At 36.6% G+C, this 72,089-nt stretch overlaps 2 protein-coding genes, 1 long non-coding RNA gene and 1 other non-coding gene across 4 annotated transcripts; 3 read left to right on the top strand and 1 right to left on the bottom strand.

The window, feature by feature from the left end:
• Positions 1-22,908: 22,908 nt before the first annotated feature.
• LOC145555902 (uncharacterized) lies at positions 22,909-24,200 on the bottom strand. The gene is made up of 2 exons (XR_014091612.1): positions 23,942-24,200; positions 22,909-23,140 (listed from the first exon to the last, which is right to left on the bottom strand). It is a non-coding gene; the product is annotated as an uncharacterized LOC145555902 (long non-coding RNA).
• A 2,719-nt stretch (positions 24,201-26,919) lies between these two features.
• LOC145557045 (small nucleolar RNA R71) lies at positions 26,920-27,026 on the top strand. The gene has a single exon (XR_014092125.1). It is a non-coding gene; the product is annotated as a small nucleolar RNA R71 (small nucleolar RNA).
• Positions 27,027-45,887: 18,861 nt separating this feature from the next.
• Positions 45,888-52,286, top strand: LOC145555901 (uncharacterized). The gene is made up of 4 exons (XM_081617616.1): positions 45,888-46,280; positions 46,380-46,502; positions 47,888-48,106; positions 51,591-52,286. The coding sequence occupies exons 1-4, from the start codon at positions 46,113-46,115 to the stop codon at positions 52,017-52,019; spliced, it is 939 nt and encodes a 312-aa protein (XP_081473742.1). The 5' UTR covers positions 45,888-46,112; the 3' UTR covers positions 52,020-52,286.
• Positions 52,287-58,287: 6,001 nt separating this feature from the next.
• On the top strand, positions 58,288-60,415 carry LOC145555900 (15.7 kDa heat shock protein, peroxisomal-like). Its single transcript, XM_081617615.1, has 2 exons — positions 58,288-58,700; positions 59,989-60,415. The coding sequence occupies exons 1-2, from the start codon at positions 58,562-58,564 to the stop codon at positions 60,270-60,272; spliced, it is 423 nt and encodes a 140-aa protein (XP_081473741.1). The 5' UTR covers positions 58,288-58,561; the 3' UTR covers positions 60,273-60,415.
• Positions 60,416-72,089: the final 11,674 nt, after the last annotated feature.

Raw genomic sequence — 72,089 nt, 5'->3', positions numbered from 1 at the left:
TAGCCCTAACATGATACTAACAAAAATATTAGGAAGAGAATAGGAAGCATCATAATAATCATGATTGTCATATTTGATATTAGAACTTTTACCCTAAACATGATACTAGGAAGATCAAAACACTCTAACATGACATTAGGAATCATAATAACAACCTAGACATGATTTCTATATCATAATAACAATGCAAACAATTAAAGCACTTACTTGGATGCATCGTATCTCTTTCTAATAACAAAATACACACGTTAGTAACTTCGAGGAAAATAATAGGAAAAATTGCTCCCATTAATCTGAACTTTGCCTCGTCCGTCGAAAATAATCTCAACTTTCGTTTATTATCTATTGCACCGAACTTTGGGGGGTATTAATTTCCGTTGCACCCAACTTACCTGCAACCGGTTAATCCGGTCAACATTTGTGTGTTACATTTTTTTGGACACGGGTCACTACATGAATGGTCAAATAAATTTTTTTTTTTAAAAACAAAATTTAAAAAAAACAAACTTAAAAAAAAAAAAAACAAAAAAAAAAAAAAAACAAAATTAAAAAAAAAACAAAATTTTTTTTATAAAAAAAAAACCCAGCCACCCCTTAACGGCAGCCACCCCTTAACTACAGCCACCGTTAATGGCAGTGTGGGAGGATATAGGAAGGGAGGCCGGATTTGGGTCGGAAACGAAGGGGAAGGGGGCGGAAACGACGGGGAGGGTGAAACGGCGAAAACAAAGGGGAAGGGGAAGGGGATTCGGGTCGGAAAACGGCGGGGGAGAGGGGAGTGACGGAGGAAATAGGGGTGGGGGAGGGGTTTTCGGGGGTGGGGAAAGGGAAAGGGGGAGTTTTCAGGGAAGGGGGAGGGTTGTGCGGCGGTTTCCGGGAGTGAGGGAGGGGTTTTCGGGGGTGGAGGAATGGTTTTCGGGGGTGGGGGAAGGGAAAGGGTTGGTTTTGAGGTAGGGGGAAGGCTGGGCGGCGATTTCCGGCAGCAGGGGAGGGGTTTTTCGAGGGTGGGGGTGATTTTCTGGCGTGGTGGGGGTGGGGGTGTGGTGGCAGCCGCTGGGCGTGGGTGGTTTGTAGTTTTTTATTTTTTTATTTTTTGGTTTATTTTTTAAAAAATTAAGCCAATCGTACGCTGACACGTATCTAGGTAACTTCCTACATCAGGTTAGATGACCTGTTGGGTGCAACGAAAATTAATACCCCCCAAAGTTCGGTGCAATAGATAATAAACGAAAGTTGGGATTATTTTCGGCGGACGAGATAAAATTCAGATTAATGGGAGCAATTTTTCCAAAATAATAACCAAACAATTAAATTAAATAATTGAAATAAAGATTAGGGACCAAACCCTCAGAAATTAAAACCTTTCACGTCTAGGGGGAAGGCAACTTCGAACTATGCTAGGTGTTTCTAGTGCTAACGCAGAATTTTGTATAAAAGGGTGGTTTTGAATAGAGAGAGAGAATAAGCTTTAGCTTAAAGAAGAGAATTGGAGAATTCTTGAGAGTTGATGACGGTAGATTGTAGATGATAGAAAATTGAGTTTTTAGAAGGCTATTTATAGAGAAAATCAGCCAAAAAGATAGAAAAATACCAGAATTCTGACGTGAAAAAACGAAGTTAGCGCCAGGCGCTAATCAAAATTTTAACGCTTTTTCTAAATTCAGATAAAATTTAACCGTACAGGAGGATAAAATCTTAATTTCCTCAAAAACACTCTTTATTCTGATTAAAATTCCCAAAAGTCAACAAAAAGCCAATTTATCAATACTAATTGAATTAGGAATGAAAAGAACCTTCTAGAAGAATCTAGAAGACTAAAACCATTCCTAATTGCATTAGGAATGATAAATCTATATTAGGCCCTCCTCTAGATCAGTGGGCCGCACATAAGGCTCAAACTGGGCCCAGTTTAGTAATTTGGCCATAAATTCCTCATTATTCATCGGAATTGGGCTTATAATATATCATTGGAAATCTCTTTTCAAGACCCATCCAACTACACTATTATTGGACCTTTACTATGATCCAACCAAACTGGATTGGCTATTTTCTTAAAATAGGTTTTAAAAAACAGAGAGAAAACAAAAGAAATTAAAACTATCCGCAACACTAGACTTTCCACACTTTCACTTCATTCGATTATGATTCGACGTGAAAGGTACTCATCACCGGGTTTGGTTTTGGGGAGACACAAATGGGTGTCTGCAGAAGCCCCCACTTTGACTGAGTTTGGAAAAACGCATTTTGAAAACAAAAGTCAAAGTATCAATAGGGACGGAGAATGATCCAGAACGTTCTGCGATCCTAAACCACTCTTGCAACGCCAATACCTGCAAACTAGCATTAGTTAAAACAGATAAAAGAGTTAAGAAACGCGTATCTTGCACCGTCGAGCACACGTCTCTAGAGGTAAATGATTTGTTGCTGCCTTTGCTGTTGTGACAACTTTCCACAATCTATGGAACGCCATCTTTCTGTTTTAATGTTCACTCGTCTCTGAACAATGGAGCTTTTTTGATATGTCCACGCGCCTCTAAACAAAGAGCTTCTTTTTAATATGTCCACGTGTCTCTGAACAAAGAGCTTTGATGATATGTCCACGCGTCTCTGAACAATAGAGCTTTTGAATAATATACCCATGCGTCTCTGAGCAAAAGAACTTTGATGATATGTCCACACGTCTCTGAGCAAAAGAGCTTTGATGATATTTCCACGCGTCTCTGAACAAAAGAGCTTGAAAGAAATGTCCACGCGTCTCTGAACAAAAGAGCTTGAAATAAATGTCCACGCGTCTCTGAACAAAAGAGCTTGAAAGATACTTGAATGTTTGTTGCGATAATATTCCGAAGAAAACTTCTGAAGACCAACGCTTGTCGATCTTTAAAGCTCGCTTGAACTTTGCTTCCGCTATGCCAGTATGTCGGCGCTTTTGCTGCTTGTGAACCATTATGTCGGTGCCTCTGCTGTTTATGAACCAGTATGTCGGTGTCTCTGCTGTTTATGAACCAGTACGTCGGTGTCTTGCGATGAGCCAATGTTTAGGCGCTTTAAGCTAAGTGAGAAAATCTTTCGTCAGGTCGATTACTTATTGCGATTGTAATCAAAACGACTACTTAATCATGTCAAATTGCTTATAGGGGATAACTGGCGTACCAAGGGACCCGAAATTGCTGAAAGAGGTTGAAATAACCTCTCTGAGTGGTTGAGCGTTCTGTCGCCGCGATTTGGCTCTGTCGCTAGACGCTGAAATCTGTTGCCATACGCTAGATGTTGTCGTCTGGCGCTGGAGTATGGTCTTCCCTATTATGCTCTTGCTGCCGCTGGGATGCACCTGTATTTATCTTTGACTATAGGACTTTGCCAATTTCTGTAATTATTTTAGAGTTGACCTAAGGTTTAATGTCGCTTGACTCATTGACTTGATACGACTCAAGGTATAAACTTAATTCGCTGTGATTGACTCGAGGTTGACTCAACTCGAAGTGAAATGACACGTGTGACTAATGACCCGTGTGTGCATTGTATTGTGATTGTGCGACTTGAAAATGCAAAAAAAAGCAAAAATTTTCCGTCAAAATTGTGGAGGGTACCGACTTTCTCCCGAAAAAGAAAGACGCAAAAAAGAATCGAAGTGAAGTTTTTGAAGGTGCATGTTGAATGAGCTAAGTCAAATGTCATTTGATACTATCTCTCAAGGTGCAAGGATTAACCCATCCTAGGCTATCTCAATTGTTGACTTAATGATGAAAGCATTTGGGTAACTTAGGCACGGAGGCTAAGCACTTCATACTTTGTGGTGCAATGATGAGTGATGTTGATATGACAAGGCATGCTTCAGCGTTGTGTTAATATTCCATGACAAAGGGTTCCTAAGGGAAGTATATTCGGTTATGTATCTGTGCGGTGTGTGAAAGTGATTCTAAAGTTAGGCCGCAAGGGCGAAGTGTGTGGAAAATATATTGAAAAGATTCAAATGATGGTGACTCTTAGGCTGGGTAAGCTAATGATGTAAGGATCAAGCCCCCAAGTCTAGCTCTAAATAGATAGGGATGAGCATAGGAGATCGATCCCTTGATATGATCATGGTGTATGAATGTGAATATGAACGCATGTTTATTACGGCCGCACCTCGATGTGAGGTAGCCTACGTATCTGTTAGGAATCAGGCCGAACGTAGCTCTAGCCGAACCTCGCACAAGTGTGTGTATACCTCAAAAAGTTCTTTTTAAGGGTTGTAACGTGGCTAGGCTAAAGGTTGAAGAAGAAGGGGATAAAGGCTCAAGACCCTCGATAAGACCCCAAGGTGTGCAACCTTGCTTTTGAATCTTTGTATTATTGTGCTTGAGGTTTCTCACATTTGAGGTCTTTCTTTTTTATTTTTGCTCTTTTTTTTTTGGCTTTTGCAATTTTTTTTTTACTTTTATAAGTGTGGAAATCCCGATCATGCGGTCTATCACTCACTTGGTATTCATGTTTCTCAGGCACGGTACCGAGCACTCGATAAGAAACACAATCTGAGACGTGTTCTTATCAAAGACATTTTCATGTCAATGACATTGGAACACTTGCCCTTTGTACACTTTTATTTATTTTTTTTGCTTATTTTTTGCTATTTTAATCTTTTGAAGTCACTCAATCTTTTTTTGAAAATTGCATAAGTTGCACACCATCCCATTCCATCCCAAGGTTAGGTAAATGTGGGTTGAAAAATGAAAGGTCTATCGTTAGACAAGGCTCAAAGTGGTTTATCAAAAAAGGATTGCATATTCGAAGGGTGAAAGGTGATATGATGTGGCTACAAGGGGTGCCTCAAATCATTGGTATACCTTGTGCTTAGTTTGACATGATTTTTTTTTATTTTTTATTTTTTTTAATGCAATGTAATAAAATGATCATATGCAAGGAAATAAATACTCATTTTATTAAAAGGGAAAAAGAAAGATTCTACAAAATTAATCTAAGGGAAAAGAAAGGTTCCTGTGCTAGACTTATTGGGGAAAGGGTTTGAAAAAAAGAAGAGGAAAGCATGAAATCTTGGTGAGAAGCTTGCCTTGTGCATTTGTTTCATCATTACCCTCATTTTTTTTGTTTGTCAATTGCATGACTCAAACTCGATTCAACATGCATGGATGGAAGAAGGTAGGAAGAATGAAGGTTGTGATATGGAGAAAGCATGTATAGAATGGAAAGATGATGTAGATGGAGAGATATGAAGAAAATTAGGAATAGAATGTACCCCCAACTCAAATGACGGAAAACGACTCATGCATGAACCTAAGACATGGTCATGGTGACATATACAAAGTGTGTGCTACGACTAGTGAGTGTATGTGACATGCTGAGACTCGTGTCATGACCATGTGGCTAGACTATGTGACTAGACTCAAGAAAAAACTAAGTTAAGACCTCACGTATATGCATTAAACTGGACAGGCTGTGGTATTTTAGTCATAACTTTTGATCTGTGACTCTGATTGGGATGTAACCAACGCCAAATTAAAGATAAAACTCGGGGCTACAGATCCATAGGCTGTAAGTAGGGGTGTTCAAATCCGGGTACCCGGGTTTTCGGGTACCCGAAAATCCGGGTACCCGGATCTTCGGGTAGTTTGATACTCGGCCCATGTCCCGACCCGAGAAGACCGGGTACTCGGGTTTTGGGTACCCGCTTTTCTTGGGTCGGGTCATGGGGTACCCGGATGTCCGAATTAGATATGACAGTTTTGCAGATTAAAATGTGAAAAATTATAAACAAAGTAACAATCTATTGCCCAAACTTCACACAATTAGAAGAAGTTAAGAACAACAAAAATTTCATACAATTGGAAGAATTCAAGTACAACTAAATTAGATCTTTTAGATGCATTGAACATTAAATAAAAATAAAAAATAAAAAATAAAAAATAAAAAAAAGAAACCCAAATTTTCGTTAATACTCCGTAGCTTACATCATTCACCAACACCAACCATCATCATCAACACCAACTATTATACACCATCTTCCTCCCTTAATTCACAACCAGAAATTGAAGACCCACTATCAAGGAGTATCAACCACCATGGCCAAGCCACCTTTAATTCTTTGATTATAACCCAGAAAACGAAGACCCCTTCACAAAATCGAACTACCTACCTCCACCATTACGAGATCTATTGAAGAATATAGTGCAAGTTAGAGATAAAGACATAGAAGAATTACAAATGAATATATGGAGATTAGAGATTAAGAGGATAACTAGAGAAAGAGAGAGGTATAGATGGAAATTAGAGGAAAACCAAAGAAAGAAAGAGAGGAGAGGAAAACGGCTGTGTAGAGGGTAAAGTTTGAAAAGGCAATAAACTATAAAACCCTAACAAGTAAAAACTGAAGATTCCAGAAGGAAAAAAAAAAGGGACTTAACGGGTATTTTGGGTACCCGCGAGCTACATAGATCGGCCCATGACCCGACCCGACAACAACATAGATTTCCCAGGTCGGTTACCCAACCCGAAAACTGACAATTTTTTTAAAAAATACCTGGCTATTTTACACGGGTCATCGGGACAGCGGGTCGGGTCATTCGGGTCGGGTATTTTTGAACACCCCTAGTTGTAAGACTCGTAGTTATTCCTAGAACTCCGGCTATGACCAAAACAAGTTGACGTTTGTGCAGTATACGGGAATAAAAATATGGGTTGACTTAAAGAGACTATGACTCGATTTTAGACATATTTATTAGCTCAAATTAATTAATTAAACAAAGTCCTTTAGTCATTAATTAGTTTATTTAGGCTTATTTACAAACACAAGTCAAATCAAACTGTTAGCTTAGTCACATAATAAGTATGCACAAGTAACAGATGCACAAGTAGTCACAACATGATGCAATGAGTTTGCAACCTAACCATGGCTATAGTTCTCTAAAGTTAGGGATATGGGTTAGTCAAAGAGGGTCCATAGTTAATTGTCCGGATGCACCGCGCGGAAGCCTAACCGTGAAAGGTTGGCGCGAGTGGATGGGATACTGCGAGTTAAGAAAAACTCGCTTCCATGGTTTGGTGAATTCAACATTCTCGGATGTACCCTTTGTTGCACAGAGCGTTCAATCAGGTAGATGGAGCATGAATTCCCAAAGGGTTATGTCCATATGTAGAGCACATATGGGTTTTAGAAAAGTGAGAAAAACTCAATCAGGAAGTAGGATCGAGCAAACAGTGCTAAAAACTAGTCAAAATTAGAACGCATATTTCTGGCTCGGTATTGGAAGAACTTGGCGCCAGCAAACAGAGGCCAACGCCACAATTTGGCTTTAGCGCCTGGCGACCGAAGTTGTCGCCTGGCGCTAACATCAAATTATTGGCGCTAGACTTTGTTTCCTGACGCTAGTTCCTACATGCCTCAGCAGCTTTCTGTGCTCGATAAAATTTTCCAGTTTCGCGCAGCATTATTTCGATTCTAGTTGTGAAAGATATTCCTCAAATTTCCTACGTGTAAAAATCCTATGTTTTAACTCATTACCGATGGTCTTTCCAATGAGATCTTTTTTATGCATATGACAATAATGTTAATCAAAATTACGTACATGAAATACTTAGAACTTTTCGAGTCTCATCCACTCATTCTAAATCATTGCCGAAATCAATTTCAGGAATTAAAATAGAAATCCTCCCCAGTGGAGTCGCCAAAAACTATAGGAAATATTTCAAGCATTATCCCTAGCTTGAACCCCACTGTGATCATACACTTAAGTACGGTGGCGTCCAAAAGGAAAGAAGATAGAGCAAAAAAGTCTCCAACAAGTTTTAGGAACTTGTAAACCGTTCACGAGATGAAGGTTACACCTCTTAACGATCTAAGAGATCGACAACTCCAATAGGTCTGGAACCATGACTGGTAGTTCGGGGATGAAGGTACAAATCCAACCTAAAAGAGATTGAACCTGTCCTAATCATAGGCCTCTACTTTATTCTAATCGTATTCATGTGCGCTTTCTTACTAACATACAATCAATAGATTTACCCTAAACCTGTTTAATCTATGTTGGTTGAATTTTAATGCACAAACAAAACTATTATTGACGATCACTTGAATTATAATCATATTAACCCTAAACAAGATTATTAATTATCTTATTAAGCGTGATTACAAGTACAAATTCCCTTTAAACATGCATAAAAGGTGTGATCAAGCAATAACAATAAATATAATCAAGCAACATAATAATAATCATAACAATTATTATAACAATTATAATCATAAAAATAATAATGTTAATAATAAAGCATAATAATAATAGCAAGATCCTAGGCGTGATACAAAACAAGATTAATAACAAACCCTAGCATATCACTAAACATCAAAGATTAAATATTTAGCTCTAACATGATACTAACAAAAATATTAGGAAGAGAATAGGAAGCATCATAATAATCATGATTGTCATATTTGATATTAGAACTTTTACCCTAAACATGATACTAGGAAGATCAAAAAACCCTAACATGACATTAGGAATCATAATAACAACCTAGACATGATTTCTATATCATAATAACAATGCAAACAATTAAAGCACTTACTTGGATGCATCGTATCTCTTTCTAATAACAAAATACACATGTTAGTAACTTCGAGGAAAATAATAACCAAACAATTAAATTAAATAATTGAAATAAAGATTAGGGACCAAACCCTCAGAAATTAAAACCTTTCACGTCTAGGGCGAAGGCAACTTCAAACTATGCTAAGTGTTTCTAGTGCTAATGCAAAATTTTGTATAAAAGGGTGGTTTAGAAAAGCGAGAGAGAATAAGCTTTAGCTTAAAGAAGAGAATTGGAGAATTCTTGAGAGTTGATGATTGTATATTGTAGATGATAGAAAACGGAGTTTTTAGAAGGCTATTTATAGAGAAAATCAGCCAAAAACATAGAAAAATAAATCAGAATTCTGACGTGAAAAAACGAAGTTAGCGCTAGACGCTGACATTAGCGCCAGACGCTAACGCTAGCGCCAGGCGCTAATCAAAATTTTAACGCGTTTTCTAAATTCAGATAAAATTTAACCGTACAGGAGGATAAAATCGTATTTTCCTCAAAAACACTCTTTTATTCTGATTAAACTTCCCAAAAGTCAACAAAAAGTCAATTTATCAATGCTAATTGAATTAGGAATGAAAAGAATCTTGTAGAAGAATCTAGAAGACTAAAACCATTCCTAATCGCATTAGGAATGATAAATCTATATTAGGCCCTCCTCTAGATCATTGGGCCGCGCATAAGGCTCAAACCGGGCCCAGTTTAGTAATTTGGCCATAAATTCCTCATTATTCATCGGAATTGGGCTTATAATATATCGTTGGAAAGCTCTTTTCAAGCCCCATCCAACTATACTATTATTGGACCCTTGCTATGATCCAACCAAACTGGATTGACTGTTTTCTTAAAATAGGTTTTAAAAAACAGAGAGAAAAGAAAAGAAATTAAAACTTTCCGCAACACTAGACTGTCCACACTTTCACTTCATTCGATTATGATTCGACGTGAAAGGTACTCATCACCGGGTTTGGTTTTGGGGAGACACAAATGGGTTTCTACACCACTACTATTTTCTTGCATCAAATTCCAATCTTTGGTATCAGAGCCAATTCAACCTAAAGCCTCCAAATCTTCATTCTTCTTCTAAATTTCATATTAACACCAATTCCATCTGAATTCAAATAACACAAACATTTTTAATCTTCAAGTTAACTGGGTATCTACTTTTAAAGTTTTAAAGGGGAGAATATGTCAATGGAGTATGCAAATGAAATCAATCTTTATCATCCAAGATATCTGAAAAATTATTCAAGAGGTTATGCAAAACCCAAAGGTCAATGAAGAGACTTCTTAAGATAACATTTTGTAAAGGAAGTAATCATGAAATTCACCGAAAAGGAACAATTGTTGTTAAAATAAAAAAAAATGGTCCTCTAACTTCATCCCCAACATCTTTTATGTCCCTAGGCTAACACAAAATTTATTAAGTATGGGTCAATTAGTCCAAAAAGGCTACTTGGTGAAATTTGACAATAATCAATGCCACAATATAATAAGAAAGTGGGACAATTAATCACATATTTCATTGTCTGCTTCTGCGCTCATGTTATATTGATTTAGATTTTTTTGCTTATAAAATTTTTTTCAGTTTTTTTTTTTTTTTAACTTTAAAGGCAATTTTATTTACTTGAAGACTGATTTCATTTACTTTTACTAAATTTTATTTACTTTTGAGAAATGAAGCTGGAAACTACTTTATGAAGTTAAAATATTACAAAAATGTCATTAATGACACGGGAAGCATGTGAGTCGTCCTAGTTATATATATATGATCTAAGGGACTAGATTAGTTCCTAAGCTAGTTCTTATTTTAGCCTTGGTTCTCATTATATGTACAATACAAAAAATAAAATAAAAAATAAATAAATAAAAAATTACAACATCAAAATCAGTATTCCAAAATCAACGTCTTGAATCCTTCTTCTATGTGGAGTTATAAACTACTACCTGCATCAATTAAAAACACCAAATTAATAAAACTAACAATAAACTGCGAAAAAAATAAAAAATAAAACCCAGAAAACTCATGAACCTAGAAAACTTATGAACTAAAAAAAACCTAGAAAACTTATGAACTCATAAAAAAAAAAAAAAACAAAAAACTCAATCTATGTGGAGTCATAAATTAATAAAACACCAAGATTCATGAACTCAAAATAATAATAAAAAACCCAGAAATCACCAAAAACAACCTAGAAAATCGGCGAAACAAACCCAAAAAATTCATGAAAATTTTCAAATCAAAAAATTGCAATGATTTGAATCATATCTAGTAGAAAATGTAGTAATAATATAGAACATAGAAAAAAATTATAAACCCAAAAACAAAATTAATCCACAAAACCCAAAAACCCTAACTTTTAATTTTTCAATTTATAATTAGTGGCTGATGCTTGCATGGTTCGAATAACCGGCGGCGGTGGCGATGATGGTAGATGATGCTTGAAAGATGGCGGCATGGTTGTTGAGAAGATCGAGGAAGAAGAACAAGAGATGAGAGAATGAGAGATGAGAGAACGGAAGAGAAAGAGAAAGGGATGAGAGATTGAAAGGATTGAATGGAAGAGAAAGGGATGAGAAAGAGAAAGGATTATTGAACAAAAGAGAAAGAGAAAGATATCAAAATAAGGGAGGCGGATGAGAGAGAGAAAGAGGCTAGGGTAAGAGTTTATATATATAAGGCTGGTTTTTTTTAGAATTTCCACCAGTTCAAACCGGTGGCATTTCACTAATCTGGCACCGGTTTGGTTTAAACCGGTGCCATTTCTATTATACTAAATCCCGCCTAATTTTTTTTCCAACGGTTTTAAGAACCGGTGCCAATAACTCGATGCCAAAATGTGTTTTTCTACTAGTAATTAGACAATAAAGGGAGTAAACTAAAAAATATGTTGTGGGAATATTTGATGCCCATCTACATACAGAATTTCATTAGTAAATAGAAGTTGAAATTAAAAATTAATTTAGGTTTGCTTATTAGTTGAATAATAAAAAAATAAAACAATAATATATTGAGTAGTTAATACAAAGTTGTAAATAAGGGGCATTATAGTCAAATTAGAAATTTATTGATTTAATTAATTTATTATAGAATTTATTGTACACATATAACATGTACATACATGTAATAGGTTATTTGTTAATTTGATGTCATGGCTCAATAAAAAAAAAAAGTGATACGTGACGATATGACACTCCTCACCTTTGAGTTTTAATAATAATATTGATTGATGACTTAAACCTGAATGGACTTGAACCTAATATTGACTCGAATATGGGTAAAGTTGAATTGACCTAATGCGAACCTTATCTAAACAACCTAATTATTATATTACCTCTTATTGTAGACAAGTCATGACAAAAACAAGCCTACAATAAGATACACATTCTTTTAAACTTGATTAGTAAAAAAAGGTGATTAAAAAAAAAAAAACTTTTCGCTCTAATTTTCAATCAAGCTTCTTTGCATACTATTTTGGAAAAATTGGCCACAATGACATCAACTATTGATTAGCTTCAAAGAACAACACAAGTCAAGTCGTCAGATTACATAGTACTACAAGTACACCTATGTCCTTGGGTGCATACAAATACATAAATAAGGTTGGAGGTTGGAGATTCTACCAGAATAGTTGAATCTTACTTATCTTATTTTCTTTGTTTCTCCTTATTTTTTTAATTCATGTTAAATCTTACATGACTTCGTAATTTCTATCTTACTCCTAGAGTACCATGCACAGGTAATAAAATTTCATTTTTTTGATGTGAATTTCTTATTATTTTAGTATATATATATATATAAGAAGTTTACATTAAAATTATAGGAAAATTTGTCAAAAATAACACCACCTTTGGCCGGTCTTCCAGTAATAGCACCACCTTTTATTTATTCCAGAATAACATCACCTTTCACATGTATTTGCCAAAAATGAAACAAAACCGGTTGGTAACCTGTTTTACAGGTTACCTGTGACACGTGTCACAATGTCATTGGTCAATTTTTTTATATAATTTTTTTTTAAAAAAACCTAATTAATTAAATAACAAAGTTAAAATAATAATAAAAAAAACAAAACCACCACCTAGCCCCTGCTGCCCAGCCCCCACCCCCTACCCACCCTCGCCGCCTGACAGGGTAAAGTCGTATCCCCTAATAAAAAAAAATTACCTAAATCACTAACTAAGGTAGATAGGGAAGTAGGGTCGATCTCCACAGGGAAACAAGTCTTTTTACTCCTAATTAATTATTATAATCTAAATTATTTAAGTAACCAATATTTATGATTAAGCAGGAAACTAACTACTAAGGTTGAGAATAGGAAGAAAACAATATATGAAAGGATCTAGGGCATAGGTTCACCAATAAATAATACTTCAGGGTAAAACATAGTAATCAATCATGGACATTGCATAAATAACGTGATTAACAGGCTCTCGCAATTTATTAATCAACATAGATCTAACAGGCTCTCGCAATTTACTAGATCTAAGTTCTTATTGAAAATAGCCTTTAATATCAAATTAACATCTGTTCGATTCATCAATTTAATATTGCTATACTTTTACAAGCCGCAATTGTAAAACATTAAAACAATCCAATAAGAAATCATCATGCAATACCAATAATCAATAATAGTCAATCATCAATGCATCAATTAACCAGATTGTAAAGGGTTCTCGCTACGTATTACAATCACACAATTAATATACCGGTATTAAATCTCATCTCTCGAATCTTGACTTAACCATTTATAAATTAACTTGCCTATTGAAACTAGACCTAAACATTAATTCTCATCTCTCGATTCTTGAATCAATATTGTCAAACTCATGCATAAAAGATAGGCCTAATCTAGTCACAGAGCATTAAATCAATCAATAGGAAATTAATCTAGCATTAATAATCAACAACAATAATTTACCCCTTCATATTATTTATTAGATCCCCATAAACCCTAGAAATTAAACTACTCACACATATTAAAAACTAAACTAATAAAAGTAATAAAATAAATCATGGTGAAAGAAATAAAATAAATAACTAAGATTAAGGGAAGAGAAATCGTTACCAAAATGTAATCTGGAATTAAGAGTAGATTAAGAACAAAGGTTTAGAGAGAGAATTCTAAGAGAATAATTAAGAGAGTAAAGAAAGAGTAAAGAGGAGAAGAAGAAGAGAAGATAGAGAGAGAGAAAGAAGAGAGAGAGAGAGAGAGAGAGAGAGAGATACTAAATAGATAGAGAAAGTCTAAGAAAGAAGGTGATAATAATAATCGTCCTAAAAACGTACTTAAAAACAAAACTAAAACAAACTCCTAATTAGAAACTAATTTCTCGACAAAAGAGCCCTTCCAGAAACACGCGCCCGATCGGGCTAGAGGCCGCCCGATCGGGCCCGCCTTTTTTTTACTATGCTCCTTCTGATATGCCGCGCCCGATCGAGCCTACGCTCACCCGATCGGGCGCGCCTTTCCTTGATGGCACTAACACACGCAGCCGCCCGATCGGGCGTATGCTTGCCCGATCGGGCCCGGTCTTCATCTTCGAGGCTTGGACTTCGATTGGGCTAGATTTCTCGGCTCAATCCATATTTCCTCTCGGGTCTCGAATACATGGTCCAAATGCCTCGTGATCCAAATAACCGAGCCCTTAGTCACCGGCTCTCACCGATCTTGGGCTCCAAAAGTGGTCGTGTCCTTCTAGCTTCCGTAGTCGATCCAATAAGGCCCGAGAAAATGCTCCAAGAGTGCAATTTCCTGTAAAATACAACTAAAACTACGAAAACACTAGAACACACAAATTAGTAATAAAAGTGGCCCGAAAGAGCCAAAAACACTACTAATAATGACCACGGGACGGGGGTAAAATACCATATAAAATGGACACATCAAACTCCCCCAAGCCAAACCTTTGCTTGTTCCTAAGCAAAGATCTCATCAATGAATCAATAAAGATCTCATCAATTTTTATGCTCGTGTTTAGTCTTTTATGTCGTGGTTTTAGGGAATAATGCTTGATTTGCATGTTTGCGTGTAAGTTTAGAGAAATGCGTGCTTTTAATGGTATTCTTATATTTTATTCATTTCTCGGCTTTTTCTCTCGCGTCTCCATTTATTTGACTTGTGTTGTAGGTATGTCGAGTTTCCCGGGATTTAATAATCAAGGAGGGAGCTCAAGTGCATTCAAGGAATTTAACGGAGCTAAGTTCGGGAAGCCAAGCATGCAAGTTAAGCCAACCAAGAAGTTAGCTTCACAAGAATGAGTGCCTTGAAGCCGCCCCGAGCAAGCGCACCAAAGTAGCAGCCACCAAGCAGCAACCGCACCAAAGCAGCAGCCACCAAGCAGCCAGCTTTTTTTTGCTAGCATAACTTTGGTGCTTCGATTTGGATCAAGAATCAAGGAAGTTTGACTCCTATTTTTGCTAGCATATGGAAGGCAAGGTTCAATTCTTGAGGAAATTAGCTTTGAAAGGTTTAATTGGGTCATTTGCGGGTATTTACACCCACCTCAAATCCGGTAATATATTTCCTTGCTCTTTCTCCATTGGTTGATCACTTGTTGGACATATGTTGGTTTATTGGATTGATATCCTTGTTTTCCCCTCCCATGGATTATTTGATTTATGCTTGAGTGTAATGTCTCATTCAAGCTTGGAGAGGGTATTCTATCATTTTTGGTGGGATGTTGATTCATATATGCCATGTACCTTTGTATATGCATTTCCATGTTCTTTATTTTGAAAAATCCCAAAAAGATTTTTGTTTCTATCAAGGCAAATTTGCAATGTGTTTTTGTTTTGTTCTTGCTTTGGACGTAATACTTTTGGACTTGTATAATTGAATGCTTTTCTTCTTAAATGGTAACGGTGTGCACAGTTTGAGAGTATGCTTGGTTGATTCTAGGATAAAGCATGCTAAGGTAGTTGGTTAGAACTAGTGGGACCATGAAACCGGATTCTACTTGTTTGTGGTATGTTGGTAGTTGCTTCCTATATTCGAATTGACACCAATAGTGAGTTTTTGCTACATCCATGTGAGGCTCATTATTTTTCAAGCCTTCAACCTATATTTGCATAAGCATCATGGATCCTTGACTATTACGGACCTAATCTAGAATCTTGACTCATAATTCTCAAACTCGAGACCAAACTATCTAGGGAGGACAAAGGCATCTTTTCGGGTTGGTAATTTTTCTTTTCTAGGATAGTTTTCTTAATTTTGGTTTTTGGGTTTACATTTGCCTACTTGCTAACCATTTGAGTCTTTTCCCTTCTTTTCAAGCCACATCTTTAGATCTTGAGCATTTTGTTTCATTTTCGTTTCCATTCTTGGTTTTTGTGAAGCAATTGATCATTATTGTTGGAGTTTGTGGTGGAGGAGTTTGGATATTTGGTTCTCTTGAAAGCAAGTTTGTGTTGTGATTTTTGTGTAAATAATGGCAAATGAATAAATGAAAAAAATCCGTCCAAAGTTAAAAAAGGTAAGGACAAAGCAAGTGCAAAGTTGAAAAAAAAAGTCGTCCAAAGTTAAAAAAGGCAAGGACAAGGACAAAGCGCTAATAAAGAAAAAAAAAGTGAAAAATGAAAAAATGCAAAAATATTTTGATGTGAGTATCCTTCTCCCTATTAAGAGCATTGAGGACAATGCTCCATTTAAGCTTGGGGGGAAGCGTTCTCACGCTTTTTGTGTATACGTTTGTGAGTATAGCTTTGAATAAGCTTGGGGGTGTGTCTCTTTTGTTTAGTGCTTACTTGATTATGGTGTTGAGGATTGATCACCCTTTTCTTCAACAAGTAGGAAAAACACTAAATTTTAATCTACCCTTTACCCTTTTTGCCTTACGTTACAACCTTTGAAATTCCTTTTGACCTAGAGGTTAAGTCACCTATGGGGGGAGGGAATTATGAGTCATAGACTAAGGAGAAGGGATGCAAAGCCAAGACGTCAAGTAGCCCAAAATTATCTCTTTTTCCGGTTCCTTCGTGGAACTTTTGAGATGCTCACTAGGGGAAGATATGAGACTAGTAGGGAGAATGCGGTAAGACCGTTTGGGATGAAAGTGGATTGCAAAAACTAGTTCCTATGCTTAGCGTATTTATGTGTCAATCTACCTCGGGTATCTTGGAACGTGCACTCCCTTACTTGTTTAGAAAGATTTGCATTCATTTGTGCTTGTACATTTGGAAAAGTCCTTTCATGAACATGTGTTTGCTCTTCTTTTCTTTTGATTTCCTTCTCATGCTTTGTCTTGTTTGTATTATCATGAGAGTTATAGGTTAATCTCTTAGGAAACCTTTACGAGAGCATCACTCGTCCTCTAGGGCGATCTAGGGGTTTAAATGGCTTGTCTTTAGTTTCTAAAATTGACCGTGATTCCTACGAAAGTGAGTTAGTGTATATTCCCATCCTCTCTAGTTTTCTTGTTTGTTTCTTTGCTTAAATAATGTCATAATTTTTCCCTTGGGTTGGATTTTTTTTTGCTCGAGGACGAGCAAAAGTTTAGCTTGGGGGAATTTGATGCGTGACATTTATGGCACTCTTAGGCTAGGTTTTCTTCATATTTTTATGCTCGTGTTTAGTCTTTTATGTCGTGTTTTTAGGGAATAATGCTTGATTTACGTTTTTGCGTGTAAGTTGATAAATGCGTGCTTTTAATGGTTTTCTTATTATTTTATTTATTTCTCGGCTTTTTCTCTCGCTTCTTCATTTATTTGACTTGTTTTGTAGGTATGTCGAGTTTCCTGGGATTTAATAATCAAGGAGGGTGCTCAAGTGCACTCAAAGAATTTAACGGAGCCAAGTTCGGGAAGCCAAGCATGCAAGTCAAGCCAACCAAGGAAGCTTCGCAAGCATGAGTGCCTTGAAGCTGCCCCGAGCAAGTGACAGGGTAAAGTCGTATCTCCTAATCAAAAATAATTCCTAAGTCCTCTAACTAAAGCAGATAGGGCAGTAGGGTCGATCTCCACAGGGAAACAAGCCTTTCTATTCCTAATTAACTAAAATAATCTAGATTATGAAGTAACCAATATTTATATTTGAATAAGAAACTAAACTACTAAGATTGAGAATAGGGAGAAAACAATATATAAAAGGATCTAGGGCATAGATTCACCAATAAATAATATTCCAGGGTAAAACATAATAATCAATCATTGACATTGCATAAATAACATGATTAACAGGCTCTCGCAATTTATTAATCAACATAGATCTAACAGGCTCTCGCAATTTACTAGATCTAAGTTCTTATTGAAAATAGCCTTTAATATCAAATTAACATCTGTTCGATTCATCAATTCAATATTGCTATACTTTTACAAGCCGTAATTGTAAAGCGTTAAAACAATTCAATAAGAAATTATCATGCAATATCAATAATCAATAATAGTCAATCATCAATGCATCAATTAACCAGATTGTAAAGGGCTTTCGCTACGTATTACAATCACATAATTAATCTACCGGTATTAAATCTCATCTCTCGAATCTCGACTTAACCATTTATAAATTAACCTGCCTATTGAAACTAGACCTAAACATCAATTCTCATCTCTCGAATCTCGAATCAATGTTGTCAAACTCATGCATAAAAAATAGGTCTAATCTAGTCACAGAGCATTAAATCAATCAATAGGAAATTAATCTAGCATTGATAATTAACAACAATAAATTACCCCTTCATATTATTCATGGATCCCCATAAACCCTAGAAATAGAACTACTCACACATATTAAAAATTAAACTAATCAAAGCAATAAAACAAGTCATGATGAAAGGAATAAAATAAACAACTAAGATTAAGAGAAGAAAAATCGTTACCAAAATAAATCTGGAATTAAGAGTAGAATTAAGAACAAAGGTTGAGAGAAAGAAAATCTAAGAGAATAATTAAGAGAGTAAAGGAAGAGTAAAAGGGAAGAGAGAGAGAGAGAGCTAAAATCGTATTACTGAGGAGTATTTATACTCCGTACAAATCCTAAATTAAAACAAACTAAAACGACGCTAATCGTCAACTAATAAATACATGCGCCCGATCAGTCGAGGCACCGCCTGATCGGGCGCGCCTTTTTGCTTCCTAATACTAATCTCGCGCCCGGCCGGGCGCGTCACCGGGCGCCAACCTTAGCTTCTCTCGCCCAGCCGAGCGCGCCTTCAGGCGCCAGCCTCTTTGCCCGGGCGGTTCACTTGGGCCACTATTTGGACTACGATTGGGCCCTAATTCTTCGGGCCAATCTGGGTTTCCTCTTCCGCTCTTGAATACTCGGTCCAAATGCCCCGGTATCACCTATACCGAGAACTTAATCACCGGTTCGATGGCTCTAACCGGCCCTGGGCTATAAAATCTGGTCGTGTTTCTCCAATGCTCGTGATTGCTCCAAAATAATTCGGGAAAATACTCCAAAAGCATAAATCCCTGCAAAAGTCAACCAAATCTACAAAAACACTAGAAAACACCAATTAGTAATAAAAGTGGCTCTAAAGAGCCAAAAACACTACTAATTATGACCAAGGGACGGGGGTAACATACTATATAAAATAGAAACATCAAACTCCCCCAAGCCAAACCTTTGCTTGTCCCTAAGCAAAGATCTCATCAATGAATCAATAAATATGCTTCATCCCAAAAGTAAAAATCAAGCACAAACGATCCAGGGTAAATCAAATAAACATGCTTAAAAATTAACCAATTAAATCCATCTAATTACCAATATTCCCTAACAATTGTCAAACAGAGCAAACCACAAGAGCATATAGAATTCAAGACTAGTGCTCACGCACTCAACTCTCATTTTTGTGGCGAGTAAAAGATGTACTTGATCGCTCTCCACCCAACCTTTTATGTGAACAATACCCTCCCAACTCACACTCTCGTGTGTATAAAACAATGAACGCTCAATCCTACTAGTCGACTCGAAATATGCCAAATCATAACTCGCATTGATAAACAACACTTTCACATTCATACAATTCTATGCACAAAGGTCGGAAGGTCTTTAAAGCTTGTAATGTAAGGCTAGGGTAAAGGGTAGGAATCATTTGGGAACAAGTGAGAGAAAAGCTATGCTTAAGGGAGCAAATCCTATCAAAACCCATGATCAAAATAAATAATGATCAACATCTCCTACATAACCAACTCTAACATCAACCAAATATACTCCAATCATAATAAATAATCCCAACTCTTACAAAATCCACTCATAAAATATAGTAATGAAGAAGTGGAGTGAATAAACAAACTTTATTTCCAAACTTGAAATTTTCATTGAAGCTCTATTTTTTTCTTTTGATCAACCTCCAACTAGAACATTTGAACATTGAACAATTTTTTTTCTTTTGAAGTTCACTTATTTTTCCACATTTTTTTTTTCTTAAACTTCTTTTTTTTTTTTTCATAACATCATGCTTTATTTTTTTTTAAGAAAATATAACTCTCAAACTCATAAAAAATAAACATGATCAATAACAAACAACTTCTCAAAAGCCCACCCAAACTGTGCAAATAATAAGCACGCTACAAACTCCCTCACCTCACTCACTAATAGCTCCCCCAAGCCAAGCTTGGGACTAGTAACCAATGGGGCAAAATAAGCTTGTAATATGGCTAATAAAACAACAAAAAGTCAAGGCAACAACATGGGTAGCAAGACGGGAACAAATGTATCTACAATGTCTGGAGGCTACCTAAAAGATCAAATGCCTTCGTCCTCCACAATGTGCATAACAATGAATCATATAAATATTACTAATAGTTGCAAACCAATACTCAAATTCATTGACATACCAGGAACTATGGAACTATCACACATTCCTTACCAAATCCACTAGTCAAGCACTATATTCACAAGTAGTTGGACAAAATTGACGCATGTTAAGGTTTCAAGGCAATCAAACATCAAATCATGATTAAATAATCCACAATGCCTATCATCAAATACCAAGAATCAAAACAATTTTCTCAAGTAAGGGGCACAGGGAAGCATAGTTTACAATTCATTGGAACGTATTTTTGGATTTTTTTATTTTTCAATTTTTTTTGTATTTTTTTTGCATATATAAGAAAACAATAAACTAACCTAGAAAGCAATAAATCTAACCTAAGAAAACACACCAAAAATAAAAGAAAAGAGGAAAAGAAAAATACCAAAACCAAAATCTCCCCCAAGCCAGAATCAGACAATGTTCTCATTGGCTCGGGAACTAGCCCAGCATAGCAAGTCCTGATCATCCTCATCCATCGAGCCGAAACCCGCACCTCCACTGCCACCTGCACCACCTGCACCAGAAGAGCTACCACCAAAATAATCAGCATGAAAACTCCCCCCCGCCAGTCCCCCGAAAGGAATGTCCTGGCCGTACCCGTAGAAAGAAGAATAGTCAGTGTAAATACCACGGGCAGTGGGATCCCTATCGTATCCCTAGGGTGGAGGCTGAAACCAGTCAGGGTGAATAGCGTCGTCGGGAATGTTGCCCCGATGAGCATAATCATCGTACATAGGGTAGAAAGATCTACCCTAGTTCCTCTCTAGGTACCCTAACCTCTGGTCTATGGAACCTACCATCCTCCTAAGGTCAGTATGGGAATGCTCTATAAGTCCTAAGGCCTGACCTATACTCTAAAGATCCCAAACTGGGTCAGAGTTAACATGAGGGACGGAGTGAGACATACGAGGTAGAGAGAATGCCACATCGGGCTGAGGCTGGGGTGGTGGAACTGGTGGTGGTGGTGCCTGCCCCCTAGTGTTGGCAACTAAAACATCATAAGTGTAAGAAGGTTGCCCTGGGGGAAAGGCGGTCAAGTCAGGACTAGGTAGGGGAAAGATGGGCAAAGGTTGCTCACTCCCAGTCCTAATACACCAAAAGGGTGTCTGCTCGCTATCCGGTCGAACCCACCCCAACTCCTCAAAATACCTAGCAGTCATATAGGTATCTGATCCACAGTTGGTCAGCTGGTGGGGTCCGTCCACTACAAAACCGACCTTTTTCACTGCTATTCGAGTGATAAGGCCTCCTAAACGGATGGGGATCTTTGATGTGGTGCTGGCCGTGGCATGCCTACTCAAATGGTGAACTAAAACCTGCCTATGTTCAATTTCCCGAACCTATACACATAGTGTCCTATGACAGCTAGTTCATTAGATTGGGCATTATGGGGCTCGACCCTACCTAAAAAACACAAACCTGCAAATCTTTGCCAGATTTTTGGGACAGGGTGGTGAATAGGTTTGGTACTAGCATGTTGGGGGTCGGGAGTAGGCAAACCAGTCAAAGTATTATATATGTCACCCATTTTATAGTCCGCATGCCATTGGTGAGATAGTTCAGAATTTAATTCAAATAATTTACAAAATTCTACAAAAGTTAAACTAATATTTCTATTGTTCAACCTGAAAAATAAATTTGGCCCATTTCTACTACTAACAACATGTAAAGAAGACAGGAATTCACAAGTAAGTTCTCGGAATGTAGGATAGTGCATATAAACAAATTTTCTCATGCCAATGTCATTCAAAAATCATTTTACAAAATCAAACAAACCAAATGATTCTAGAGTAGGGCGGTGTAACCACCGAGAAGGAATTACCTCACGACCGATTAAATGTTCTAGCCGCTCCTTTTGCTCTCGGCTAGAAATGCGGATCGTCGGCCAGTATGGAAGCAGCAAATCTGGGTCATATTCCTCCCTCGAACTGGAGCTCCTACCGAAAATGGACCTAGCCCTCTTTGAAGCCATGGTAGAAAATGGGTTTGAAAATTTATTGAATTAAATCTGAAAAATTTTTATATGGAAATGTAGAGGATGAAGAGAGGATCACAAATATGTAAAGAGTTTTGAATTTGGGTGAGAAATGGAGGAGAAATCTTAGAGAGAAGGTAGAGAGAATTTGAGTTTTTGAGAGAGAAAGTTATGAAGGTAAGAAGAAATGAAGGAAGAAAGAAGGAAAGAAAGAAGAAGAAAGGGGCGGACGGACGCGCGCCCGGTCGGGCGATCTGGAGTATTTTTGCTTGAAGGCTCTCGCGCCCGGTCGGGCGATCTGATGCCCCGATTTCACTACGTGAAAAAATGACTTTGGCACCGGTTCAAACCCGGCCTAAGGCATCGGTTTGAACCGGTGCCAAAGTGGGGGGTGCCAAAAAGGGGTTTAAAAAGGCACCGGTTCAAACCGATGCCAAAACTTGAAATTGGCACCGGTTAAGTACCCAAAAAAATTAATTCACCACTTTTGGCACCGGTTAACCGGTGCCAAAAGTGCAAAAAAATTAATTTTTTTTTTAACTTAAAAATTAAATAAACTATAATTAAATGAGAATACAAAATATAAATAGAACATCACAATCAATATAATCAAATCTGTTCAATAAATATATAATCAAAAAAAAAATTCCAATATAGATTAATAAAAAAAATTACAACATATAAATCAAAATAAAAAAATTACAACATAAATAAAAAAAATTACAATATAAATCAAAATAAAAATTTTACACTTCACAATAAAAAAAAATACACATCTAAATCAATATACTTGCTTCTTGATTCTTCAATTTAAGATCTAAATTCATGTACCTGCACCAATTAAAACAACCAAAATAAATCGATTAAAATGGTTTAATTAAGCTGCGAAAAAAATTCCAAAACAAAATTCCAGGAAATAGAAAAATAAAAAAGAAAATGAGTTGAAAAGAAAAAAAAACCCAGAACAGTTAAAAAGAATTAAACCCACAAAATAAATAAAATTAAATTCGATTTTAAAAAACCCAGAAAATAAATAAAATTAAATTCGATTAAAAAAACCCCAAAAAATAAATATAACAACATTCGAATAAACCCAAAAAAAAATTAGAAATCGAAAAAAAATTAAAATCGAACAAAAACCCAGAAAACAAAAAAAAATTGTAATCGAAAAAAAAAATCAAAATCTGAAAAAAAAAATTCAAAATCGAAATTGATTAAAAATTTGATTAAAACAAACTTGAAAACAAAAATAAAATAAACCCAGAGATTGAAAAAAAAATGAAAATCGAAAAAACCTAAAAATCACGAAAATAAAACCCCAAAACCGCATGCAACTTGAAAAACAAAATCAAAATCAAAATTGAAATTGAAATTGAAAAACAAAATCAAAATCGAAAACAACACAATCAAAATTGAAATTGAAAAACAAAACCATGAAATAGAAAAAAAAAATCGAAAAACGAAAATAAAACATCGAAATTACTTGAAAATCGAAAAAAAACCTGAAAATCACGAAAATAAAACCCCAAACCGCATGCAACTTGAAAAACAAAATCAAAATCGGAATTGAAATTGAAATCGAAAAACATCAAAGTCGAAAACAACATCAAAATCGAAAAACGAAAATAAAACCCCAAAACCGCGGTTTTTGGTCTTCGATTTGTTGTTGTCTTCCATTTCTTTTTCGTCTTCGAGTGATAGAAAGGAGGAGGAGTTTCAGAAATACATAGAAATGAAGAAGATCGGTGGTGAATTGGCCTGAGCAAGAAGGAAAGAAGAGGAGAGGAGAGGAGAGAGAGAATAGGCTCATTATTTAGGGTTTGGGGGTATATAAATGGGCGGGTTTTTTTTTTTTTTTAATAATTAAAAACCGGTTCGGTTAGGCACCGGTTCAAACCGGTGCCCTTTTTATTTTTGGCACCGGTTTGAGCTGAACCGGTGCCATTTCTCTTTGTTCAAAAACTTGCTCATTTTTAGGCCGGTTTTTGGCACCGGTTTGGCCTGAACCGGTGCCATTAGGGGGTTTCCTATTTGTATTTTTCTACTAGTGTTTTCTCCAATTCTCGCGCCCGGTCGAGCGATCTAACGATCGAATTTTTAGCTCTTCTCGCGCCCAGTCGGGCAACATTCGCCTGATCGGGCAGACAATTAAGTCCGTATACGACGAATTTCGCTCCCGGTCGGGGTAAAATACTTTACTTTGAAGCCTTGCTCTCGCGCCCGGTCGGGCGAGCTTCGCCCGATTGGGCCCGAGGCTAAATCGTTTAATTATTATTTTCTTCTTTTCTCCAAAATTTGGCTAACTCTTTTCCTTCAAACCTGTACAAACACTCATAAAATTCATTAAATTCCCTCATCTCTCCTCTTTTAAGAAAAAGGAAAGAAAAACTAGTCTAAAAACATCAAAAATACGGGTTACCTCCTGCAAAGCACTGGTTTATCTAGGTCCCGCACGACCTTCTTACCAAGTACAATAACTAGGACATTTGGCCTAACGCTTGATCGGGTGGTTTCTCACCCGGTCTAGCGGTGTTTAGGTTACGATGCGGCTTCCTGACATATCCTGTGGGACGCCAAATCGCCTTATCTGGTTGATCCTCCTTGACTTGGATTGGGGGATCTTCAATGCAACGCACTAAAGATCCTTCTTTGATCGAGGGTTGCTTCAAATTGTCATTGCATTCAACACTTGCAACTCGATCTGGCGGAATACTTACCGTAGGCTCAATTTGCACAACTTGCTTGATCGGTTCCACCTTTTCATCCTCAAAACCAAGACCAACAGTGTAAAGTGCTCTTTCTATTGCATCGATTTCCTTCTTCCATTTGTCTATCTCATCTGAAAGGGATGCAACACAAGATACCGCCTCCAAGGGATCTTTTTCAAGAGCTTGGGGCTTGTTAGAACAATTCTCAACCACATTAACACTAAAACATTTTTCCTCAGTCATTGAGCTTTTAGGGGTATTATTAAGATTGAAAATAACTTTATCATCCCCTACTGATAGTGTTAACTTACCACTTCTTACATCTATGACTGCTCCTGCAGTGTGAAGGAATGGTCTACCCAAAATAATCGGGGTTTGCACATCTTCAGCCATATCAAGAACAACAAAATCAACAGGTATATAAAATTTACCTACTCTAACGGGGACATCCTCTAAAACACCTAAGGGGTATTTAAAAGAACGGTCGGCCATTTGTAGAGTTATATTGGTAGCTTTTAATTTACCCATATTTAATTTGGAACACACAGATAATGGCATAACACTAACGCTAGCGCCCAAATCACACAATGCATTATCAATCAAGAGATTGCCTATATGACAAGGGATAGAAAAACTACCCGGATCTTTTAATTTAGGTGGAGACTTATTTTGAAGTACGACACTACACTCTGCAGTGAAAGCTACTGTCTCTACCTCACTAATAGACCTTTTCCTCGTCAATATTTCTTTCATAAATTTTGCATACAAGGGGATTTGTGTGATTAATTCAGTGAAGGGAACTGTTACCTTCAAATCTTTTACCACATCCAGGAACTTACCAAACTGCTTATCCAAGTTTGTTTTCAATTGACGATTGGGGAATGGAAGTTTGATAATTGGCTTTGGAGCGTTATTGCTCTTATCTGGAGTAGCCACCTTCTCTGGAGTCGTACCCTGCAATGTAGAATTGATATGTTAGTATTATCCTTTAGCCCTGCAGGGCTATCAACTACATTGTTTGGTTTAACGGAATCAAGATTAGCATTATTTAATAAAACAGGTTCATCAACTTTGGGCATAGGGGGCCCTTCATAGTTTGAACCACTCCTTAGAGTAATTGCAAATGCTTGATCCATAGGTCTGGTCGGTTTTGCCAGCAGAGCTCCCTGTTGGCGGGCTTGTAGGGTAGCAGAGAGTTGCGCAATTTGATTATCTACAATTTTATTATGTGCTAGAATTTGATCAATTGTCACATCTCTACTTTCCATGTGCTTTTGCATACTAACCAACATTGCTCTAATTTCCACCAGAGAAGGGTTAGAAGATGAGGAGGGTTGTTGTGGTTGGTTCTTCTGGCCAGCATTAGGATGATAATATTTCTGTTGCTGTTGCTGTGGCGCCTATGGTTCTTGAGGTGGTGGATTTTGAACATTAGTACTCCGGTAGGAAAGGTACGGATGATTCCGATACCCAGGATTGTAGGTGTTGGAGTATGGGTTATTCTGCCTATAAGCTTGAAAGGCATTAACTTGCTCCACGGAACTCCTGCAATCTTGTTCCCAATGACCTATAATACCACAATTTTCACAAAAAGTCTTATTAGAATTATTATTAATCGCAGAAACATTAGCTACATTAGCAGTGCTCAGATTATCTAATTTTTGGCAAATAGAGGTCAGTTGAGCTTGCAAAAAGGATACAGAGTCAACGCTATGCTTCCCCTTGTTAGCAAATCCTCTAGGATTCCCATATTGGGAATTGTGTATCGCCAAGTCTTCAATAACCTGACCTGCATCTTCAACATCAAGATTCATAAATCTCCCACTAGCTGCAGAATCTAAAATTATTCGAGAAGAATTTCCAAGGCCATTATAAAAGGCTTGGATTAACTGCCATTGTGCTAAATTATGGTGGGGGCAGTCTCTTTGTAAATCCTTAAACCTCTCCCAAGCCTTATATAAAGATTCATCGGCTTCTTGGGCAAAGTTCTGAATCGCACTCCGTAGTACGGCTGTTCTCTCTGCAGGATAATACTTGTTATAAAAATTCAAAACAAGAGTTTCCCAGTCAGTTATACCAAGTGCAGTTCTATTTAAGCCATTAAACCACAATTTAGCTTTTCCAGTTAAAGAGAAAGGAAAGAGAATCTCCCTGATTTGGTCTTGAGTGACCCCGGCTTGCCTGATGGTGTTACAATATTGACAATAGTCGGCAATGTGAAGATTTGGGTCTTCACCCTTGGCTCCACTAAATTGCTTCCTCTCTATCATCGTTATAAATTGAGGCTTAATTTCGAATTGAACCCCATCAAGAGCCGGAGTTGGGGTGAGATGTGGAAAATCTGTAAGCTTGGGTTGTGAGTAATCACTAAGCTTCTTTGGAGTCGTCATCTCTGATTCTGGATTTGATGATACCTCTGAATCACTAGAACCAGTTAGAGGGTCTCGGTGATTATTATTATTATCACCAGAATCCGCCAGAATTTGCTTGTAGAAATTTTTCTGTCTATGGAAGGAACGTTCGATCTCAGGATCGAAAGGGATGTACCCTGATCTGGAACACCTGGGCATAAACAAAAACTAGAAGCAAATGTGAGATTTGCCTCAAAGAACTAACGCTCTCTGAGACAAAAAGAAAATAATCTAGACTACAAAAACAATCAGAAATAAAAATAAAACCGTTTCCCCGGCAACGGCGCCAAATTTTGACAGGGTAAAGTCGTATTCCCTAATCAAAAATAATTCCTAAGTCCTCTAACTAAAGCAGATAGGGAAGTAGGGTTGTAGACACCCATTTGTGTCTCCCCAAAACCAAACCCAGTGATGAGTACCTTTCACGTCGAATCATAATCGAATGAAACGAAAGTGTGGAAAGGTCTAGTGTTGCGGAAAGTTTTATTTCTTTTCTTTTCTCTTCTCTCTGTTTTTGAAAACTTTATTTTTAAGAAAACAGCCAATCCAGTTTGGTTGGTCCATAATATGGGTCCAATAGTGGTGTAGTTGGATGGGGCTTGCAAAGACCTTTCCAACGATATATTATAAGCCCAATTCCGATGAATATTGAGGAATTTATGGCCAATTTACTAAACTGGGCCCGGTTTGAGTTTTAAGTACGGCCCAATGATCTAGGGGAGGGCCTAATATGATTTATCATTCCTAATGTAATTAGGAATGGTTTTGGTCTTCTAGAACATTCTAGAAGGTTTTATCATTTTTAATTCAGTTAGGATTCTTCAGAGTTTTAATTAGATCAAATAGCATTTTCGACCGAAATTATATTATTTTATCTTCCAGTACGGTAAAATTATCAGATTTTCGAAAACGCGTTAAAATCCGGTTTGGCGTCCAACCCCAGGCCTTGGCGCCTGGAATCAATATTAGCGCCAGACGCCAGAATTGGCGCCTGGCGCTAGCCACAGTTCCTGGCGCCAATGAGCCAGGGCTGTCGCCAAGTTAGTTTTGTGGTCTTCATACTCTGTTTTGATAAATTATCTTTTTTGGATGATTTTCTCTATAAATATCGTATCAAAAACTTCGTTTTCATTCACGAATTCTCCTTATTCTTAAGTCTTCATCAACTCTCAATCATTCATCAAATTCTTTGAATTCATTCATCTCTTCATTCATTCTTTCTTTTCTAAACTTTGGTTTTCATACAAAATTCTGCATTCACAAGATCTAGAAACACCTAGCCATATTCGAAGTTGCCTTCGCCCTAGACGTGAAAGGTTTTAATTTCTGAGGGTTTGGTCCCAAATCTCTCTTTCAATTATTTAATTTAATTGCTTTGATTATTATTTTCCTTGAAGTTACTAATGTGTGTATTTTGTTATTAGAAAGAGGTACGAGGCATCCAAGTAAGTACTTTAATGGTTTAATTGATATTATGATATAGAAATCATGCTTAGATTGTTATTTTGATTCCTAGTATCATGTCTAGGGTAACTTTAATATTAAGTATGATTAAAAGTATGATGCCTTTTATTCTCTTCCTAATATTTATGATTGTTATTATTATTCATGATATTGATTATTTATTATGTTGCTTGATGATTTATTTATTTATTGCTTGATCACACCTTTTTATGCATGTTTAAAGGGAACTTGGTACTTGTAATCACGCTTAATAAGATATTAATAATCTTGTTTAGGGTTTATTGTGATTATAATTTCAAGTGATCGCCAATAATAGATTTGTTTGTGCATTAATGTTCAACCAACATAGATTAAACAGGTTTAGGGTTAATCCTATTGATTGTATGTTAATCAGAAAGCGCACATGAATACGAGCAGAATAAAGTAGAGGCCTATTATTAGGGCAGGTTCAATCTCTTTTAGGTTGGATTTGTACCATCATCCCCGAACCCTTATTTGGTTCATGACCTTATGGAGTTGACGATCTCTTGGATCGTTAAGGGGTGTAACCTTCACCTCGTGAACGGTTTACAAGTTCCTTAAAAACTTGTTGGCGACTCTTTTGCTCTATCTTCTTCCCTTTTGGACGCCACCGTACTTTAGTGTATGATCACAGTGGGGTTCAAGCTAGTGGGATTTTAAAGGCTTGAAATTATTCCCTACAGTTTTTGGCGACTCCACTGGGGAGGATTTCTATTTTAATTCCTGAATTTGTTTCGGCAATGATTTAGAATGAGTGGATGAGACTCGAAAAGTTCTAAGTATTTCATGTGCGTAATTTTGATTAACATTATTGTCATATGCATAAAAATTTTCTCATTGGAAAGACCATCCGTAATGAGTCAAAAACATAGGATTTTACACGTAGGAAATTTGAGAAATGTCTTTCACAACTAGGACTGAAATAACACCACGCGAAACTGGATGATTTTATTGAGCACAGAAACCTGCTGAGGCATGTGGGAAGTAGCGTCAGGGGCCAGAGCTTGGCGCCACACTTTTAGCCGTAGCGCCAGGCGCTATAGTTAAAAGTTGGCGCCAGTCTCTGTTTGCTGGCGCCAATTTCCCCCAATACCGAGCCAGAAATATGCGTTCTAATTTCGACCGGTTTTTCGTATTGTTTGCTCGATCCTGCTTCCTGATTGAATTTTTTCTCACTTTTCTGAAACCCATATGTGTTCTACATATGGACATAACCTTCTGGGAATTCATGCTCTATCTACCCGATTGAACGCTCCTGGCAACAAAGGGTACATCTGAGAGGTTAAATTCACCAAACCATGGAAGTGAGTTTTTTCTAAAAACTTGCGGTGTCCTATCCACACGCGTTAACCCTTCACGGTTAGGCTTCTACGCGATGCATCTGGACAATTAACCATGGACCCTATTTGACTAAGCCATATTCCGAACTTTAGAGAGCTAGAGCCATGGTTAGGTTGCGAACTCATTGCATCATATTGTGCCTACTTGCCTAATTGTGCATTATTTGTTGTGCATATATATCCTATGCTCCTCCTAACCGTTTGTGGATTTGTGTTGAGATTAAAATTAATGACTTAAAGAACTTTGCCTAATTAATTATTAATTAATTAATTTGAATCAACAAATTTTTTTTTCTTTTAATCGGAATTGACCTAGTACAACTTTAGGCATACCCCAGTTGACTAATAATACCGAAAACAGTCCCAGACCGAGGCTCCAAAATTGGTGCCAAAATCTGAGCTGTAGCGCCACTGTATGGTGCGTAGCGCCAGACATTTACTAAAAAGTCTGGCGCCAACCACCATATTGTGACGCCAGTCCTGTCGCTTGGCCGACAGTTCGGATTATTTGTCGAGTCATCACCTAGGGTCTAATTAACCAGTTTTCTAATTAATTCGGTTAATTTTCGCTGTCAATAATACCTTGTCGAGTCATTAATCGAGTCTTGGTCACATAGTCTAGCCACATGGTCATGACACGAGTCTTAACGCACCATCTACACTCACTAATCTTAGCACACACTTTGAGTACACGTCACCATGACCATGTCGTAGGTCCATGCATGAGTCGATCTTTCCGTCATTTGAGTTGGGGGGTACATTCTATTCCTAATTCTCCATATCCCTCCATCTAAATCTTCTTTCACATTTTATTCCAATTTTCCTTCATTCCTCCATCCATTGCATGTTGAATAAAGTTTGAGTTAAATAATTAATGATAAGTATCCCCAAATTCCTTTCCCACAGTACTTGGTCGAGGAGAGAAGGGTGATTAATCAAGGACAACCTCTTTATTCAAGTCTCGTTTTTTGATAAACCGATTCGTTTGAAGAGGAAGGCTAAGAAGGTAATGGCAACTCAAGAAGAAGTCAATGAGCTTAGGAACCAATTGGTTACCATGACTGAAACACTGAAGCTACTCACCCTCAAGGTTGATGATCCCGTGAAGCAACAACAGATGGATCTCATGCAAGAGAGTCTAAGCAAGCTATCTAGTGACTATAAATTTCAGGGCATGAGTTCGCAAGGGGTCTCGCTGGACAAGGAACTTCTTCCGCATAAGTTCAACGCCACTGACATCCCTAAATTCAAGGCAACAGATAACCCTTACTTCCATCTAAGAGCTTTTGAAACTATAATGAGCATTAAGGGTATCGATAAGAAGGTTTTCCCCTCTCTGTTCCCACTATCTCTTGAAACCGTTTGCCAACAATGGTTCTTCTCCCTTGACAAGGAGAAAACCTCTACCTGGGAATTGATAGTGAACGCTTTCGTCGGTAGGTACAAGTGCAATACCCAAGTTGAAACCGACCATAGACAACTTGAGATGCTAAGACAAAAAGAGAATGAAGGCTTCACTTCTTTCTTTAATAAGTGGAGGGAAACTTCCGCTAAGATGATTGAAGTCCCCACCGAAAAGGAATCTGTGAGGATGTTTATCAAGAATCTCCAAGAAAAGTATTCGAAGCACCTAAAATATCAACACAATTTGAATACTTTCAAGGCCGTTTATGACATCGGAATTGAAATCGAAGATGACCTTGCAAAGCAAAAAGCTACTAACAATAGTAACCACGGTGGCTGGAAAGGAAAGAAGAACGACAATCCTTCTTCTTCCGAAAACGCCCACTCTAGTAACAATGTTAGTACCTTTGATCTCAGTGAAGTTTTAGCCATAGATAACCAAGGATCTAAGAAGCAACTAAGGAAAGACTTCACCCCCATTGGGATAAGCTACGATACTGCCTTCGATCGACTCCATGCCAAAGGACTCATTACTCCCATTGGACCTATTCAAGATCCCACACCTGAAAAGAGATTGCCTAGTTGGAATCCAGACGAACACTGCAAGTACCATCAAGGTAGGGGTCATACTACTGAGAGCTGTTGGAAGCTAAAGGAGGCTATCCAACATTTGATTGATAATAACAAGCTTCCCATGCCTCCAGTTAACAAGAAGAGCGAGTGATGATAAAGGAAACAACACAAGACAAGAGGCGAGCTTCAACGACAAGATTTTATGACCTCTTTTTCTATTTCTTTTTTCATTTACCTCTTCCCCAATAAGTCTAGCATAGGCACCTTTTCCTTTTCCTTTCCTTTCCTCAGATTATTTTTGTAGTCTTTTTTCCTTTCCTTTTAATAAAAATGAGCATTTAATTCCTTGCATATGATCATTTCATTACATTCCAAAAAAAAAAAAAAAAAAAAAAAAATCCATGTCGAATTAAGCACAAGGTATACTAATGATTTGAGGCACCCCTTGTAGCCACATCATATCTCCTTTCACCTTTCAAATTTACAATCCTTTCTTCATAAACCACTTTGAGCCTCGCCTAACGATAGACCCTTCTTTTTTCAACCTACATCTACTTAACCTTGGGATGGGATGGCGTGCAACTTATGCAATTCTAAAGAAATCTTGAGCAAATTCAAAAGATAGCAAAAGCAAAAAATAAATAAATAAAAGTGTACAAAAGGGCAAGTGTTCCAATGTCTTTGATATGAAAATATTTTCGATAAAAACACGTCTCAGATTGCGTCTCTTATCGAGTGCTCGGTACCGTGCCTGAGAAACATGAATTCCAAGTGAGTGATAGACCGCATGATCGGGATTGCCCACACTTATAAAAATAAAATAAATGCTAAAGAAAAGAGAGCTAAAAAAAAGAGTAGAAACTCAAGTATGAAAATACAAATATTCAAAAGCGAGGTTGCACACCTTGGGGGCTTATCTAGGGTCTTGAGCCTTTATCCCCTTCTTCTTCAGCCTTTAGCCTAACCACGTTACAACCCGTAAAAAGACCTTTTTGAGGTATACACACACTTGTGCGAGGTTTGGCTAGAGCTACGTTTGGCCTGATTCCTTACGGATACGTAGGCAACCTCCCATCGAGGTGCGGCCGTAATAAACATGCATTCATATTCACATTCACACACTTACACCATGATCATATCAAGGGATTTCCTATGCTCATCCCTATTCATTTAGAGCTAGACTTGGGGGTTTGATCCCTATATTATTAGCTTACCTAGCCTAAGAGTCACCACCATTTGACTCTTTTCAATATATTTTTCCACACATTTAGCTCTTGCGGCCTAGCTTTAGTGTCACTTTCACACACTGCACACATACATGACCAAATATACTTCCCTTAGGAACCTTTTGTCATGAAATCTTAATACAACGCTGAAGCATGCCTTGTCATATCAAAATCACTTATCAATCACAATTGTCATTGTATCACGAAGTATGAAGTGCTTAGCCTCCATGCCTAAGTTACCCAAATACTTTCATCATGGAGTCAACAGTTGAAATAGCCTAGGATGGATTAATCCTTGAACCTTGAGAGATAGTATCAAATGACATTTGACTAAGCTCATTCAACATGCATCTTCAAACTTTCGATTTTATTTTTCACGTCTTTCTTTTTCGGGAGAAAGTCGGTACCCTCCACAAAATTGACGGAAAATTTTTGCTTTTTTTGCATTTTTTCGAGTCGCACGATCACATTACAATGCACACACGAGTCATGTACACATTGAGTCATGTCGTGCCATATCACTTTGATTTGAGTCTAACACATGTGTCATTACACTTCGAGTCGAGTCAACCTCGAGTCAGTCAATCATATCGAGTCAAGTTTATACCTTGAGTCGTGTCAAGTCGATGAGTCAAGCAACATTAAACCTTAGGTCAACCCTAAGATAATTCTAAACCTTAGGTCAACCCTAAGATAATTAAAGAAATTGCCAAAGTTCTATAGTCAAAAATAAATACAGGTGCAGCAGAACAGGGAAGACCCTATCACAGCGTTCGGCGACAGAATCAATTCTTGGCGCCAGAAATATCTCAACAACAACAAAGCTCGAAGCCTCTCAGAAAGGTGATTTCGACTTCATACAGCAATTTCGGGTTCCTTGGTGCGCCAATTAGCCCCTATAAGCAATTTGACATGATTAAGTAGTCAGTTTGATTACAATTGCAATAAGTGATCGACCTGATGAAAGATCGTCTCACTTAGCTTAAAGCGCCTAAGATATGGCTCATTACGGAAACACCGACATACTGGTTTTAGCGGAATAAATTTCAGGCGAGCTTCAGAGATCGACAAACGTTGGTCTTTGGAAATTTTTCTTCAGAACATTATCGCAACAAACATTCAAGCACCGAAGCTCTATTGTTCAGAGACGCGTGGACATTTCATTGAAGCTCTTTTGCTCAGAGACGCGTGGGCATATCACTCAAAAGCTCTATTGTTCAGAGACGCGTGAACATTTCCATCAAAAGCTCTTTTGCTCCAGAGACGCGTGGGCATATCATCAAAGCTCTTTTGTTCAGAGACGCGTGGACATTTCTTTCAAGCTCTTTTGTTCAGAGACGCGTGGACATTTCCTATTTTCAAGCTCTTTTGTTCAGAGACGCGTGGACATATCATCAAAGATTTCCTATTTTCAAGCTCTTTTGTTCAGAGACGCGTGGACATATCATCAAAGTTTTCCTATTATCAAGCTCTTCGTTCAGAGACGCGTGAACACATTATTCAGAAGATCATATCAAAAAGAAGCTCTTTGTTCAGAGACGAGTGAACATCGAAACAGCAAGGTGGCGTTCCCTGGATTATGGAGAGTGTCACAAACAACTGAGGATTGTTTCAACAGAAGCAATCTTCGATAATGTTCCCTAGGATGTGGAATATTATCAATGCGGAGGAGGATCGTTTCAGTCAAAGCAATCTTCTAATTTGGAAGCAGTTACAAGGCGTAGTGGTTTTCAAACGGGATGGCATTCTCTAGCTTGCAGGAGGTCATCAAAACAGTAAAGCAGCAACAATCGGTTACTTTCAGAGACGTGTGCTCGACGGTGCAAGATACGCGTTTCTTAACTCTTCTATCTGTTTAACTAATGCTAGTTTTGCAGGTATCGGCGTTATAAGATTGGTTTAGGATCGCAGAACGTTCTGAATCATTCTCCGTCCCTATCGATACTTTGACTTTTGTTTTCGAAACTTGCGTTTCTCCAAACTCAGTCAAAGTGGGGGCTTCTGTAGACACCCATTTGTGTCTCCCCAAAACCAAACCCAGTGATGAGTACCTTTCACGTCGAATCATAATCGAATGAAACGAAAGTGTGGAAAGGTCTAGTGTTGCGGAAAGTTTTATTTCTTTTCTTTTCTCTTCTCTCTGTTTTTGAAAACTTTATTTTTAAGAAAACAGCCAATACAGTTTGGTTGGTCCATAATATGGATCCAATAGTGGTGTAGTTGGATGGGGCTTGCAAAGACCTTTCCAACGATATATTATAAGCCCAATTCCGATGAATATTGAGGAATTTATGGCCAATTTACTAAACTGGGCCCGGTTTGAGTTTTAAGTACGGCCCAATGATCTAGGGGAGGGCCTAATATGATTTATCATTCCAAATGTAATTAGGAATGGTTTTGGTCTTCTAGAACATTCTAGAAGGTTTTATCATTTTTAATTCAGTTAGGATTCTTCAGAGTTTTAATTAGATCAAATAGCATTTTCGACCGAAATTATATTATTTTATCTTCCAGTACGGTAAAATTATCAGATTTTCGAAAACGCGTTAAAATCCGGTTTGGTATCCAACCCCAGGCCTTGGCGCCTGGAATCAATATTAGCGCCAGACGCCAGAATTGGCGCCTGGCGCTAGCCACAGTTCCTGGCGCCAATGAGCCAGGGCTGTCGCCAAGTTAGTTTTGTGGTCTTCATACTCTGTTTTGATAAATTATCTTTTTTGGATGATTTTCTCTATAAATATCGTATCAAAAACTTCGTTTTCATTCACGAATTCTCCTTATTCTTAAGTCTTCATCAACTCTCAATCATTCATCAAATTCTTTGAATTCATTCATCTCTTCATTCATTCTTTCTTTTCTAAACTTTGGTTTTCATACAAAATTCTGCATTCACAAGATCTAGAAACACCTAGCCATATTCGAAGTTGCCTTCGCCCTAGACGTGAAAGGTTTTAATTTCTGAGGGTTTGGTCCCAAATCTCTCTTTCAATTATTTAATTTAATTGCTTTGATTATTATTTTCCTTGAAGTTACTAATGTGTGTATTTTGTTATTAGAAAGAGGTACGAGGCATCCAAGTAAGTACTTTAATGGTTTAATTGATATTATGATATAGAAATCATGCTTAGATTGTTATTTTGATTCCTAGTATCATGTCTAGGGTAACTTTAATATTAAGTATGATTAAAAGTATGATGCCTTTTATTCTCTTCCTAATATTTATGATTGTTATTATTATTCATGATATTGATTATTTATTATGTTGCTTGATGATTTATTTATTTATTGCTTGATCACACCTTTTTATGCATGTTTAAAGGGAACTTGGTACTTGTAATCACGCTTAATAAGATATTAATAATCTTGTTTAGGGTTTATTGTGATTATAATTTCAAGTGATCGCCAATAATAGATTTGTTTGTGCATTAATGTTCAACCAACATAGATTAAACAGGTTTAGGGTTAATCCTATTGATTGTATGTTAATCAGAAAGCGCACATGAATACGAGCAGAATAAAGTAGAGGCCTATTATTAGGGCAGGTTCAATCTCTTTTAGGTTGGATTTGTACCATCATCCCCGAACCCTTATTTGGTTCATGACCTTATGGAGTTGACGATCTCTTGGATCGTTAAGGGGTGTAACCTTCACCTCGTGAACGGTTTACAAGTTCCTTAAAAACTTGTTGGCGACTCTTTTGCTCTATCTTCTTCCCTTTTGGACGCCACCGTACTTTAGTGTATGATCACAGTGGGGTTCAAGCTAGTGGGATTTTAAAGGCTTGAAATTATTCCCTACAAGGGTCGATCTCCACAGGGAAACAAGTCTTTCTATTCCTAATTAACTAAAATAATCTAGATTATGAAGTAACCAATATTTATATTTGAATAAGAAACTAAACTACTAAGATTGAGAATAGGGAGAAAACAATATATAAAAGGATCTAGGGCATAGGTTCACCAATAAATAATATTCCAGGGTAAAACATAATAATCAATCATTGACATTGCATAAATAACATGATTAACAGGCTCTCGCAATTTATTAATCAACATAGATCTAACAGGCTCTCGCAATTTACTAGATCTAAGTTCTTATTGAAAATAGCCTTTAATATCAAATTAACATCTGCTCGATTCATCAATTCAATATTGCTATACTTTTACAAGCCGTAATTGTAAAGCGTTAAAACAATTCAATAAGAAATTATCATGCAATATCAATAATCAATAATAGTCAATCATCAATGCATCAATTAACCAGATTGTAAAGGGCTTTCGCTACGTATTACAATCACAGAATTAATCTACCGGTATTAAATCTCATCTCTCGAATCTTGACTTAACCATTTATAAATTAACCTGCCTATTGAAACAAGACCTAAACATCAATTCTCATCTCTCGAATCTTGAATCAATGTTGTCAAACTCATGCATAAAAGATAGGCCTAATCTAGTCACAGAGCATTAAATCAATCAATAGGAAATTAATCTAGCATTGATGATTAACAACAATAAATTACCCCTTCATATTATTCATGGATCCCCATAAACCCTAGAAATAGAACTACTCACACATATTAAAAATTAAACTAATCAAAGCAATAAAACAAGTCATGATGAAAGGAATAAAATAAACAACTAAGATTAAGAGAAGAAAAATCGTTACCAAAATAAATCTGGAATTAACAGTAGAATTAAGAACAAAGGTTGAGAGAAAGAAAATCTAAGAGAATAAATAAGAGAGTAAAGGAAGAGTAAAAAGGAAGAGAGAGAGAGAGAGCTAAAATCGTATTACCGAGGAGTATTTATACTCCGTACAAATCGTAAATTAAAACAAACTAAAACGACGCTAATCGTCAACTAATAAATACACGCGCCCGATCGGTCGAGGCACCGCCCGATCGGGCGCGCCTTTTTGCTTCCTAATACTAATCTCGCGCCCGGCCGGGCGCGTCACCGGGCGCTAACCTTAGCTTCTCCCGCCCGGCCGAGCGCGCTTCCGGGCGCCAGCCTCTTTGCCCGGGCGGTTCACTTGGGCCACTATTTGGACTACGATTGGGCCCCAATTCTTCGGGCTAATTTGGGTTTCCTCTTCCGGTCTTGAATACTCGGTCCAAATGCCCCGATATCACCTATACCGAGCCCTTAATCACCGGTTCGATGGCTCTAACCGGCCCTGGGCTATAAAATCTGGTCGTGTTTCTCCAATGCTCGTGATTGCTCCAAAATAACTCAGGAAAATACTCCAAAAGCATAAATCCCTGCAAAAGTCATTCAAATCTACGAAAACACTAGAAAACACCAATTAGTAATAAAAGTGGCTCTAAAGAGCCAGAAACACTACTAATTATGACCAAGGGACGGGGGTAACATACAATATAAAATAGACACATCAGCAAGCGCACCAAAGCAGCAGCCACCAAGCAGCAAGCGCACCGAAGCAGCAAGACCAAGCAGCAAGCGCACCAAAGCAGCAAGACCAAGCAACCAGCGCATAGCAGCCCATCTACCAGCCGCGGGGTGGCTGGTTGCGGGCGCGGGGTGGCTGGCCGCGGGCGCGAGGTTGCTGGTCGCGAGCGCGGGGGCTGCTGCAGCCCAAAACTGCCAAATTTAAGCAGTAACCTGCCGCGGTCTGGCCGCAGACATCCCGCGGGTGCGGCCTCGGGCTGCTCTATTCCAGCTTTTCTCCTCCGCGGGCGCGACCGATTTCTATGTGGGCGCGACTTTCTGGGTTTTATTTGCGATTTAACTTCTTTTCTTCGTTTGTATATATATTGTACGGCCTTCTTTATTATTCATACATGTAATTCTTTAGATTAGAATAGTTTCTCTCTCCTATAAGGAGGATTAGGTTAGTTTAGGAGTCTCTCTCTCTAGAATAGGAGTAGTTTTAGAGAGAGAAAGTGAGGGATTTTAATGGTGATTGAGAGATTGAAGATACAAGGGTGACAATTGTGTTGAAGATCTTCTCTATTATCAATGAGCATTCTTAACTCTATCTCACCTTATTGCTTTGTTTAATTTCATGTTTGTTTGGTTTAATTTTGATGTTTGATTGTTGATTAGTGTAATTGTTCTCCATATTTTGTTGATTCTTAATTCCTTTAGTTGATTGTTGATAGATGATGATATTCGAGTAGTTGTTTGGATAGGAATTGGGTGAAACTTGTATTATTAATTGATTGTGATTAATTTGAGAATTGTGTTGATTGATTGTTGAGATTAATAAACTGATTAGTGAAGGTTTGCATGTGTGTAATTTGATTAGGCCTTGAGAATTATGCTAGATTGCATTGTAATTGCTAATGAAACGACCAATTGATTTAAGAATTGCAATTATTGATTAGTTTGGATTGTGATTCTCTTAGTTTGTTATTCATAGTGAACCCTAGCTTAACAATTAGGAGATATCTCTTTGATTCCAATTGATTGCTCTTATCATTAGTCTTCACAACCTTTGATTGACATGATCTTCCCAAGTTGTTGCAATTGACATGATTACTTGTTGATCCCCGTTCCTAGTGTTTTATTTCCTTGGTTACTTGTTTTTTTAGTTGTTAGTATTCTCTCTTACCTTCGTCTTCGACCTAGCTTAGACACCCAAATCGAAAGCATTTGAACATTACCGTTCCTTTGGGTTTGACCCTTGACTTTCCTCTATACTCGTATTTAGGTTTTTTAAGTGTTTATAAATTTAGTTTGATCGGGGGAAGATTAGATAACGACCTAGTTTTCCCCTCGTTATACCTCTGTTTTTTTAAATTGACACGTTTTGACTTTAGCACTATTCACACACTCCTCTTTGACCATGTTTTGTGCTTTATACGTAATGCAAATTATAGTCATGTCGGATCTTGTTAGATTCTTCACGATATATATTTTCATAATATCAAAATTTCATAATTTTTGCTTATCGGCAATCAAAGATATGAATGGTTGAAGTTGTGCATCGACAAACGTGACTAAAGAAACGTGTCAATGACAGGCTACAGTCGTATCACCTAATCAAAAGTAATTCCTAAAACCACTAACTAATAATAGATAGGGAAGTAGGGTCGAATCCACAGGGAAACTGGTCTTTCTATTCCTAATTAATTCAAGCAATCTAAATTATAAAGTAACCAATATATTATAATCAAAGGATAACTAAACTATAGGAGTAAAAGTAGGGAAGAATAAGAATAGAGGAAATCAATGAATAAAAGACCTAGGGCATAGGTTCACCAATAAATAATAGGAAAATTTGTAATTATTAATCCCAACTTTGAGCTATTTGCTTTCATTAATCCTAACTATCGATTATTCCTGAATAGTCTCAACTTTAGGGGGTGTTTTCTTTTATTAGGTCCAAATTACAGGTAACCTGAAGAAAAGGTAAACTCTTTTTTTGTTTTTTCATATTGCCACATGTCAGCTTTTAAATGGTCAAAATAATAAAAAATCTTTTAACAAAAAAAAAATCTGAAAACTCCTCCCTCCCTCCTAGCCCGCAGACATTGCCACCAGCACCACCTCTCTTAGCCAGCGACCTACCTCATCCCGATGAAACCAAACCCTTGCCCAAGAACCTGAAACCCCTCCCAACTAGCAACCACCAAGTTAACCCCTCCCAACCACCAACCCGCATACTTTTGCAAGTTCGCAACCGCCATTGTTGAACCTTCTTCTTCTTCTTCAGCTTAATTTTTCAGCAATTCTGATTTTCTAGGGTTGGAAATGATTGAATTGAAATGGGGTTGAATTGAATTGAATTGGGTTGGTTTTAATTTTGGGGAGAATTGAAATGAGGCTGAACTGGTGGTTAGTGTTTGGTGATTGGTGCGGGTTGATGGTGATTGGAGGTGAAATGCGGGAACAGGGGAATTAATTGGTGGGCTGCAGTTTGTTGTGGATTGGAGCTGGTTGGTTTGAGTTGTTGGCAGCAGTGTTGCAGATGGTGTTATCGGTGGTGATGGCTGCGGGTTTTGTGGGGTGAAGATATGCGTGTTGTGAGGTGGAGTGGTGGCAGGGAGTAGGGGAGTTGTTGTTTTGGTGTGGGCTGCTCTGGGTGAGTTGGTGGTGGGAAATCGGTGAACGGGGGGAGGGGGGGAGGGAGGCAGCCTTCCGGCGTCAAAGCTTGGGTGGCACCGTGGCAGTCTGGCAGATCGGTGGTTGGGGGGTGTTTGGCTGGGTTTGTTTTGATTTTTTTTTTTTCTTAATTTTTTTTATTTTAATTTTTTTTTAACCTATAGAATGTTGATACGTGGCAAATGACTTGCTATTACAGGTTTGGTAACCTGTAAGGCCTGATAAAAGTCAATACCCCCTAAAGTTGGGATTATTCAGGAATAATCGATAGTTGGGATTAATGAAAGTAAATGGCGTAAAGTTGGGATTAATAATTACAATTTTTCCTAAATAATATTCCGGGGTAAAACATAATAATCAATCATCAATGCATAAATTAATCAGATCATAAAGGCTTTCGCTACGTATTACAATCACACAATTAATTTACCGGTATTAAATCTCATCTCTTGAATCTCGACTTAACCATTTATAAATTAACTTGCCTATTGAAACTAGACCTAAACATCAATTCTCATCTCTCGAATCAATATTGTCAAACTCATGCATAAAAGATCAGGCCTAATCTAGTCACAGAGCATTAAATCAATCAATAGGAAATTAATCTAGCATTGATAATCAACAACAATAAATTACCCCTTCATATTATTTACGGATCCCTATAAACCCTAGAAATAAAACTACTCACACATAATTAAATCTAAACTAATCAAAGTAATAGAATAAAACATGATGAAAGAATTAAAATAAATAACTGAGATTAAAGTAGAAGAAATCGTTACCAAAGTAATCTGGAATTAAGAGTACACTTAAGAACAAAGTATTAGAGAGAGAAACTAATCTAAAAGCTAAGTGGAGAGAGAAAATCTAAGAGAAAAATTAAGAAAGAGTAAAAGAAGATACTAAACTTGCTTAACGGATAAATATTTATATTAAGCAAGAATCCTCAACTAAAACAAACTTAAACGACGCTAATCGTCTCCTAAAGCTGACATGCGCCCGATCGGGCGCGCCTTTTTAATCTCAGGTATGTCTCTCGCGCCCGGTCGGGCGCGAGTTCAGGCGCCAGCTTTGCTTCCCCTGCTCGGTCGGGCGCGCCTTCGGGCGGGAGCTCCTTTGGCCAGGCGGCACTCTTGGGCCACTCTTTGGACTTCGATTGGGCTCCAATTCTATGGGCCAATCCGGATTTCCTCTTCGGGTCTTGAATACTCGGTCCAAATGCCCCGGTATCACATATACCGAGCCCTTAATCACCGGTTCGATGGCTCTAACCGGCCTTGGGCTATAGAAACTGGTCGTGCTTCTCCAATGCTCGTAGTTGCTCCATAATATCTCGGGAAAATGCTCCAAAAGCACAAATCCCTACAAAAGTCAACCGAATCTACGCAAACACTAGAAAACACCAATTAGTAATAAAAGTGGCTCTAAAGAGCCAAAGACACTACTAATTATGACCAAGGGACGAAGGTAAAATACTATATAAAATGGACATATCAGTCAACTAAAAAGAAACGGAGGAAGTATATGTATTTTTTTTAAATAAGTACATGTTATTTTATACATGCATCATGTTTTTTTTTATACATTTTGTTGAAGTATATAAGTAAATAACATACTGTTTTAGCAAAATTTAAGCAAAATAACATAAGGTTTAGGCAAAATAACATAAGGTTTAGGCAAAATAACTTAATTATATTGGGTATGGAGTACCATGATCATGAGTATATAATACCAACTCAGGTAGTCACATGGCTAGGGGTGTTCAAATCCGGGTACCCGGATCTTCGAGTAGTTTGATACTCAGCCCATCTCCCGACCCGAGAAGACCGGGTACCCGAGTTTCGGGTACCCGCTTTTCTCAGGTCGGGTCATAGGGTACCCGAATTTGAGAGAACAATAATTTGCTCAAAATGTGAAAAATGATAAATAATCCAAAATATACTACCCAAACTTCACAGAGCTCACACAATTAGAAGAAGTACAATTAAAAAAATACACTCAATTAGAAGAAGTTAAGTACAACTAACAATAGATCTTTATTAAAGATTTAATTAAAAAAAATAAAAAACAAAACAAAAATCCAGATTTCGTTAAGCTACTCCCTAACTCCCTTGATTTTACATCATGATATCATCATTCATCAATACCAACCATCAAATATATCGGGTCGGTAGGTCAGCGGATCGGGGCAATCGGGTCGGGTATTTTTGAACACCCCTACACATGGCTACTTCTTCTCTTCCCAGTCATTTCCCATAATATCTAGACCACTAAACTTGCAATAATCAACCTAAAAAGCAAACATAAACCGATTAATCCCCATTCATACACAATAACAAATCACAATATAATATTTAAACTTTTCATGTGGACAACCATAAATAAACATGTTCCCTTTAGCCTTTGTTTTTATTTAAGTGATTAAAGTTCTAACTTGTTTAAACTATTACATATGTATTGCTACAGTTAGGCTCCTCTCAAAATTAAGGATAAACTTACTCTTAAAATAGTAATTTTTACCCCCAAGTGATGTATTAACAAAATGGCAAAAATATATATAAATTGCCATTTTTTTTTGAGAAAAATATTTTTTTGCCTTTTATTTTAATTCTAAACTTGTATTTTCTTGTTAATGCATCATTACTTTTCCTCTTATGCCATAAAATTTCGTCATTTTATATATTTTTTTTGGAAATTTTGACGTTTGTTATCAAGAAAAACACCTTGATTCACATTTGCTACCGTTTTAATTTTTTTTTTTTTTACTTTGCTACCACCTAAATCAGAGTTTGTTAGAAATTACTATCCGATACCTTACACCGTAATTATTTCCGTCAGTGTGGCTCAACCACCGTCCAACCACCCCACTGCCACTCCTCCCCCTTGCCCCCTGCTGGTAGCCGATGCCGGCGACCCTACCCCCTCTCTTTCCCTCCACCGGAATCTACCCCTCCCCTTTTTGGTCACCCCTAACCCTAAACCACCACCACAAACCCACCATACGCGAAACCCAAAATCCTAAAACCTATTTAGGGTTGTTTCGGGCTGGTGGTTTAGGGTTAGGGGTGTCGGTTTTTGGGTGGGGGAAGGGGAGGGGGTTGCTTCTGGTGGGGAAATGAGGATGGGGTTGATTTCGGTGGGGTTGGCTTCGTGGGTGGGGGAAAGGGCAGGGGGGTTGGCTTTGTGGGTGGGGAAAAGGGAGGGGTCGCCGGCGCCGACTGAAGCTTTTGGCGTCGGTCACCGGCAGGGGTAGACCTGGCAATCTTGACCCAGACCCGATGACCCGACCCGAATGACCCAAAATTGACCCGAAACCAGTGACCCGAAATTGACCAAAAACCCGAATGAACCCGACCCGAACCATACCCGACCCGAAGTGGAACTGACCCGACCTTGACCCGAAACCCGAAATGACCCAACCCGAAACGACCCGACCTGAGATGATCCGACCCAAAGTTGACCCGAAACCCGAAACGATCCGACCCGAAGTTGACCCGAGACCCGAAGTTGACCCGACCTTTAACTTCTTTTAGTAAATAATTATATAAGTTATAAAAAGTTTATATTAGGAAATTATACATTAAAATAGACTCAACAACATCTTACATGACTACATTGACTTTCATATAATAGCTAAAAAAGATGGTCAAAGTGAGATGTGTGAATATTGCAAAATGTCAAATTGTTAAGAGTAATTTGGGACGGAGGGAGTATAAGAATAATTCAAAGAAATTATTACAACAATGACAATGATAATAAGAGTACGTATTAAAACTAAGATCAATAAGAGAGTGAGGTATAACTCAATTAGTTAGAGCATCCCTCTTAGTTTCAGGAGATCCTGAAAGTGATTCTCAGTCTAAAGTTCTAAACACAAAACAAAAAAAAAAAAAAGTTAATAAAAGTCAAACAATTACTATAATCTATGAAAAAATAGCCTTAATAAATATAGTGAGTTTTTCGTCAAAAAATAAATAAATATATATACAGAGTTGAATTTAACCCAATGAATCACCCGAATATGACTCGACTAGAAGTTGACCCGGAAATTGGACCCGAAAATTGACCTGACCCGAACTGACCCGACCCGAAAATTGACCCGACCCGAAGTGTTGACTCGATACTCGACCCGACATCAACCCGAACCCGAAATGATCCGACCCGACCCGAACTTGACCCGATAATCTTTTGATCCGAACTTGACCCGACCCGAAATGACCCAACCCATACCTGACCCGAATGACCCATTTGCCAGGTCTAGGCAGGGGTGGCTAGGTTTTTTTTTTTTTTTTTTTTTTTTTTTTTTTTTTTTGAAATTTTTTATTTTATTTTTAGCTTTTCACATTTTTTTTTCTTTATTTCGCTGCACGGCCTACCCCCCTCGCTCTCCTCCATTGAACCGCGTACTAAGAATCCTCCATTTCCAATTTTCCATTGAAGCAGCTTCCGAGCTTCTTCTCCACCATTGAAGCAGCTTCTGAGCTCCCCTATACAAAAATCGTCCAATATCAACTTCTCAATCTAGGGTTTGTCGTTAATTTAGTTGTCAGTGTATTCAATTTAGGGTTCTTCTAAGCTGGATTAGTGATGCAATCAAACAAGTACGGTTTGCGAATTAGGGTTCCAAAATCCCAGCAAAAACAGCAGCAAGCGAGACCATTACCCCCCAAACCCATCGCTTTTAACGACGACGATGATGATGATGTTGAAAAAGAAATTTCCCGTCAAGCTTTTAAGAACAAGTCCCTAAAAGATGTCAGATTTCTCTCTATTTCCCTCAATTTATTTATGGGTTTATCGATTTTTTTGAACTTGGAGGTGAAATTAATGGTGTAATTTGTTTGATTTCTGTAGGTTGAGGACCAGTATAAGAAAGCATTAGAGGAAGATCCTTCAGTGTTTGATTATGATGGTGTTTATGATGATATGAAAGCGAAAATTGTTAAGCCAAAAGCCGAGGATAGACAACAGCGTCAGGTATTTGGTCTAACTCGGTTAATTTTGATTTCATTTGCTTGATTTTGAACCTTAATTGATAGTTTCGAACCTTAATTGATAGTATAACAGGATGATGAAATAATTTGTGGGTAGTTAAGTAGCTGGTTATCAGAACTACTACAATCTCACAGTTTATTACTGTTTCTCTTTGGCATTTCTAGCTTGTATATAAATTAAGAAAAATAGAAGGATAAACATTCTTATATGCTTTATAGTACAAAACCAGGAAAGATAGTGGTGAAGAAGCTTTAACTTCGATTGCAAACATACAAAATGGTTTAGTTATGAATCAAAAGATATGAAATTAATCTGGTTTCCCCTTTCTGTGGGAGTTAAACAAAACCTTATCCATAACTACATCTTCCCATACTTTTATTAGCATTTGCGATTTGAACTTATTTCAATACTTAGCCATACACAAGTTTGATGTTGCCATGATGGTGAAGCAAATGGACTGAGACAGGCAAATGGGTATGGCAGCAACCAGCCCGAAATTGCGATGAAAAATTGAGTGAGAACTCAAAGGAGGTGAAAAAAATTGTAAGGGTTTTAGGATCTGTTTTGGGGATGAGATAATTCCCTGGAGTTATGCATTTCTCAGTGACAAAGGTGGTTGTATGGCCATCCATTGGTGGTAATCAATTAGTCGTGAACTCCTGGTAGACTGAAAATAATCAGCAAGAAAGTGGCAGAAGGTTGCAAATATCTCAAAACTTTTGAGATGGAGATGGGTGTTTGATCTTCAAATGAAAAATGCATGGAAATCGAGGAAGTAGTACTAAGTTGCTGGCTGCAGAATAATTATGTTTTGTGCTCTGTTGTTGGTACTTATGATGGTGTTTTTTAAAATGACAAAATCATTTATGATGGATTTCACTTTCTCATATATGTTTTGTGAATTAGGCAAGTGAGCTGCTTCAAAATCGTAAGAGAGTCAGTCCAGAATGACCCCTTAATTGTTGGCAGTGAAGTTATCTGTTTAACTTTTCATCACAACACTGCTGCAATTCCTTTTGATTTATTTGTGCTGTTTCTAGGCTTTTGGTCGAAATATGTTCTTTTAGCAGTAGCAATGTTTGACTTGAAAACGTGACCTTTGAGAATTTTGTTCTCAATGTTTGTTCACTTCCCAGTGTTCCCACAGCTTTTGTTGTTGTTCCCACAGCCTATACCTACACTTTGTAAGAAAACTCTCTTCCCTCTATTGGTTTCTCACCATTTAGTTGTCTCTCTTTTCCAACTAATGCTCGTCTTGTCTTTTTTAATTAACTTCTTGTATGGACATGTTACTTCTAGGTTCTTTGGCAACAGAAATTTCATCTTTGTTGATATTTCTTCTTATGCATTACATATGAATGTCTCAGCCAAAATACATTCAAGCGCTGATGGAAAAGGCCAAAAAAAGAGAAAAAGAACATGAGGTTGTTTATGAAAGGAAGCTTGCAAAAGAAAGAAGCAAAGATGACCACCTTTATGCTGATAAAGACAAGTTTGTTACTGGAGCTTACAAAAGGAAGCTTGCTGAGCAGGCAAAATGGATGGAGGAAGAACGCTTGCGTGAGCTGCGCGAAGAGAAAGATAATGTAAGTTTGTCTCTGCTTTTAGATCCTTTTAGTGTTTTTGTATGGCTTGTATAAACTCAGCTTGATTTATTACTCTCAAAAATGAATATGGTAGCAAGCAGAAGAAGAACCTTAATGGTATATAGTTAGTTCATATTTACTATCTGATCTACACATGTGACCAAAATGTTTAATGCTTCTTTTGTGCCAAAAAATTTATCACACTTCAAAGAAAAGGACTACATTTTTTTTTTTAAATACCTACTCCCTCTTTAGCTCCAGTATGTCATTTTACATCTACTTCCTCGTTGAAATAACATTACCAATGCCCTGCTACCTCTTATCACACCCGCAAGCTATATCTCTTTGATTTCTTTGCAAAGGCTAGTGTTGCAATAACTTTAATACATAGGGAGTAAGTTTCAGTGTACATAGTAACATAAGTCATTCGCTAAAAATAATACTCCCTCTGTCTCGTTTTGTTGTTCCTGTTTGGGTTATTTATTTATTTATTAATTACTGAGATTAAGAAAATTGTAATATTTTGCTTTGGAAGTTGAAAATTAAAAAATGTATTAATCGAGTATTAGTGAAAATTGATTAATGGAATAATAAAAAGAAAAAGGGAATGAGTATGGGTGGCAATTGCTGAATGGAAAGGGTAATTGAATATAAATGAATGGTGCCCAGGTTTTGTACAAAATGAGGGTAATATTGCGGGTTTTTAAAATTCTGCAGTCCTGAATGTAATCTAGGGACAAAAAGTAAGATGAGAAACATAGATTTAAATCAAAACAAAATTTTGGTACGCATAAAATAAAACAAGAACAAAAAGAAATGGGAGTATAACTTCATATAACTTTTATTTGTCGAAGTATAGAAGAAACTAACACAGAATATTAGCTGACTCGTAATAGCTTAGGTTAAAGTGCACTATTTATGGAATTACAATAAACAAGTAACTGCATATAACTTGCTATTGTAAACTATGTTATTATAATACTGAGTAAGGGTGCATTTAATTCACATTATTTTTGTTTAACTTATTTTTTCTGATCTAATCTTTGTGCACTTTTTTTTTTTTTTTCTAATCCAATTGCCTGGTTTTTCTAAATATTGATCTACTATGTACACTAATTCATAAGGAAAAAATGTATCATATTGGGTCTTATTAGATTTGTATTAATGTGTATCTACCAAATATCTAATTTTCATAATTTTTTATTACGAAATTAAAGATGTTCTAGTGGTAGAGTTTGTTTTCTCAAAACCATAAGGTTGTGGGATCAATCCCCACTAAATGCAACATGAGGATGGGAACGGCCTTACCCTTCCGTCCACTCTAAGAGGTCTAGCCTTTTGACTTTGTTATAGGATCTGGTATGGTAGGGCACCTTCTTCTTACCTACCAAAAAAAAAAAAAAAAATAAATAAATAAAGAAAGAAATAAAGAGGTATGTAGTTGGCAATAATTAGTGAAAGAAGGCGGGGTACACCTACTAAGTGTAAACTCAGTAGTGGAAGCAAATTGTTAGCATTAGTCCTCTCCTCAAACTTACATTCAGCCTTGGATGGTGGTCATGCATATGCCTGTGCTACTTGTTGGGATATAATATTAAAATAAAATACTGTGAAGTAGTCAAGGGTCTTTGCTTGTACAACTGTACAGAATGAAATTGACATGAGTAGTCTCAACTCAAATGTGACTGCTGTATCTTTCTTTGGATGAAATTGGCCTTAATTCTTTATTTATCTCATCATCAATGAAGAAAGATTATCAGTTAGCTGTTTTGAATATTAGGATAGTAGGATGTTCAATATTATAAGCATTATATATAGCTTGCCTTCTTGATGGTTTCATAGGCCTGTTGTTGATGTGCGGTGTAAGCTTGTTACTTCCTGTCCTTTTAATGGTGTATCAGATTAGTTGCCCTGGATTGAGGTTATCTGTGATTCTTTGCAATTCTTGTTTGCATGCTTCATTCACTTCTTGATTTGGGCTTTAACTAGCTCATGTAGCTTCTTCATTTAATCATCCTTGCCTTTCATCAAAGCAGACCTATTCATTTTAAATTTGTATGAGGGATTGACATCATACATGATGATAAATGAAGAATGTTTAGTTTTATGTTGGCATCCTGTTGTAGGTCAGTTCACATAGCTTGCTAAACAATGAAGCAAACTTTTCTTAGTGTGATTAGTGACATTGGTTGTGTATGATGAGAAGTTCTAAATAACAATTTAGTTCTAATTGTCTTTGTTGAAGCAAGAACACTCTCCATAAAAGTTATGATTTGATAACCCAACTCATACCCGACACTAGATGACCAAATTTAAATTGATCCCACTGCTACTGGATCTGAACCCGTAAATATAACCAAACTCAAACCAAAAGTCTTCTTGCTTGAATATGAGCCAACCTCAATTAAACAATTGATTGACATCGCTAGATGTAATTAGCCAAAATTGAACTTCAGCTTAAGAATAAGATTTCAAATATTGGTAAGCTCATATAATGGGTATAATGGAACATATTATGGCCACTGCTGGTTGAAGCTGTAAAGTTTTTTAAGTAGTTGGTTTGGAACCCTACTACTATTTTTTTTTTTTCTCACATTAGTTGCATTTTTTAAGTTAACTATTCTTTCATCAGCATAATACTATCAAACCTTTATAATAATGACGGGGTTGTGTTCGTATTTAGGGCGTTCTTGGATTGGGGGTAGTATATTAAGGGTGTGAAAAAAAGTCAAACCTAGAAAAATGAACACGAGGTATTAATAAATGAAAGATGTTAGTGGTGGTATGAGGAAAAGAGAGAGATGGGGGAGTTTAGTACCCTCATAACAGAGTTAATAGTTACCCACTGCCATACTAGGATAATATTACTCTCAAAACGCGGGTTATAAATTTTATAATATAAATTTCCTTGCAATAACACCATTGCTACCTCATTTTCTCACAGCTACCTAAATTCACCTTCATTTTCTTTAGTTTGACTTTTTTACCTTTTAATGCATTACCCTTATCCAAAGCATGCACTTACGGTGAATATAAATCAGCCTATCAACATTAGCCAGAAAATCCAATTTTATTAGAACAAATAAATTTGAAAGAGCATGATTTACCCCTTGTTAATATAAATCAACTATTAAACTTGAGGTAATATGGATTCCGCCATGAGATTCTTCTCTCTTCGGTTTGGATTATCTTAAAGTCTTTCCTCTTTTTGATCCTTCTCTACTCCCTTGATGTCGGAACTCAGAAGGTGAACATACAAAGAAAATATTTAATGACGGAAAATAAACGTTCTAATCTGTTGAGCCGTCATGACATAACAGATGAGGGGTATGGGGAGGATGTGTTGCTCTATAATGGGGTTTGTTTGAAGTGAGAAAGAAGTGATTGTTATCATGTTGTTCTGTATGTTTACATAATTATGCTAATATCAATTGTGCTAGGCTCTGTAATAGTATTAATATTGGCTGCGTTCTGAAATTTGCAGGTGACCAAGAAGAGTGACCTCACAGATTTTTACTTTAATTTAGCCAAAAATGTTGCATTTGGAGCGGAAGAAAAGTCCAAAAAGTCAGGGAGAGGGGACAAGGAGTCAGCAGCTGCCACGGAAGAGCTCAAAAGACCAGAGAAGGAAGTGGACATAAACAAAAGAGCTGTGGGAAATCCATCCACCAGCTCAGCAGTGGTCTCCCCGTCGAGATTGGATGATAGACTTCAAGGAGAAGCAGCTGTTGCTCCTGAGGTTAGACCAGAGCCAGCTGCAAACCTGGCACCTTCTCCTCCTACATCTACAGAAGTAATTCCACCACCTCCCACTGATAAGCCTAAGCAGGACCATCATAAGAAAAGTCAGGAAGCTCTCGCAGCTGCCAAAGAACGTTTCCTGGCAAGGAAAAAAGCAAAGATGGAGTTATAAATTACCCTCTACCCGAATTACCCTCTACCCTGTCCTCCCTAATTTCCCCAGATCAGTAAGCCAGAGTCATATGTGATGTTTCTGGCTTAACATTCAGAAAATCTAATCATATGAAGGGCTATGTATTGTTGATCAATTTGATTACTCTCTCTTTGTAAGAAAAATGAACATTAGGAAGCCCTCGTCACGAGAGGTATTTCTAATGTTTCAGCAGAAAGCAAGTGATCAAACTAGAGTTATTACAAGGATTGTTTTAATTTTTCTAAATGCATTCCGTATATAATTCCCTTTATAATCCCTACCCATTAATGAGTTTTGCACTTTAATTTCTATCTTCTCAATCTTTATTCACCATCCCTGAGTAGAAAAAAACCTAGAGAAGATGAAGCACAACCCAAAAGTAATAATTGACCAGCAATAAAGATGATGAATGTGAAAAAGCTTTTCATTAGCTCAATGCAGGCTATATTTTTAATTTATTGCACAACATTTTACGTTATCAATCTGCCATAGGAAGATTAAAATAGTACTACGTATTTAAAAATAATTTACAATAATTATTCCCATAAACAATAATTGTAACTCTTTTCAAATTCTGTGCATTCATTTCCTATTATCAATTCAATTCTAATTAAATTCTAATTAAAACCAAGCTCAAGAATGCTAGAGTTTGTAACTTTTTTTTTTTAGGAAACTGATAGTTCGTTTATAATTCCAACAATTTATATACTTGGCTTTCCTATTTCTCCTTCATCTTAATGTCTCCTTCACCTTTAAAAAAAAAAAAGGTTAGTATTGTTCAATGCATTATTTCACAGGGCGACTAACAAGAATTTGAAGTAATAACTACCACCTTGGCAACCAAGCTACTGTACGTTTAGATTGCATCAACAACATCCCTAACTAGACTTCGGGTTCTAAAGTGGGCTATCAAAGCCATTTCCTTTTCCTAGACTCTACCAGAACAACTTAGCAACAACATGAATAAGTACACAGTGTTTCTTCATACAAGAACACTACCACATACAACATATTATGCTCAATGTTTGGTTGTAATTGTTGCTTTTGAACCTTTTGTTTGTAACATTTTCAAGGTTATGGTTTAAGAATATTATGCGTTAGGTTAGATGCTTTAGTTGTTCAAGTAAATCTTAAAACTATGGCCTAAATTCGTAAGACTTTATTAAAAAAAAAAAAAAACATTTATTTTAAACACATAATGTAAAACAGTAATCGTCCACAACTAAAGTAATCGTTGTTCCACCCAAACACTGCCAAGTTTTAGCTACACTTGTCATAATTACGTACACATGTGATAAATGGATATTGCCATTCCTAAACACAAGCTGAAAAAAGCTAACTCGAAATGGCTAGCCATTCCGCGCGCAACGCGCGCGTTAGCTGCCCTAGTATAATTAAAAGTATTTTTCATGTATGTGAGAATCCCTTCCTCAACCAATTAACCCAAATGATCAACATCTTCTGTTTGGAACAAATGTATTTACTGTTATATCTTCTAGTGAAGGTATTTACCTTTTACAGTACCACTGATTTCTGGTTATCCTGACTTCCCGAGGCTTTAAATTTTTAACCAGCAACCAAAAGAAAAAAAAAGGCTATTTCACGATGGTCTAAAAACTGTTGCTGAAAATAGAATAACCATTGTTAAAAAAAAAAAAAAAAAACTGCCAACAATGACCTACGGTCGTAATTTGGCCACTTTGTAGTAGACTAGTACTCTAGTAGTATAGGTCCTCTAACATGAAGGGAAACTAGATGTTAAAATTTATAATTTAGGCTCCGTTTGTTTTAATGGATACACATTATCTCATAAAATCAATTATCTTATAGAGTATTTTCATGATTTGGTTGATAAAGTATTGAAAACCGTTTTCGTCCAAATTGGTATAAAAATTAGCACTCTTGTGATATACAAGTACGTAGTATTTTGTATACAAGCTATCATATGCAACATACTTTTTTTTTTTTTTTTGGACAAAGAGAGTACTAATAATGAAAAGCGTGATTACAACCTAAACTAAGGAAAGAAAGCAGAATTACACGATAGAACATTGGGGTTGGACCATATGACTTCTTACGTTTAAGAAACCAAGTGTACTCGGTGGGACATGATGCTATTCGTTTAGAGCCACTTAACCTGCAAAACAAAGAGTTAGTAAAACATGCTGGAGACCTATTTTGCAAAGTGGCATATTTCCTTCTAAACCTGGGATGGGAAGACGAGACAAAACCCAACAATATTTCAGAGGAGGAAGTGCTTGGGTGAACGGGAGTCTACAGAGGGGAAGAATCAAGGCGAAACTGGTAGGAGTATCGGCGCAGCTTCACATGATGACTCGTGACCTGCCATACCTGTGGACGGATCTTCTTGCATCAAATCTGGAGTTGTTTCACACCTATCATGCCCTTTCACAGGGGGTGACTAAACTCCATTGGTGGAGAAACTTTTTGAGTTCCACCACTATCCATCTTTTTTAAAGGATTGGCTACTCGGATGGTAATGAAATTCTTTTGGCGAGAACAAAAGTATTGTACTGTTCACCCCTTGGAAATCGCTCCATATATTGTTGGAGTGAGACACAAATAGGAATCATTTTGCTTTCGGCTTGAGAACCAAAAACTTGACCCTGTCAGATTCGGGTTTTTTGTTTTTAAAGTGCCCATCAAAACACAATTGTTTTAATAACGTTGGGCCTAAAATCTTGGTTGGTAGGGTTGACTTTACCCTCCAAATCCAAAGAATTGCCACTAACTTCCTTTTCCATTTTGGTGTCGTCTTTCACACCTGAACACCTACGAACATGACTATCTTCACGACCATCTCCTTCCTTCCTTTTCCCTTTTTTTTTTTCCTAACTTCCTAATATTATCTTCCTTCCCACAACAAACATAATCTCTAAACTTCTCATCTTTCCTTGTTACTGCTAGTGCCTCATCAACAACATTCGGAGACCAACCCAATAAGGATATCACCTCCTTTAATTTTTGCTGGGACTCACTTTTATTGGGATCTATTTTAAGGGCTTGTGCAGGGTCCATGAAAGCTAAGGTTGGTTTATTGAGCCCTAACACGGCAATCGCCCTTCTATAGTAAGCTTTCATATTAGTAGTATCAAAACACAAAACCGCTGAACATAATTGACCCACTCTATCACAATCTTTTACCTTGATGAAGCAAACACCCAAGTTCAAATTAAGGGACACATCAGTGCCCGAAAACATCAATTTATCCTCTTCACTACAGACTGAAGCAAAAGACAACAATTTAAGGGCAAGAGAGTATTTTGCAATAGCAGACCCCATTTGATTTTGCTTGTAGAACATGTTTCCCTCATCCTTTAACAAAATTGAGAATTCCAAAAGGATTTTCCAATTTCCCAACTAAAAATTATAACTCATGAGAAGAGACATCCTTCTCTTCAACATGGGAAATACACAACATACCCCTTAGTTCCTCAAAACTAGCCATAAAGACTGAAACAAAACTAAATCACTAGGCTTCCTTTAATTACACAAAACTAAAACCATACCAGACATACGAGAATCCGGCGACCAAAGGAAAGCAGAAAGCTAAATCACTAGGCTTCCTTTAATTACACAAAACAAAAACCATACCAGACAAACGAGATTCCGGCGACCAAAGGAACCCAAATATTATTGCCACCACCACCGAGGGGAACCCTGTAATCTTCACCAACAAACCCGAAAAAAAAAATTAAAGGGAGATAGATGGAAGGACTGAGCTTGCCGGCGACGGCTGGGCGAGCCGCGCCAGTCGCCGGCGAGCAGAGGCTGGGTAAAAAGGGGGACGGTGGAAGCGGTGAAGGGATAGGGACGAGGGCTAGAGAGAGAAAGAAGAGCAGATATATGAAACATACTTGTATTAGTATAAAAGTTAATAAACGGTGAAAATTTGGTATACAAGTTAGTAAGTGGCGACCTTTATCCCTTTTTCCTTGTCAAAGTGTGTATTGTATCCGTGATTAATTTTGTTTTTGTAACTTTTATCTATCATTTTTCTTATTTTTTCTATGCTTTAAATATTGATTAAATATTTCTAGAACTCCATTAAAAGCAAATAAAAGCCAAATTAAAAAAGTAATTAAGGAAAAAAAGAAGAAATGAAATAAAATAGAGGACGAAAATTTCATAACTATGCAAAAGAATTGTTCAAGAATTGCACGATTAAGGGTATGTTCTCATTGACTAAAATAAACTGAATTGAACTGCAGCTGAACTTATTAGAGCTGAACTAAACTAAACTGAATATTTTATGAGATAAGGAAATTAAGAATTGAAATGAACTGAACTGATTAGAGCTGAACTAAATTCAAGTGAACTGAACTGAAAATCAAATTATTTTCAGTTCAGTTCAATTTAATTCATTTCACCTCTAATAAGTTCAGTTCAGTTCAATTCAGTCCAGTTCTTAATTTTCTTTTCTCATAAAATATTTAGTTCAACTCTAATAAGTTCAGTTCAGTTCAATCAATGAGAACAGGCCCTAAGCTTTGATAACACATTTTCAGGATCACATTCAGCTTAAAGTTTTTGCAATATTAACTACTAGCCACTACAAAAAAATAAATTTTGTTCTCAATTTATTACTATTAGGCCCCGTTCTCTTCACCTTAATTTTACTGAACTGAAATTATTTTTACTGAACTGAAATTATTTTTGCTGAACTTAAAATATTTTTACCGAATTTAAATTAATTTTACTGAACTGAAATTATTTTTGCTGAACTGAAATTATTTTTACTGATTTTCTATTATAATTCTTCTTTAAGAAAACTGAATTTTACTGAACTGAACTTATTTTTACTAAACTGAAATTAATTTTACTGAATTGAAATTATTTTTACTTAATATTATTTTTTTAAGGTGAAGAGAACATGGCTTTACTGCATTCGTCCTTAAATGATATATCCTTTTCTAAATATTATTTTAAAAAAAAAGACAAAGTAGTAAAAGTATACGGAAAAGCTAAAAAGATAATTTCATGATACCTACAAATAGTAAAAAAAAAAAAGTGTACATTTATAATCACCTAAAATGAAATAAAGGCAAATTATTTAAGGATGAAGGGAGTATAATTTTATAACTTGTAAATTAAAAAATTAATTCCAACTAAGTTTAAGACATTAAAGCTTAGGCTTTTTCTTCATTAATTACAATTTTCACTTCTAAATAATTCAACATTACTAGAATTGCTAAAACGTGGTGTAAATATGCAAAAAGTCAAAATAGTATGAGTGATTTAAAACCGACGAATAATGCAAAACATGGCTAATACAAAAAAGGAAAATTTGTCTGGAAGGGACTTATATCTTCACTCTTTTGTCTGGAAGGACCTTATATGTTCAAAGTGGTATAAAAGGTCCTTATAAGTATGTTTTGTTGTCTAGAGGGACCTTGACGCCGGATTCCGGTGTTTGACTTTTTTACTCCGGCGTTGACCGGTCACGTGACTTAAAAAAATCACCCTCCCTCTTATTTTTTTCCCTTATCCCTCCAAATCACATTCTCTCTCTTCTGTTCCCCAAAATTTTTCCCCAAATTGTTTCTCTCTCCTAACGAAACAAGCTGACTAAATCAAATCCATTGGATTTCCTTAATTTCCGAAGAAATTCAAGCAAGGAGCGTTTGATTAAGTCCTTTTCGCATCAAGTGAGAACAATTCGTACAATATTTTTCCCCAATCCCATTGTTTTAAGCCTAAGTTTAGTTGTTTGAAAAATTAGGGTTTATAACTCAATTGGTTCTAAAATCATGTTTTTTTGGTTGTTTAAGGATGTTTTCGTCTAAAAGGAAGTTATCAAAGTGCAATTGTGGTGGCTTGTATGGAAAATGAGAAGATAAGGTTGATTGATGAACATGAGAACTTGAAGAACAAGATGATGAGGAGCAAGGAAGGTGTTCATAAAACTTTGATCAGGATTGAAAATTGGGGATTGATGTTGATTTGTGTGATTTTGTTTATTCTTTGTAGTTTGATTGTGGTGAAGTTATGTGTTTCGTGAGGAGAGAGACAATTTGGGGGAAAATTCTGAGCATATAATGTGAATTGGAGGGAAAAGGTGAAAAAAAAGAGGGAGGATGATTTTTTTAAGTCATATGACTGGTCAACGCCGGAGTAAAAAAGTCAAACATCGGAATATGACGTTAAGGTCCCTCTAGACAACAAAACACATTTATAAGGTCTTTTTAGACCACTTGGAACATATAAGGTCTTTCTAGACAAAAGAGTGAAGATATAAGTCCCTTCCAGACAAATTTTCCTACAAAAAAAGGTTGTCTACGGAAGAGTGTGGTAACATACGTAATTCTCTAGAAAGATTTGGAAGCAGCATATGGCCATGCAGAACCTTCTAGGCCATGGTTTATGTTACATCACCTACATAATTATATCATATTACTATATATTTATGTAAAATGGAAAAAAATTCCCATATTAAAGGCAGAGTAGGATAAAGAAGTTTATACAATAAATTTAAAAAAATAAAAAAAATTTAAAATTAAATGGGAAAGGGATTACTTGGCGAGCCATTTAGGAGCATAATATGGAGTCCTCCAATGTATCGTGAATGGTCTGCTTCCACTGCTCTTTTGGACTGGTTTGAATCTCCTAATGCTCATTTCTTCAAAATTAATGTTCCAGGTTTCATTTCTCTTTCTCTTTATTTTATTTTTTAAGCCTCCTTATTTAATTGTTATTTTAATTTCATGTATAAATAATTAACATTGCCCTTAATTTGTTTTTGTCTTATATTCTTAAAAATATTCATCTTTCGTTTTAATTTAAATTTATACGAAGTAAGCTTTATTCCCTGCTTGGTAAAATTTTACATTTAATTTTGATTAAGAAGAAATTTTCTAATTGATTACTAGTACTTTTTATCAATTGGGTATAATTCTTAGGAGTACTAATTAACTTTGCTAAGTTGCTATTAGTACTCTAGTTTTGCAATTCATTGCAATTGTTTTAGACACATTTAGCGTGTTTCGTGCTACTTTGAGTTGATTTGCTACAAATTTTTTCTACACCTACTAAACAGTTTTAATGTTTTATGGGTTGTTTATTGATAAAACATATTTTTTTTTGTATAAAACAAAAACAATCGAGTCTATAAAAGGAATTGTAACAGATAAAGAATGAAGTATTAGAGATTTAATAGTGACATCGCTCCTACTTTAATCTTTAATAATGGCATAATGAGGCTGGGCCGATACAAGATGGGAGATGGCTCAGGCCCCAAAATAAAGGGCTCTGAAAATTGGTGTGTTTATATATATCTACTTTATTTCTCTAGCTATAGCGAACCCGATCCTGCTGAAAATGTGAGCAGCTGCACGAGCACCAATATCCTGAGTCTTAGCGAGCGCCTGAACCCGCTTCAGCAACGCAATAACATCCTTCTCTAATTCCCCCAACGAAGAAAAGGAGAAAGGAAGAAAACCATAGCCAATAGCCCTGCAACGCGCCCCATACTTGTCCCGCTTCCGCTGAGCCGCCGCCGACACAACACGACCAGGAACGAAGTCAGACAACCCCGATTGTGTCAAAGGTGAAGACCCCGTCAAATCAACACATACTTCAAGGTCTCTATCCCAGGAATAAAGCAGCACATCTGCAGGTCGTAGAGCCCCATCGTTTCCTCCAATCAACCCAATGTTAACCTCCTTTCGAGCAGAGATTCCAGACCGAAAACAAATATCAACAAGGGTGTCACGAACAACATTGTGCCGATGTTTATTATTATTATTATTATTATTATTATTATTATTATGTTAGACTTAATTTGGGAATTTTTGTTTTATGACATCTACGAAAATGTCATGTTATATGCATTATTTAGTTATTAGAATTTCTTGTCCATATTCCTTAAAAAACTATCAAAATACAAGTCTTATACATTGCAATATTGATGTAAGTCCATAATGAGCAGGATACAGTAAAGATAACGTAAAATTGGAGGTAGATGAAGATAATGTTCTCCACATAAAAGGGGAAGGAGGAAAAGAGGAGTCGCTGGGCAAAGATATCGTATGGCATGTAGCTGAAAGAGGTGGTAAGAGGAACTTCTACCGGCAAATCGAGCTGCCGGAAAATGCTAAAGTGGATCAGATTAAAGCTCAGGTGGAAAATGGTGTGTTAACTATCGTTGTTCCAAAGGATAATAATCCTAAGCCTTCTAAAGTTCGCACCATCAACATCTCTAGCAAGCTTTGAATGTTAATTGATGTTGTATATGTTTAGCCTTAGCTATAATATTAAGTATAAATTTGTATATCATGTATGATGTATTGTGTGTTGAACTACTAGTTCAAGTCTTCAAATAATAGTAGCAATATCCACATTTAACTATTAATAAACACTCCTCCTTTCTCTCTCCAAAACCTTAGCCTCCATTGTTGGATTTTAAAGGGGCTTCCATCGATTTTAATCGGTGGAAAGCCCCAATCCTTGTTTCTTTATTGTTTTATTTAGGTTTATAATAATGCTTCCTTCTTTTGGGAGGAACTTTTCTCCCTCGAAAGAAAGGATTTCCGATCTCCTTCGAAAGACAAGGGTTTTTCGACCTCCTTCGAAAGACAAGGTTTATCTCTTCTTTTCGAGGGAGAAATTTCTTAGTTTTGAATCCATGGTAGCAGATCTAATGGATTGTCGTGAAATTATTTCGCTGGTGAAAAAGTTATCAAGTTTTCGAATACGAACAGATGAATCAGAAGGAAAACATCCTCACGGCTACAAAGGATCGTTAGATTGTCTCTCCAACAAGGCTGTAATTTTCAGCGATATAAGCGGGAGATACTCCGCAGTGCAAGATCTACTTGACGATCGTAGTTTTTATGAAGGAAAATTCTATTTGATTCAATATCTTATGTATTTGTTAACGTCGAATCTTTATTGTACATGTCGTATGACTTTTAATTAATGAAATATTTTTGCTATTAAAAAAAATAATAATAATAATAGTTTCAATAAACTTTGGTGAAGTTGGCCCATCTATTAACTATTAATAAAACAAAACTTTGCTGATGTCATCACTGTCCATATGTCACTCTCATAATAAAAATTTTCCTGCCTAAATGCATTATGATGTCATCTTCTTCTTCTCCTTCTTCTTCGTCTTTTTTTTTAACTACTTTCTCCGTTTTTTTAATATTGCACCACTTACTTTTTAAGGAAGTTTCACATTTATTGCACCATATCCATTTTAGGAAAAGAAATTTATGTGTTCACACTATACATACCTAATATACACTTGTTTTTCAACCCTTACTTTTATTTTGTGCATACAATCACATGGGCGACTTGGTATTTCTATCTTTCTCTCTCATCTTTTTTTCCACTACCTAAAAATTTGTGCCAAACCCTTATGGTGCAATAATAAAAGAGCGGAGGAAGTATTATATTTAGTAGATTTTGAAATTTGAATAATAGAAGCTTCTATATTACAAATACAACCTATCAATTTATCCTTAAAAAAAAGAAATAATTTTAAGTTGTACACTAATAAATAGACTCCTACATTAAAATATGTATTAGGCAAAGTTGAATAGGTGCATAAATAGACTCCTATCATAATTTTGATTAAAAATCTAAAATTTTCAAAATACATATATTTTGTACAAGGTGCATATTCTTATTTATATTTATCCATTTTTTTAAAAAAAATTACAAATTATAAAAATAAATTTTATACAAACCGTGCATCGCACGGGTTCTAACCTAGTTAGATGAAATATAACGATGTTTTCATAGACTGTTTTATATATGTGGTGGTGGGCCGGGCATGGTGGTAAAGCTAAGGTATGTTGGCTTTAGAAAACTTAGGTGGATCTAGTGAGAAAATTGGTAGGTTCATGCTTACTCCCTACTAAACTACTAGTAGTTGACACTCATGACTGATGCACTTATAAAAAAACGACAGATTTAGAGAATGGATGTTCTTTAAAAAAAATGGAGGGATTATATAAATCTCTTGTTTGCTTAGTTTGTTACATTTGACTTTTGCATAATTATCACATTTCAATTTGATCATAACTTTATACTAAATTATGAAAACAAATGGTAGTTTTTTTTTTTTTTTTTTTTTTTTTTTTTTTTTTTTTTTTTTTTTTTTTAAGTTCTAAAGGACACTACATTTCATCAATTAAAGCCATACGACATCTACAATTGACAATTAAAGCCATACGGTATTTACAATCGACAATTACCGATGATGAAAATGAATTTAACAAAATCAAACAAGAATTAATCGGGGAAAATAAGAATCCAAATGCATAAATATAACAATTCGGCGCATTCTCGATTCGTTGTCTCATTCAACTTTTTGAGTGGATCCGTCATCGTTTCACAATTTTGTGAGGAAGTAAATTCTTGTGCTGATTTCGTAACTCGAATCTGAGCCATAATCAATCGTAGCCCCGCACAACCTGAGACCATATTAAACACAAATAAAACCTTGTCTTTCAAAGGAGTTCGAAACACCTTGTCTTTCGAAGGAGATCAAAAAATCCTTATTTTATGTATTTCAGTAGTTTTTAATAGTTTTTAGCTTATTTTCTTAATTTATTTAAATTCTCTTATTTTCTATATTTATATTTTAAGTTTTTAGTTCTTGTTATATAATAGTAAAACAAAATATGATGGGTGACATTTATGTCACTCTTAGGAAGTAGTTGATGAGTGACATTTATGTCACGCTTAGGGTAGTGTTTATGCTTTATTTTAGCTTGTCTTGAGGTGATTTGTAGTTGTTTTCTTCAAATAATGCGTTCATACATGTCTCGATGTGTTTTGGATGAAATCGCGTATATGCTTCCCTTTATTACGTGTTTTCACCGTTGCTTATACCTTATTGTTTCCCTTGATGCTTGTGCTTAGGTATTTGAAGTCTTGGATTGCAAAGAAGAGGACAAGTAAGCACGAGAGTAGAATCGAAGAAGTAAGGTGCGAGGGAGCGCAAAATGTGCACGAGAGCGCGACCATAGTGCGCGGTCGCGCAACCCTGTCAGAACCCGCGCAGAAGGATGTAAATTTCAGAATCGAGGCAGAGAGATTTGCGCGGGTTGTGCGCGGGCGCACACTCCCTTGCGCGGGCGCACACCTAAGGCGCGCGGGCGCACAACTCAGCCAGCAAGCCCCAACCCACGAAGGCGCGGGCGCGCAGCCTCCTCGCGCGGGAGCACACTCTCTTGCGCGAGCGCACAGATACCTACCTTGCGCAGGCGCACAGCTACCTTGCGCGGGCGCACAACGAGCCCTGTTCAGCGTTTTTGCGCGTATCTATTTATATTCGAGGCTTTTTTTTTGTATGGGACTTCTGGATATTATTAGATCTTTTTCTTAATTAGTTGAGGAGAGCTTCTCTCTCTTAGGGTTTTAGAGAGAGAAAGTAGATTATTGCTCAATTTTCTTCATTGTATTCAACTTTGCTCAAGTTTAATCTTTAATCAAGCAAGACTTCAAGTTTTCATCTTTCATTAGCTTATTTTCTTAATGTAACACCTTAGAAATTCCTTTCTTTTAAAATACCTGTTTTGCCCTGTTTAAAAATTTAAATAGAAATATCTAAGATATTACCGCCACCGTGAAAACGGCTAAGACAACCATCAAAGACACACAGCGGAAGACTAATTTCAAAACCGTACCATTCAAAACAAGTCAACTTGAAAAGCCAACCAACGAAAGTAAAGTCAAAACCAAAGTCAAACGAAGTAAAATAAAACCATCCTACAACTTGGAACCATTGTAGGCCCTTATTAAAACCAAACCAACTTTAAAACTTTTGCGTTAGTCATGCATGATAATAATATCATAAATAATTAAAGCATTAAACACATCATATACTTATAGAAACTAGCATGATTCGCTCTTCACTCATGCCCATTCATGAATATGCTTCATCACCTGAAAACCTCCTCTCTACTTGTCCCCACTACTCGCCATTAGAAAATGGGTCGTCGTAGGGCCAAAGTAAAGACATGGCCAAACACACAAACACACACAATCAACAAAGCTGAGTACATAAGCGTAATTAAACACACTAACATGCTTTCACCTATCAACACACACTTACCTCATTGCACCTGTTTACAAGCACACACAACAATCAACAAGACACATTAACTAGACACTAAATAATTCATTTAGCGTTGATTACGCATCGAACGGGTTTCCAACTATACATCCCCCAAATAAATTGAGGTTAACTGACACGGGAGCTAACCGTGCCAGCGACAAAACCACTCAAAGGTGGCGGAATTCCTGCGCAAAATAATAAATAAAAAGGAATGTACAGCGTCCTGTACTCCATTAGAAGTTATGGTTAAGTATAAAACCCCATAACTCCCCCCATTGTTCATACTCAAGGTATATACGTTCCAAGAGTTTTGGTGCGTAATCTCTTTCACTTTACGTTGTTTATATGTTATTGGACTTGGTGATGACTCTCAAAGCATAATAAATTAATCAACCATAATTATTCAATCAACCAAACATACCAATTTAATTCTTGAATAATTAGTGACCACATATTATTTAATGTTGAACCCTTTTTAATTCTACCTCAGTGTCAAAGACACCTTAAACGCATAAAGCGCCAAAATCCTATCCCTCGGTGTTAAAAACACCTTAAGTGCACAAAGACACCAACATACAATTTATCCCTTGTGTAAATAGACACTTATATAGCTCCTTCCTCATGCTTAAAGCATCAATAAAAATTATTTGAACTATAATAAAATTCCTTTTCAATATTCCAAACATAATTAAACATGTAGTTTAATTAATCATGCATTCTAACATGCCATAAATAAAAGTGTGGTTCAAACACAACATGCCCAAAATATAATTTTCTAATCCATAAACCATCACAAATAATTCATGCTTCACAATTCAATCACCAACACCATTAATTCACAATTCCATACATAAACCTTAGCATGATACTACTTGTAATTGATTGAAATCAAGCCTAGCATGATTCTACATCATCAAAATATGTTAAGTACGCGAATGTACCTCAAATAAGCTCTTAAAATAACCGAGTACTCTACAACAATTCTCGAACCAAGTCTCCTACATAAAGGAACAATAATACTATATTAATTACCCTTGTATACACAATTTTCAGCAACTTAAACTCACTTTAAATAACTTATAATAATCTGAAAATTATTTAAAAACCCCTAATTAAACTCCTTTTTAATGGATAATCACACCCTTTTATTAAAAATCACAATTATACTATTTTAAATAAAATTCCAACATTTTAAACTAATCAAAATCCTTTAAAACTTCATCAAAATACATCTTTATACTTAAATTATCCATAGAAACATTAAATTATCTCTTACCCTTTAAACTCAAGGATAAAATTTAAAGCATAAAAAAAAAACTTCGTTAAAAATCAAAAACTGCTCGAAAATCATATTTAAAGGCTGAATTTGGCCACAAGAGGGTGGTGCTCACTACCAAAGGTAGTGATGCTTTCTTAAAACGTTGTTTACACACGAAAAACACTACTATTTTTTTTTTTTATTTTTATTTTTATTTTTTTATATCAAAATCGGAGGAGTTCATAACCTGATCGAGATTAAAACGGGATTAATATTAACGAACGAAAATCTAATAATTAAAACATGAATTTACGTGTTCAAAATAATCTGGAATTAAGTTAAACTAATAAGTAGTTATAATAACCAAAATTTCAAAACATCATTACTATAAAAGCCCTAAATCAATTATTCATAAAAACCCTAAAATCATGATTTTCAATAATTAAAAACCCTAGGTTATAAAATTTACAAAATCTGAAAATTATAAATTTTAATCATCAAAATACAATTTGATACTAATTAAATTAATTTCAAACAATAAAATCAAAACCCATAAATCAATAATTATAATTACACAAATTAATAAAACAAAGGAGAGAGAAAATAAGACTAACCTTTTTGTGTGGGAAATTTTTTGGGGATTCATTGGGAATTTATAGAGTAGAGAGTGTAGGGTTAAATTTGGGCTTATAAAAATGTGGGCTTGAGTTATGGGATAGGGCTTAAGTTATGGGTTTTGGAATGAGTTATTCCAATAAGAGTACGTAGGAATAATTTACATTGCCCAATAATTAATAAACGTTTGGCCCAAAACATATTTTACTTTTATAAAACTTTATATTTAAAATACTTTAACCCTTTAAAATATTTAATTAAAATACTTGAGACCTTGACAATACATTTTATTAATACTTAAATACTTTATAAAAATACATAAAAATACGGGGTATTACACTTAATTTGTTTAAATTCTCTTATTTTCTATGTTTATATTTTAAGTTTTTAGTTCTTGTTATATAATAGTAAAACAAAATATGATGAGTGACAATTATGTCACTCTTAGGAAGTAGTTGATGAGTGACATTTAAGTCATGCTTAGGGTAGTGTTTATGCTTTATTTTAGCTTGTCTTGAGGTGTTTTGTAGTTGTTTTGTTCAAATCATGCGTTCATACATGTCTCGATGTGTTTTGGATGAAATCGCGTATATGCTTAAATGCTTCCCTTTATTGCGTGTTTTCACCGTTGCCTATACCTTATTTCTTCCCTTGGTGCTTGTGCTTAAGTATTTGAAGTCTTGGATTGCAGAGAAGAGGACAAGTAAGCACGAGAGTAGAATCGAAGAAGCAAGGTGCGAGGGAGCGCAAAATGTGCGCGAGAGCGCGACCATAGTGCACAGTCGCGCAACCCTGTCAGAACCCGCGCAGAAGGATGTAAATTTCAGAATCGAGGCAGAGAGATTTGCGCGGGTTGTGTGCGACCTGTGCGCGGGCGCACACCTAAGGCGTGCGGGCGCACAACTCAGCCAGCAAGCCCCAACCCACGAAGGTGCGGGCGCGCAGCCGCCTCACGCGGGCGCATTCTTTCTTGCGCGGGCGCACAAATACCTTGCGCAGGCGCACAGCTACCGTGCGCGGGCGCACAACGAGCCCTGTTCAGCGTTTTTGCGCGTATCTATTTATATTCGAGGCTTGTTTTTGTACGGGACTTCTGGATATTATTAGATCTTTTTCTTAATTAGTTGAGGAGAGCTTCTCTCTCTTAGGGTGAGATTAGATAATTTTAGAGAGAGAAAGTAGATTATTGCTCAATTTTCTTTATTGTATTCAACTTTGCTCAAGTTTAATCTTTTATCAAGCAAGACTTCAAGTTTTCATCTTTCATTAATCCTTTCTTGAGTATTCTCTAATCCTTTCTTTTACCTTTATTTATTTGTTTTATTGTTTCTTATTTTTGTTAATATTATTAGTTCATCTAGTTATTATTGATTTCATTGTTTTTAATCATGTTTTGTTTTGAGTTTCTTGAGTTTGTTTCTAGTTTTGATATTATGTTTAATCTCCCTTCTTTAGGCTAATCTTTTAGCTAGGGGAAGGGGGTGGAAAATATGAGTTGATATTGGATAAATGATGATGGTTGGATTGAACTCATGCCATAAATTGATGAAAGACATGATTTTTGATAGCTTGAGATTATTGTTGCACTCTATTTGATGTTTTCTAGTTTAAATGCATGAAAGCAATTTGAACTAGATTAAGATTATCTCTATTTTAATGATTGCATGAGAATGAGTTATTAAAGTGGAGTTTTTATGGATTGTGTTTCTTTATTCTCATGATTTGATTGTAACTAATAGGATGCATGAGAATCATCCTTATTAGTGTAGACCTCTTTCATTGATTTGCCTAGACTATTGCATGAGAATGAATTGTTTAGGTAGAATCTTGTGTTCTTTGGCATGTGTTTCATTATAATCATTATTATTCCCCTCTTTCTAATCATATTTGACACCCCCGTATCACTAGCGTCATTTTCCCTTCATTTTAATCATCATTTTCTTGCTTATTTGTAGTTTTCGTGTTCTTTACTTAACAAAACCAACAAAAACAATCCCCTTTTTACTCTTGCATTAATGAATATTGGTGTTGAATTAGTGTGCTTCCCTAGTGGTTCGACCCTTTACTTGCCACTAACTAGTTTGGTGTAAGTTTAGGTATTATAAATGATTAATTTGATTAGGGTAGCAGCTTAACGACCTATTTAACCCGTGATCAGAATGCATTGTAACAAAAGCCAAAAGTATATAATGAATTATGGGGCTGACCTTTTGTCGATACGAGATTATGCACCAGCTGTTCCCTCTTCCAAGATCCTTCAACATGTTCTTCAGATGCCACACAAAGAAGCACCAATTGTTTGTATCTTCTCCAGATACAATCGCCCATGCAAAAGGGTACAACTCATTGTTGGCATCTAAAGCTACTGCAGAAAACAACACACCCCCATAATTTCCCTTAAGGTGTGCACCATCTACCCCTATCAAGCTTCTACAGGCCTTTAAACCATCGAGAACTCCTTTAAAACTAATGAAAATGCTCTTGAAAACCAATGGTTTTTCAGGCTCTTGTAACTGAACCCAAGCACAAAATGCAAATGACCCAGGATTGGTTGACTTGATCATCTCACAATACTTGGGTAAAAAAGCATAAGACTCATCATGAGAGCCATGAATTTAATCCAATGCCTTATGCTTAACCCTGTATAGTGTGCTTATAGCCATCAAAACACCAAATCTTTGAAATAGAATGACATTTAAAGATTTGGCAGAAACATCATTATTAATCCAGATATCTTCAATCAAGACTCTTGATGCCCATGAAGCACTAACTGAAAGGAATGGTGTCCTTCGAACAAGTGTATTATTAATGTATAATTAATATTACAACTTAATCTAGACTGAACCCTTCGGGTCACACCCAAGCAATTAACAAATCGAATCGACGAATTAATTCGGAAGAAATTAATGAGTCACCCGAGTATTAAATATTTAGACGTCAGAAATTCGAGCTTAGAGCGTCAAAACTGAGCGTCGGAAGTCGAGTAAAAAATAATAAAAGACGAGACAACAAAATTAGTAATAAATGAACAATGACCAAAATACCCCTAGCATCAGGATGCTAGGGGATTAGGCAAGCTAGCAGCTCGCACCATGTGCGAGGCTTGCTAGCAAGCTACGGCCATCAAGAACCCGCACATAATGCGTGGCTTGTTGGCGAGCTGCAGCTAGCAGCCCGCACATGTGCGAGGCGTGCTAGCAGCAGCCTTCGGTAACAGCAGCCCGCACATGTGTGCGTGGGCGTGCTGGCCGAATTGGCTGGCAGCAAGCAGCCCGCATGTGCGGGGCTTGGCTGGGCCGGGTAGTTAGGGCCGTGGTCATTGGGGAAGCATGTGAGAAAGGCTTCAAGTGTGAGGGACAAGTGGCACAAGGAGAGGAAGGAGTGGGGAGCAAGTATGGTCCCCTCCTCTCCAAGTGGTCCTCACTTCCCTTTGCATGTATTAATGACACTTGTAGATTTATTACTAGTTTGCTTATTTATTTTATTTTAACTTTAAAATAAATTGTGGAATTTCATGCTCCCACATTGATGGGATAGAAATTTCTACTCTCACTCTTCCTTATAAATACAAACCTTGGGTTTTTGGGAAGAGTGCTTGATTAGGAGTTCAATAGAGCATTGCATTTGCAAAAACTCTTAAACTCATATAATACTCGGGTTTTGGTCGGACCTCGCTAACCTCGAGGTAACGGACCTAAAAGTCGGTAGTTGTTTCACGGGTGGATCTCCGTCGGAGGCTCTCGTGTTTTTGGGGGCTAAGCTTACAAGTAAGAGCCCAATTTGTGGGACGAAGCACGCGACAAAGGTATATTTCCTATTTTGCCCTTTTGTGTTTATTTTATGCATTAGTGATATTATTTATTGCTAGCGTGATCCTTGGCTTGGGTTTTTTCCGCGGTGAGTGGGACTCACCAAACCCTAACAGCGGTATCGGAGCCTCGCTCATTTATTTTTAATTATCATATTTTTCAAGGTATTTTTATGGCTTAATTTTTCTTGTTTTAAGTTGCTAATTAGATTAGTACGTAGCTCGTATTATCCATTTTAACCTCGTATTAGAGCTGACTACAGCTCCCGAACCCAGATTTCGACCCAAAATTAGTGAATTTTGGGTGGAAAAGGCGTTTTGGAAATGGTTTTACCCTTTTAGAGCTCGGTTTTTAGCCAAAAAGACCAGAAATGCATTTTTTGAGGGGTTTTTTTTGTTTTTACGAAAAATATTAAGTCTTTCTAACCTTGAAAATTAATTGCATATTTATGGTGGTTATGTAATTGGTTCAATACATATTTTATATGTAACTTTAAACCTCTTTAGGCATGATTACTTGGTGGTAATTTGTGTTTGAAAGCTTGGTTTTGATTTTTCACATAATTGCGAATTAATTGCATTAAGTGTAAAATTTTTGTTTTTGAGGCTTCTAAAGTGCTAAAGATTCAATCTTTTTTTTGGAAGGTAAGAAAGTATATTGATCAAAGAAGCTGTACAGAAAAATAGTGTACAATCCTGGCCAGTAGGAACCTAAAGCTACGTAAGCCTTGACAACAAAGGCAAACAAACATCAAGGTTTGAAGTTCAGCTTTACCACCTTCAAGGAAGGGTTTAAAGCAGAAACAAAAAAAAACCAAAAACAAGTCAAAGAGATCCCTGGTACCTTCTAGGAAGGGCTCAGGGAAAACTAGACCTGCAAAAACAAAAGAACTTACACCCAACTCCCCATACAACCAGACTAAACATCAAACAAGCAATAAAAAACAGCTAGATACAAGACTTGAGGTGCTGCAGCCACTTACAGTCTTCAATCTTCCAAGTATGATTGATCATTTGCTGGCATCTAATCATCACTTCTCTCTTAACACCTTTTGAGAGCAAATCTGGCCTTAGAACAACTTTATACCAAAAAGCATGGTTTCTAGCCATCCAGATATTATACACAATAGCAGACAAGCAAGCCATGATCATCTTTTGCTGGATACAGTTTTTACCTCTCATTTTCCAGTTCTTCCAGCTGTTAAGAGACTACAAAAGGGAACTAGGGAAGCCAAGCTGTAGGCGTCGTTCGAAGTGCGCCTACGTTAAAGCATGTGGTGAATATGCTTGGCAATCATAGGAAGTGGAAATTGACATTACGATTAGGGACAAAGCAAAGTAGGGAGCCGCCAACAAGTTTGTAAGGAACTTGTAAACCGTTCACGGATCATAAAAAGGCAACCACAATAAGGGACAACAATAGGCAACAACGATTGACCCGTGAAGGTTACACCCCATTCATAATCCATGAGATTACTAACTCCATATGGTTCGGAACCACGAAAGGAGGATCGGGGATGATGGTACAAAGTGAGTCATGGAGTCACATTCGCTTGTATTGGCCTCTACTCGATTCTTATAGTGAAAAGTGATTCCTGCGATCTCAAAGGCATACAAACAAAGATTCAATTTACTCCAAACTATTATTAAGCTAAATTGGTTGAATATTAATGCAACATATAATTCTAAAATATTAGTGATCACTTGATTAAACAACAAGATTAAAAAGGATCCTAAACCGGTTGTCCAAATTATCTTATTAGGCGTGATTTTCAATTACATATTCCCTTTAAACATGCAAAATGGTGATCAATAAATAATAATAGAATAAAAATTAATATTGGAAGCAATTCAACAATAATAGCGTTAGTCAAATTAAATAAAAAATAACCTAATCATGATACTAGCAATAAGAAAATAAAATAAGAGTAATTAAATTAATTACTCACATTCTGCGCGTTCCTTTAAATTGCTACATCATGAATAAACTGTTAGTAACTTCAATAAAAATATAAAGTAAATGGAAATTAAATTAAATTAAAAGTAGAGTTGATTTGGTCCAAACCCTCAGTTATTTGTACCTTTCACGCCTTGGTTTAAGGACGGAACCTCGGGTTAAGTATAGACTCCTTGGAGTGCTTAGGGGAATTGTTATGGAAGAATAAGGAGGATAGAAATTAGGTTAAAGAGGGAGAAGAGAATGATTTTTGGTGTAAGGTGAGAGAGAATGATTATTGGTGCCCCGTACATCAGAAATGAGGGGGTATTTAAAGAGAA

The sequence above is a fragment of the Chenopodium album genome, chromosome 8, assembly GCF_948465745.1.
Source record: "Chenopodium album chromosome 8, dcCheAlbu1.1, whole genome shotgun sequence".
In the NCBI taxonomy this organism is placed as follows: Eukaryota; Viridiplantae; Streptophyta; class Magnoliopsida; order Caryophyllales; family Amaranthaceae; genus Chenopodium; species Chenopodium album.
The sequence above is the reverse complement of the archived record's forward strand: the minus strand, read 5'-3'. Positions and strand labels throughout refer to the sequence as shown.

Excerpts from the sequence above, each read along its gene's own strand:
- LOC145555901 (XM_081617616.1), top strand. The coding sequence starts at position 46,113 with ATGCAATCAAACAAGTACGGTTTGCGAATTAGGGTTCCAAAATCCCAG. Across the intron at positions 46,281-46,379 it reads AGAACAAGTCCCTAAAAGAT|GTTGAGGACCAGTATAAGAA; the intron begins GTCAGATTTCTC and ends TGATTTCTGTAG. Across the intron at positions 46,503-47,887 it reads AGGATAGACAACAGCGTCAG|CCAAAATACATTCAAGCGCT; the intron begins GTATTTGGTCTA and ends TGAATGTCTCAG.
- LOC145555900 (XM_081617615.1), top strand. The coding sequence starts at position 58,562 with ATGGGAAAGGGATTACTTGGCGAGCCATTTAGGAGCATAATATGGAGT. Across the intron at positions 58,701-59,988 it reads CTTCAAAATTAATGTTCCAG|GATACAGTAAAGATAACGTA; the intron begins GTTTCATTTCTC and ends CATAATGAGCAG.